The sequence below is a fragment of the Oncorhynchus tshawytscha genome, linkage group LG23, assembly GCF_018296145.1.
Source record: "Oncorhynchus tshawytscha isolate Ot180627B linkage group LG23, Otsh_v2.0, whole genome shotgun sequence".
Lineage (NCBI taxonomy): Eukaryota > Metazoa > Chordata > Actinopteri > Salmoniformes > Salmonidae > Oncorhynchus > Oncorhynchus tshawytscha.
Window position 1 is genome coordinate 15,124,354 of NC_056451.1, and position 69,630 is coordinate 15,193,983.

Genomic DNA, 69,630 nt, shown 5'->3' on the forward strand with positions numbered 1-69,630 from the left:
ATAGATAGATAGATAGATAGATAGATAGATAGATAGATAGATAGATAGATAGATAGATAGATGTTTATGCCATACCTGAAACAGCCAAAGTAAAAATAATCCCAAATTTGATTGGTCTTTTCTCCATGATGTATCATACAGGTAGACTAACGTTTTTAAAAGAAAAGCCAAATACACACAGTGGACGTTGGGAATTAACCTGGTTGCTTACTTGATGAGAAACTATTTCTGTCTGAAAGAAACGGTTATTTTATCATCCAGATAATTGTGCAGGTAGGACAGGTGTATGGCGCGGGGCGGACCCTAGAATATGAGTGTGCGCGTTGGAAGAGAACGTAAATATAGACATTCGTGGTGTATGACGCCAACCAGTGGCCAGAAGGATTTGCTATCGGAGTATCAGTTTCACCTTGATGCTGTAAACCTTTGAGAAACAAGGCACAGAAAAGGCATGAGGCAAAATCAACAGCCGGACACAGCCACTATTTAGTCAACTGAGGGAAACTACTCTCAAATTCATAAATGGAGCAATGGCAAGGACTGACAGCCAATGAGGTCGACATGATGTTTGCAAAGACTAAAATAACAACAAAAACATAAACCACCCTTTGATTTTGATAAACGATAGGATTAGTCTTGTACTAAAAGTTGTACTAAAATCATGTATATCTTTCCAGAATAAATGGTTGTGTATCATTCATTGAAAATGATATTGAACAACAGGAAACCCTTACAAAAAATATTTCCGTTTTGAAACTGCAGTCGACTGTGGTATTTTGGACGCAGTGATTGCAGAATATCTACACAGCTAAATTACTGCAGTAAACATTAGGTTTTTATTTTGGACCCAGTATTTGCAGCATACTACAGTTATACTGCACTCTAACTGCAGTCTGACTCCAATCTTTTTTTGTAAGGAAGATTGTGCACGTCATTCACAATTTCCCTCATCCGTATGTGGAACCCTTGTCTTCTACTCGGAAAACTGATGACAGCGGTATCTGAATTAAGGACATGCAGTGGTTAGCCTACTTACTGTTTTATTTTTCCAGAAACACAAGCGAGAATGCAATTGAAACAACTACGCAACGTAATCTAGGTAGTTAAACTTGCCTACAAGTGCACGATTGTTACTTACCTGCAACAATGAGACCTTTTCTCCCTGATAACAGTAATCAAATACACATTGTGACACAACTTTCTTTCTTCCTATCGCCCTCAATCCCACCCCATGCCCAAAATTCGCCCTCTCTCTCTCTCTCTCTCTCGCGCACACCCTCTTTCCTATAGATGGGACATATATAAAGCTAAGGGGACAAAATGTGACGTAGTTGGGGACATGTAGGCTACAATTTTGTGTACTGGGATGTCAGGGTATCGAAAAATTGAGGACAGGGAGGTGAATTATAATACCAACACTGTCAAGTGGATTAACCTTCTTTGTACTTCTTGGCACATTCGCCACCACGTTGTTCTGCCACCCTATTTCACAACATTGATGTAAAAAGTGTAATCCCGCTTGCAATCCTGAGGCTTTGAAAGTATATTACAACTGTTAACTGTTTTCACTTGTGTGAAGGAAATTCCATTGATTTAAAAAAAATAAAAGTGTCTGTTTTTATGATACCCCAGGCTGTAGAACAGCGACATTATTCATGCATCGCCTTGAAGCACATTTTAAGCCATGCGATGACTTGAGTCAGTGCTGCTCTGTTGTCTGCAATGATGGAGGAGTGGTGTGAGTTCGTGACCTATTTCGGTACATAGATATTCCGTACTCTTTGGCAATCTCAGCAGTTTGGCACTTGATATGTGTGCTAGAACACCTCACCCTAAAGATGTGTTCAAGTTGGATGCAGGTGACATTTCTCCTTGTACACTTGATTGTTGGTAAGATTATTGAAATGCACCACATCTACTATTGTTGTATATGACTGTACATTAAATATCAAGTTGCAGATGATTTAGTCTCTATAGTCAGACTTTTAACTATGTGTATGCTCTCCCACAGCAGGAGCAGTGGTATACCAGTACCCAGGGTCACTAACAGTGGCAGAGGGTACCAATGTGACGTTTCACTGTGACATCAGTGAAATGGGAGGGGAATGCTCTTATATCGTATGGGTGCAAGTGGGACCTATGAGAAAGCTCACACTCTGGCCTCAAAAAACCTACAGTGTCCACACCAACACGGCCTGCCTCCTGAACATCATCAATGCCAACAGGACAAGTGTGGGCATCTTCTACTGTGCCCTGCTTAATGGTGCCATGCTGAACATGGGCAATGGGAGTGTGCTGGAAGTCTCTGGTAAGATCAGATGCTTCTCCATGGTTTATATTAGTGTTCATATTTTCGGGTCCTGGGAGGTATACATTTGGTAGTTATGCCATGTCATGTAATGTCCTCTGTCTTTCAGACACTATCACCTCTGAAGCTACTCTGGAGGTCCTGGTGCCTGTGGACTGGCAGGAGGCCCCCTCATCCCCAGTCCCACTCCTGTGCCTGGTGTCTGGACTGGATCCCAGTCAGGCCAAGGTGTACTGGGAGGTGGAGGGGAAGGTTCAGTCCTCAGAGCGTTTACCTGAGGTTGAGTCAGAGAAGCCAGCCACTGTCAGAGTCCAGCTCTCTGTACCTGGCCATACCTGGGCTGAAGGTGAAGAGATCACCTGTGTTATGGAGAGCACCAGTGGGGTGAAGATGAACAAGACAGTCAGCAGGATGGGTAAGAGAGATCGCCCCAGGGCTATGGGTTGCATTTGTTTAGAATGTCTTTCTGTATAAGTTTAAAATTATGTAGAACTCTTATGTGTCAAAATAAATTGTGTATTTTTAGGAATGGGGAGGTCCAGACAGGGAATGTTTCTGGCCATCTCTTTGGGCGGCATGTGTATCCTTCTTTCTATTGTGGTGATTGTCATCACCTTGTATGTCTGCAGACTGAAACACGACCCTCGTAAGTACTGTTTGATTAGTTATTCATGATTGATGACTTTTCTACATCTATAGCAGCAGTATATTATATAGGCTATCAATAGTATCTTTAACATATTGTATCATAATATTTCCAAAGGAAAGAAAAGATTTCAAGCCTATGAGCACAACCAGGACGGAGCACAGGTAAAATAACTTTTTTAAATAAATGTTTGTGTATTATACTATTCTTAGTATTATTTTTGTGAGATTTTACTATTACTACCTTTTCTGCTATTACAATTTGTAATGATGATGATGATGGTGTTTTCTTGTCATTCAGGGTCTGACCGAAGTGCAATATGCCAGTTTAAAGTTTGGAGCTGGTCGTGGGAGACCCTTACCTACAGCCGCAGCTAAAAACAGACAATATAAGTAGGCTAAAGCTGGCCTAGTAAGACCTTACATGTGAATTACATTTTCTACAAAAACATAAAAGAAGTGCTTATTCATTCAGGGTCATCGGTTTGTCAAAATGCTCCTGTGCTTTCTTGCTTATGTTTTCTGACCTACTTATTTGAGTCAATGATGTAAGGATTTTTGCCTTTAGAATTAGGAACTTATTTAGTCAGATTGTGTTGTCATTTTACAAGCTTTGTGATTAAAAATCATTTGTCTTGTTGAAATAATAGCCAAATGTAAATTACATTTAAGACAAGTTTAATTTATGGAGTGAACTCATTTCTCTAGTCATATGCTGATGAGATTTTTGTGATAATAGTCAGCAATAAAAATGAGTCACAGATGGAATCTTTTTAATCTCCAACATAAATAGCACATCCTGTTTGTTTCACATAATGCTCAGCATGTTCAACAGCACAGCTCCATTTGATGGTAAGCATTTTTGTCCAAATGCTCTGCCTCTTAGTATTTAAAAATATCTCACAAGTTAGGTGCGTTCTATAACTTAAATGATGGAGCATCTTTCATCTCTGTGATGTTGCAACACAAACCCACAGATTTACATCATTTTAGCAGACACTCTTACCCAAACACAGATGGTGTTTGACCTTAAGCTATTTGAAAGTGGAAATAATTTATGTATTATCTATTTATTTATTTAACCTTTATTTAACTAGGCAAGTCAGTTAAGAACAAATTCTTATTTACGATTACAGCCTAGGAACAGTGGGTTAATTGCCTTGTTCAGGGGCAGAAGGAAAGATTGTCAGCTTGGGGATTTGATCTAGCAACCTTTCGGTTACTGGCCCGACGCTCTAACCACTAGGCGACCTGTCGCCCCAATCTATACAGTATTCATATTCTGTATTATTAGTTTATGGTTCCCATACACACTGGCTGTAAATCAATAATTTTATTGTAGGCTGTGCCAGTTTCCTTCACTTGACATATCGTTATGTTGCAGACACTGTCCACCAGAGGGTAGTAAAAGAGGTATAACTTAGTTTCTGTTTAAATGCTCCCTGAGTAAGCAGAGGCCATTCAACCCGCCAGGTGCCATAGCAGTCCATAAACCATAAACCTGGACATTTTGACTGCCATTGTAAAACATTGGAGTTTTAGAAACTGACCAGTATATAGACTGCTCTAAAATACTTTATCTAAGTCCCCCTTTTCTCTTCAAAAGATCAACCAGCTGCTTTCACATGAGACTTTCTTAAAGTAATTGATGTCAGATTGAGGGGTATGCAGTTGTGCTATCTATAAAATAAGTGTTGACACTGAGCATATTTGTAGACTGTTTGATAATCAGTGTATAGGATCATGGGAGGAAAATTGAGGGGAATTGGGGAGAGGGGTTAACATTTCTCAATGTGTGCAGGGACTAGATGAGGAACCATTGTAAGGAAGGAAGGAATGGTGATTTTTGGCTCCTGCCCCCTTCCCCCGTCTTGATAGGAATGCGTGAACTCCTTTCCTCCTGCTCAGTTTGATGATGTCATGGCTTGTGCATGTCCCTTTGGCACAGGCTCTGCCAGCTGCTGAGCTGAGTTTGTTGCAAAACAGACACAGCATTATTTCCATGTTTAAGAGCTCCGTCGGGGTGGGTTAAAACATTGCCTTTAGGTGGATCATTCTTCTCTGTCTTCTCCTTCTATCAATGCTTACATTGTAGGTAGACCTGTTGACATTAATCTTTAGTGAGTGAAAGAAAGTAAAAGAGAAGCATTTGATATAGATTATACAGTAGTTTCATATTTTATATTCTGCCCTATGGATAGACAGGTTCAAAGTTCTTGTTACAGTACCACTCTTAAGAACATATAGAGAGGTATGAATTATCCCTTGCGTGAGTTTTTCATTTTCCACAGATATCAAAAGTACAAAAGCCTCTTTAACTGTTAAAGTGAAATATTCCAGCATTAATCTTCCTCAAACACATATTAAAAAGCCATGTATTGGTTTAGAAGAAAAAATAAACTATCCTTATTCAGAACATCTGCTAAATCTATTCTGACATAGACACTGGAAACATTTTCCAGGTCAAAGTCCTGCTCCAAATATTTGGAAAAGACAGTCCGGAGAGTTTACCACAGTTTGTTGGACCAATTTGACCACTGTTTCTAGAATAATTACAACATTCTGATAAATATTGCACCACAAAAACATAGGGGGAGCACATATGTTGAATTATATTTCTAATGGCAAATGTTGTTCAAAGTTCTATTGTAATAGATAGAATATTGTTAATCATACATCATTTTGATATCAAAGGACTCAGGATATCAATGGGCCGGGGTGGCTAGTTTCAAAAACGTCTAGACAGAACGTTCTTGAAGTCTGGAGTCTGACAATAAATGTAAACGTTGTCAGTGGCAACGAGAGGTATCACTTCCGAGTGAAAGGTCGTTCAATTATTTCAAGATGGCTGTTCCCTCGCAGATGGCAACCTCTGAGCTGTACTGCTGGGAAGGCGACTGGGGTTTACCGTCTGTCGACACTGAGTGTTTAATTGTATTGGTAAGATATCTATTATGATGTAATTCCAGAAATATCAACATTGCAAGATAGCACAGCTTGGCTGCCTTCCTATTCAGTTGCAAGCTAATGTCAATGCTCATGACGTTGGCTTGGACATCACATCCCTCACTGACATGGCTATTTATTAGTTGTCTAGCTATTTGTAATAAACATTTCACCGTAATTAACGGTAAGTGTATTTACATGCTAGTTAACGTTATATGGGCTGCTACTATGTAATTACACTGCAAGGTGAACATTGTTACGTTAGTATCTACGGCTGGCTATCTGGCTAACTTATACCCCTTTCAGACACTTTTTAAAAATTGGCTGAAAGGTTATCAATTGTCGCTATCGACCCGTTACTATAGCGGCGTCCTAACTACCAACAACAGCAGCATGCACTGGCACTTTGCAAATAAATCTCACAAGAATGTAGATAATCGAATGTACCTAGCTAACTAAATCAATGAAAACAAGGTGTAGGTAAACAGCTGTAAGTACAGTAAACCTTCACTCTGCCTGCCTGTGTGTCTCAGTGAAGGCTCCTCAGATGAGGACGGGGAGGACCATCCTACTCAGTGAATTTCAGAAAAATACAAATAGTGAAGCATATATAAAGTTATCCTTTTTAGATGATAGAACTATACTAGAGATATATTCAAGTCACCAAATGACTGATTTAAAACAGTGTTTTGCAATGAAGTTCTACAGTAGCCTTAACGGCACCCTATAGGGTAGCACCATGGTGTAGGCAGAGGACAGTTATTTTCCATCCTCCTTTGTGTACATTGACTTCAATTTAAACATTGGAGGCTCATGGTTCTCACTCACTTTCATAGACTTACACAGTAATTATAATGACTTCCGGAGGATGTTCTCCAACCTATTAGACCTCTTGCAGCATGAACTGACATGTTGTCCATCCAATCAAAGGATCAGATAATTAATCTAGTACCGCAAGCATACGCTACAGCTAGCTAGCACTGCAGTGTATAACATTTGGTGAGTAGTTGACTCAGAGAGAAAGATAACAGTTTTGAAAACATTTATTTATTAAAAAATTAAGGGGAAGTAGTAGAGTGAGAGAGCGAGGGTGAGCTAGCTATATTTTTTAGTTAGTTTACCTTTCACTTACTTAGCTAGCTAGCTAATGCAGCTAATTTAGCCTACTAAACAACCTGACTCAAACAGAGAGGAATGCTATTTTTATGTTAGCTAGCTAGCTAGCTAAGGCGATCCTAGTCAAGGTAAGCTTTCGGTTGTATTAATTTATTGCCACTGGAGCCCGTCGGTGTAACTGCTAAACTGCTTGCTGTTCACTGGACTGTGTGATTGTACACATGGATTGGATTGTGGGTTTACTCATATGTTAGTTCTAGTAGCTATGTTGACTATGACGTTAACTTATATGGTGACAACGATGTAGGCTGTGTAGCGGTTAGCATAAGCGATTATCGTATGACTGTTTGGCATGTCGGTTTTTTTTTCTTTTTTTTTCCTGGTCACAGACAGATGTATGAAGGGAAAAGGAGAGAGGATGAGACCGTGTAGATGCGAATAGGATTTATTCAATGAGCATTGTGATGATGCTGTATGGGGCTGCTATGAAAGTGAACTGTGTGTGCGGGAGATCAGGGGTGTATTCATTCCACCGATTTCTGTTGTAAAATGTTTCTTAAACGGAATGAAATGGGGATGGACCTACCGGAATTTGTCAAATATAAACTGTTTGGACTAATGATTGAACCCCAGATCAGCTAGATACAGGCAAGATTGTTCCAGGCGGTATTGAATGTGTCACTGTCTGTCACCTCGAGTACTCCAATTTGTCTCTCAGCCTGTGCACCTACATTATACACTTTCATTTGTAGTCTAGGTTGTAGCAACGATGGGTATAGGGCACATTTTTGTATCATGTAGAAGCCTAAACCTATCAATGTTACATTGAGCTGGATGAATGGAATGGTAATGACAGTCATCCAATATGCTGTAATAGAAATGGCCATGCTCATAAAAAATATGAAAAAGTCCTCCCTAATCCTAAACTGCACCGACCACCACTGGTGTGAGTGTTTTTGGTTTTACTATCCTTGTGGGGACATTTTGTCAGTCCCCACAAGGAAAATGGCTATTTTAATCTTAGTGGTTAGGGTTACAATTAGGGTTTGGGAAAATAGGATTTGAATGGGAATCAATTGTTTAGAAAGGAAAGGATCTAGTCAGTTGTACATCTGAATGCATTCAACTGACCCCACAAGGAGAGTAGAACAAATGTGTGTTGCCATACAATATTCTGCAACACAGCTATACTAATAGGCCTAGATTCAGAAACAATGGCATTAAAGCAACTAGCTACATGTTGTGACACCCAAAGAATCCTAATAATTATTAGACTGGACAGTTTATGACCTGTCATCTTGTAGGCTATCCCTAACTACTGGTGCCAAATGTTTGAACGTGACTGATTACCAATCATGAATTATGAACATTACAATCATAATCCATTATTTATTTTTTGTTATCCTTTATTTAACTAGGCAAGTCAGTTAAGAACAAATTCTTATTTTCAATGACGGCCTAGTGGCAGAAATCAATGACGGCCTGTTCAGGGGCAGAACGACAGATTTGTACCTTGTCAGCTTGGGGGTTTGAACTTGCAACCTTCCGGTTACTAGTCCAACGCTCACCACTAGGCTACCCTGCCGCCCCAGCAACATAGGAATGCAGCATAGCCTAACATATGATTAACCACACAGATCATGCAGGTGTTCGGCTACCCTCCCAAAGTTATAGCCCTAAAGTTGACAAATGAAGAAGTGATGAAGGAATCTGTGCAGTGTGCAATCTTGGAAGACATCTGGATCGAAGATAAGGCTATTCTTAAGGCTATTGTCTTACATGCACCACTCTATACACAGCTTTTAGGGGATCTGGCTTTATTAGCTAACTCTTGCTATACAATGCAGCAAAGGCAATTGTAACTGTCTTTAGCTCCCCCCTCAGTTTCTTACAGGAAATTCCAGGTATGTCCATCATGGTACCCATGTATACAGTCATGGCCAGAGAATGACACAAATAATTAATTTCCACAAAGTTTGCTGCTTCAGTGTCTTTAGAATAGAGGTCGACCAATTATGATTTTTCAACGCCGATACCGATTAATGGAGGACCAAAAAAGCCAATAACGATTAATCGGCCGATTTTTATTTATTTATTTATTATTTATTTATTTGTAATAATGACAATTATAACAATACTGAATGAACACTTATTTTAACTTAATATAATACATCAGTTAAATCAATGTAGCCTCAAGTAATTAATGAAACATGTTCAATTTGGTTTAAATAATGCAAAAACAAAGAAGGAGAAGAAAGTAAAAGTGCAATATGTGCTATGTAAGAAAGCTATCGTTTCTGTTCCTTGCTCAGAACATGAGAACATATGAAAGCTGGTGGTTCCTTTTAACATTAGTCTTCAATATTCCCAGGTAAGAAGTTTTAGGTTGTAGTTATTATAGGAATTATAGAACTATTTCCCTTTATACCATTTGTATTTCATTAACCTTTGACTATTAGATGTTCTTATAGGCACTTTAGTATTGCCAGTGTAACAGTATAGCTTCCGTCCCTCTCCTCGCTCCTCCCTGGGCTCGAACCAGCAACAGCCACCATCGAAGCAGTGTTACCCATGCAGAGCAAGGGAAACAACCACCCCAAGGTTCAGAGCGAGTGATGTTTGAAACGCTAGTAGCGCACGCTAACTAGCTAGCCATTTCACTTCGGTTACACCAGCCTCATCTCGGGGGTTGATAGGCTTGAAGTCATAAACAGCGCAATGCTTGACGCACAACAAAGAGCTGCTGGCAAAACGCACGAAAGTGCTGTTTGAATGAATGTTTTTGCGCCTGCTTCTGCCTACTACCGCTCAGTCAGATGCTTGTATGCTCAGTCAGATTATATGCAACGCAGGACACGCTAGATAATATCTAGTAATATCATCAATCATGTGTAGTTAACTGGTGATTATGATTTATTGTTTTTTTATAAGATAAGTTTAATGCTAGCTTGCAATTTACCTTGGCTTACTGCATTCACGTAATAGGCAGTCAGTCTCCTTGTGGAGTGCAACGAGAGAGAGGCAGATCGTTATTGCGCTGTACTAGTTAACTGTAAGGTTGCAAGATTGGATCCCCGAGCTGACAAGGTGAAAATCTGTCATGCTGCCCCTGAACGAGGCAGTTAACCCACCGTTCCTAGGCCGTCATTGAAAATAAGAATGTGTTCTTAACTGACATGCCTAGTTAAATAAAGTTTTTTATTTTTTTTTATCGGCAAATCGGCGTCCAAAAATACCGATTTCCGATTGTTATGAAAACTTGAAATCGGCCCTAATTAATCGGCCATTCCGAGTCAATATTTGCAGTTGACCCTTCCTTTTCAAGACCTCTGCAATCCACCCTGGCATGCTGTCAATTAACTTCTGGGCCACATCCTAACTGATGGCAGCCCATTCTTGCATAATCAATGTTTGGAGTGTGTCAGAATTTGTGGCTTTTTGTTTGTCCACCTGCCTCTTGAGAATTGACCACAAGTTCTCAATGGGATTAAGGTCTGGGGAGTTTCCTGGCCATGGACCCAAAATATCGATGTTTTGTTCCCCGAGCCACCTAGTTATCACTTTTGCCTTATGGCAAAGTTCTCCATCATGCTGGAAAAGGCATTGTTTGTCACCAAACTGTTCCTGGATGGTTGGGAGAAGTTGCTCTCGGAGGATGTGTTGGTACCATTCTTTATTCATGGCTGTGTTCATGACAATTGTGAGTGAGCCCACTCCTTTGTCTGAAAGCAACACCACACATGAATGGTCTCAGGATGCTTTACTGTTGGCATGACACAGGACTGATGGTAGCGCTCACCTTGTCTTCTCCGGACAAGCTTTTTTCAGTTCATTTGCATGGCAAAGAGGGACTTTGCAATTAATTACAATTCATATGATCACTCTTCATAACAATCTGGAGTATATGCAAATTGACATTTTCCAAACTGAGGCAGCAGACTTTGAAAATTAATATTTGTGTCATTCTCAAAACTTTTGGCCACGACTGTACAAACCCCAAAGATTGTGTTGTGTGTATCTGACTGTAAGCAGTGTTTTTGATTTAGCTGAACATTCCTCCAATGTAAAACCTAATAATGTTCCATTTGGTGTTCTCTTAATACAAGGCCACCCAAAACATCTAATGTATTTCTGTAAACCACAATATTTCCATTGTGCATGTTCAGTTAAATGACTGATGTGTTCACAAGCCACATATGATATCTTATATTACCTTGCAGGCTTGATTAAACCAGATTTAAGCATCATAAACTACATTTTCCTCCCTGGCAAATTTTCAGACATTAAACCATTTTTTTTAATGTGTGTATTTTGGACCCACCTCTTACTGGAGGGAACAAGATGTCAAATGTGGTTCTGGAAAGTCACTTTCCTCCCCTGATACTTTTTTGGTGGTTGGAAAATGCACATCTTGCTTGCTTTTAGTTTTGTCTCTCAGTGTGGTCTCTGAAACCACAAAGTGGCTACTGAACTGGAGCCATGTTAGTGACACATCATACTCTTGGACAAACTCTTGTCTGGAAATTAGCAATTTCATTCAGAGTTTTCCAGGATGCCCCCCGGGTTTTCAGCTGGGTAGATTTATGTCTGGTGATGTGTCACATTCACAGACCTCATTCGTTCCCTTAGTGAACTGGCAAAATGTCACTGCATTTAGGCTAGAGGTCTGTACATTCCACCTATTAGGAAATTGCAAAAGTGAATAAGAGAACCTTCCAGATTTTTCTTTAAAAATGTTAACTTTTTAAAAATGACAGCATTAGCATATCTACTTGATGGTTACCGCTGGATTAGCCTATGTTTATAGCGTACGTTATTGCCAATGGCTAGTTATTATCATAGTAAGCATAGTTAATTAGAACATCATGTAAGATATTCATGTTTAGTTAGTAACAGACTGATCCTGAGACTCAGATTTTTCACTTTGAAATATAGGTCAAACAAAAACAATGATTGCAAAGTAAAACAAACCATACAACTCTATGCATAGGGTCTACTTTTAACGATACAAAAAACGATACAAAAACACATTCGCTTGAAGAACAGTGCAGATGCAAAGTTTGGCATACATTTTAAAGTGAAAAATCTGAATCTCAGCATCACTCTTTTACTGTGAAATTGCCCTTATCCTAACCCTAGTCTAGTGATACCCTTCCACTGGTAGTCTCTTATTTGTAAAAAAATTCAGTAGTAGCCTACCATGTCTTTCTACTACAGGCAAGTGGCATCAATACAAATCTAGAAGAGGAGTCTCTCTTTACATTCCTCAGATGAGAAGTGTGTTGCTCTGTTTTATTAAGCAATGATGGAAAAAAATGATTGGCTGTGCAATGTAGGCTAGCACTCAATTACGTGCACCTGTTTGTAGTCTCTCATGCAGAGGAGAGGATGGTGGGGTCTGAATACTTATCTCAGTTTAAAAGAAAAAATATATACATTTGCAAACATTTTTAAAGACCTGTATTCACTTTGTCATTATTGTGCATTGTGTGTAGATGTATTTAATCCACTTTAGAATAAGGCTGTAATGTAACAAAATGTGGAAAAAGTGAAGGGGTCTGAATACTTTCCTGAATGCACTGTATAGTATATACACTGAGTGTACAAAACATAAAAAATACCTATTGCGTTTCAGCCCTTTTGCCCTCAGAACAATCTCAATTTGTTGGGGCATGAACTACAAGGTGTCGAAAGTGTTCCACAGGGATGCTGGCACATGTTGACTCCAATGCTTCCTACAGTTGTCAAGTTGGTTGGATGTCCTTTAGGTTGGGGACCATTCTTGATACATTGGAAACTGTTGTGTGAAAAACCCAGCAGCGTTGCAGTTCATAACACTCTCAAACCGGTGAGCCTGACACCTACTACCATACCCCATTCTTACCCCAAAATCTTTTGTCTTGCCCATTCATTCCTCTGAATGGCACACATACACAATTCATGTCTCAAGGATTAAAAATCATTATTTCACTTATCCCCTTCACTGATTTAACAGGTGACATCAATAAGGGATCGTAGCTTTCACCTGGATTCACCTGGTCAGTCTGTCATGGAAAGAGCAGGTGTTCCTTATGTTTTGTGTGTGTGTGTGTGTGTTATGGTATGCACTATGCACAATAATTCCTTCAAGATAGGCCTTCACCTAGGCTACATATCTGCATAGGCCTACCAATATATTAGTTATGTCTTTTAGACCTGTAGGGTAGGTATAAATATATATATTTTCAGTCTAGCTAGTCTTCGGGTTTACAACCAAAGATAAAAAGTTGAGGAGGAATTTCCTAATAAAGTCGTAGCCATGATGTCAGCCTTTGATGTGTTTAATGACATTTTGGTTGGATGACTTTGGCCAACTGCAGAGAGAACCTCAGCTTTTCTCCATTCCTCTCTCTTAACTTTCACTGGCTATTCCATTATTGAAGATCTAGTTCTGCCTTGAATGAGTTTTTCTTTCAATCTGAAGTGATATCTGTCCTTCACAGTGGAGCACCAGGCCCAATGTTGATTTTATTGTTGTACATTGTACAATCTAAATAAGCCACGGTTGACTTAATACATATGTCTGCTTGTGATATGATCAGTTTGTCATTATTGTGGGCAGACCCTAAATTACATGATTATATTTAATCTCTGAGGTAAAAGGTATTGAATGACTGAATCTAAATGATTTTATATGTGTTATCGGTTTTGATGATTATAGGATACATTAAAGCATTAAGGCCATTCTTAATGCCTTGGGGCCAGCTGACAGTGGGTTTGTAAGTACTTGCAGACACTGTTGAAGGAATGACCTCTTCTTTTCCATGAGATTACATCCCGTCACACCTGTCTGCAAGCACAGTCAGGTCGATCTGTTCAACTCTGCCGAACCACATTTATAGCCATACATAAAATGACATTCCTATCTATCAGCCAGATACAATCATAAATGTTGCTGTGCGCATTTGCCTTGTCAATCTATAGTGCAATGTGTCTTTAGGCTAATTTGTATCAAGTCTGCTACAATACAACAATTGCTTTGAGATCCATTGAAAGGCATAATAATGCATTCGATTACTGTTTGCTTATTTCATTCTGGAATATGATTTTCCTTGTGAGTGCAGGACACAGTAAGTTGAAATGAAGGACCATTCCATGAATGGTGACCTGGGCCCAGATCGACACAACCTTAAGAAGAAATTTCTTCTTAACTGCCATTTTTTTCCATAACTAGATTTGTGAAGAAAGTCAAGCAAAGTTGCTATTCCTCAAAAATGTTATTGGAAATGTTCTTTCTCTATTTATTATGTTTCTTCCTTAAGCAAAAAGTTAAGAAGAAATTAGATTCTTGAAAATAAAGTTATTGGATTTGTTCTTAATGCCAAGATAGCTAAACCCTTGTCCTAAACTATGGGCAGTCGGAGAATAAGCTCTTGAAAGCGATTGAACATGTTTCATGCACTCACAAACTTCATCTATTTATTTTAAACCCAAGAACATGTTTTAGTAACAGTAATCTCAGTATGAATTATGCTAGCATGATTGCCATTGATAGATAGCTAAATTGGTTGCCTAGCAACACACATCTTAAGAAGATTCATAAGAAGATATTTGGGAAGTTTGTAAGAAAATCATTCAATCTTAAGATATTGTTGAGGAATTGCACTTACAAACTATTTCGTAAGTATATTTTATACAATTTAAATTGAATTTTTTTTATTTTTATAAAGCTTCTTAAGTTTTTGTGTCAGGAGTGTTTTGTGAATCTGGGCCCTGATCTTAGTTTGAGAATGTAGGCTATGTTTAGGCACCTATTCTGTTTCTATTAGGCCTATTGAAGTTTCTCCTACGCAAGCCTTTTTACTCTGGTCTTGTACTGCTTTCCTTCTACTTTTTAATCTCCTTATAGGCTACTCAGGAACAGTTTGTTCCATCACAACTGGCTCAGCTACCTGCCACTACCTTCCCTTGTCTACGCACACTGCATGCTCCAGGACTCTTTCAGGCAGGGCAGGCTCCACATCCTTTCTTCCCTAATCTCCATCTGAACAGTCTAATGCAAGAAATGCTCCTCTCCCATTGATAAAAATCAGTATTATGTAACAATGTAGATTACATAATACTGATTTTTATCATCTACAGGTGTTTATGTCTGTCAACAGTGATTAGGGACAGGTTTTTACAAATAATTTATTTGCTATTTTTGCACCTGCGCAGTTAAAAAAAAAAAATTCTTCCTCCATCCTTTTCAGAAGGCTCAATGTCTCATTCCTAGTGTCAACCTTTAATTTCATCCTTTTTGTTGTTTTGGGTGTTTTATTTTTGGGGCTCCCGAGTGGCGCAGCGGTCTAAGACACTGCATCTCAGTGCTAGTGGCGCACTACAGACCCTGGTTCAATTCCAGGCTGTATTACAAACGGACGTATTTGGGAGTCCCATAGGGCAGCGCACAATTGTCCCAGCGTCGCCCGGGTTAGGGTTTGGCCCGGGTAGGCCAGACTTTGCTGTGGTGCTAAAGGTTATGGAGTATAGCCTGGTGTCTAGAGTTATGCAGCCTATCCCACAATCATGTTGTTTATATGCTTGCTGTTTGTTTTTACATGTTGTGTATTGGGTCCTAAGGGTCTGCCTTAATTGAGGTGTTCATGCCTCCCTCCCCCTCCCTTTGTCAGTGCAATTATTTTGGGCCCAGCTTGGATGCTTCCTGGATGCTTTTTTTTTTTATTGTACAAAGCTGTGGAAACTAAGGTATGTCTGGCTCAACATGTTTTAGCTCAGCGTTAATCTGTTAATCATCTCCCTTCAGGCTTATGCAAAGTTTGCAGGCGCACCCCTCAAACTTCACAAGATCGGCAACCCCTGGAGAAGTCCCACTGGTAAGATGTCTTGTCTTTAGTTTTTAGGTCCTTTTTTATATGGTTTTGTCTCAACTCGAGAAACATGGCTGCATTAATTCATTTCAGAACTAGGCATATTCTCCTATAATCAAAGGGAACACAGGGAGACTAAGAAATGGAATGGAAGGAAAATGTGCTCTATAAAATAGAGCTAGCTCCTTCGTTTCACTTTGTTCTTGTTTGTTATTCCTTTCTCTTTTACTACATTATTTCTCCATCTGTATAGTATGTTTTTCTTGATTCTTACTTTCCAGACGTAATGTCTTCCCTCTCTTCACCAATGGCTGTCCTCTGCCTTTTCGCTCTCTTCTTCATCTTCGTCTTTATGATGCATTTTTCTCCTTTGCTAGGCTCCCTGCCTGCCCTGAAGACCAGCGAGAATGGGAGCCTGTCTCGGCCCAGTGACATCATCATCCACCTCAGGAAACAGGTGACAGAGAGACCGCCTGCTCATGTACAGCACAGTCCTCTGCTTTGTCTGAAAGAGCTGCTCCATGCTCTGTTCCACACTTGCTTAAAGTGAATTATGATCCAATTTCCCATTGAAAAAAGCAATGTCTCCTATGATCCTTCCTCCCATCCCCCAAGCTCAATTAAATGCACACTTCAGCTAATGCCCAGATGGAACCCATTATCCAAGATACTAACTGCCCCCTGACTGGTAGGTGGGTTGTGAGCTACTGCAGTAGGGATGTTAGAAACCACAATGCAAAGCAGATTGATAAGTGCTGTTGTGGTGTCAATGTGAGCGAACAGGGAGGAAACCCTGGTGAGATCATCCCAAAGGATTAGACAGTAAAGGGGTAAGGATGGTGGGTTTTCCAGGCAAACCTCCAAAAGTCAGTCAAAAACAGCTTATTTTACCCTCCAGAGCAAGGGAGGGAGAGGGAGGTAGAGATAGAATCTCTCTAAGATTTCCAGTCATGTTGAGTTCTTGTTGACCCCAGCATGCACCATTTCAGACTGACTGCCCTGCAGTCATGAGGTTAGATGGAAAACACTTGACCCAGAACACCTAGACTGCCAGGAGTCCCTTAAAGGCCTCCACATAGAGGTAGCTTTTCCATTTTTTCAATGGGTTTCTGGAGAACACGGAAAGTGCTAATGGTGTAATCGAGCCAAGGGGGTTCATGGTATTGTTCCAGAAGGGCTTTAAAAACTATTTAGAATACCTGACAACAGCAAGACTGGTTTAAGATGTAATGGTCCATGAATCCTGTCGGTGATGTTCGTGAAAGGTGATGAAACGCCTGAAGTGTGTTGTGATATGAACCTATCTTTCAGAAATACAATGCCGACTTCGACCTGTCTGCCAAAGAGGGAGCAGACACTCTGGCCTTCATCTCACTCCTGGAGGAAAAACTGATGCCAGCTCTGGTGAGGATCACAGTTAGAGAGAACAAGACAGACAGGGAGGGGGCTGAAGGGAGTGATAGTGTGTGGATAGAATGAGTGACGAGGTTGTAGAAGACATTTCTGCAAGAATGAGATGACATGGAAGATGTCACTAGTTGTGCACTACTGACTGGGTTGGCCACATCACTCCGATTATGGCAAAATGTTATTATAATTTTGTCATTTTATTTTGTCACATAACCGCTTACTGTGTTTTTGTCCTACTTAATCTCACTTCTCTCTGTCTCGCTAGAAAGATTGTAGGTAATTATACCTGGTGCTTCATTGTGTCCTATAAAGAAATACCTCAAACATTCTTTCCTGTGCCAGCAGAACCATGTCAACATAGAACAACCTGTGGCTTCCTGCAGCACTTTGAAGTGGGATAAACAGCCACTGTGCTCTCAATGCCAAAATGTTTAGCTCAACTGCTGTATTTTGTGTCTGTTTGAAAAATCTGAATATCCTAAGGATTCTAATTCATAGTGACTACTATGTCATTACCTCTAGCTTGTAGAAGCCCTTTTGCATCTCTTTCACACTTTTGTGCTTCTCTCTCTTTCTGGTCTAGGTCTATACTCGGTGGATTGACCCTAAGAACTATGTGGAGGTGACTCGGCGTTGGCACGCGGAGCACGCCCCATTCCCCCTGAACTTCTTCCTGCCCGGCAGCATTCAGCGCCAGCAGCTCCAGAGGCTGAGGCTGGTCAGGGGAGACGAAGAGTTGACAGCAGGGGAGGAGGTGGAGAAGGAGGTGAGTTGAGGGGGAGATGGAGGAGGTAGGGTAGGGTAGGTACACCCAAAGGCAATTGTTGTTTAAATAGTCTTTCTAAAGAAAATTTTATTATGGGGCCCTTTGCAATCAGTCTAGTATGGGGGGAGCATACTGTATTGGTACCATATCATTTATATTGTTTATACAGAATTCTTAATGTAAAAAATAATACTGTGGTGATTTTTTTTTAAATGGTATGAAGGAAAAACCTTAGATACATATATTGTTGAGAAAGCATCACTCTGCAAAAATGGCACCTGATACAAAAACATGCAGTCATGCATTGAGGAAGAAATCCATGCTGAAACACCTGTGAACAGTAAAAAGCAATAAACCATTTTTTAAATGAAAAAAGAGGTTCAAGACTATTTCCTGAGTGCCAACCACATGTTTTGGTTTTGAGTTCTTGTCTAGTTCGGTCTTGTACAACACACATTTTAAATATACCACTGCTGTTCGCAAGTTAGATTACTACTTTTCATTAAAAACACCTAAAAATGGCCATAAAATTCCAGGTGTGTGAATTGGGATAGGTTATCAACAAACAAAAAAATAATGTGTGAATAGGGCCATTGGGGGTGTTACGCTGTGATTAAACCATGTGCTGAGAGAGGTGTGAACATTGGACTTGCCTCCATAGCTGAGCTGATGCATGCTTCAGACATCATTGCTCCTCCCTGTGATGACGTAATGGTTTATAGGCTTGCCATGAGAACTCGACTTGTTTCCCAAAGCGCTGGTCCAGGGCAAAGCTTATCTACATACAGGCTCAGGTCCAGGGTACCTCTTATCAGTCTTGTAATGGTTAAAGATCTGAATATGGATGCGGAAAGCTGACCCTAGACCAGTGTTTTGGTATAACCTCTTGCAGAAGTTAATTTAAGCAATAAGACGGGGGTGTGGTATATGGCCAATATACCACGGCTATGGGCTGTTCTTATCAGTGGCGGTTCAAGCTTGTATGGCTCCCTGGGTGTCGTCCCCCCCCTTCAGCACCATTCTGCACTAACTGTGATTTTTATTCAGACATTTGGAACAACAAATAAATAATCATTACATTTAACAACGATATAAATATATATACAAAAATAAGACTCTTAAATATCAAAAAGAAGTAACAAAGACAAATGGAAACAAATTATAGTATATAAATACAAATAAAAAAGAGAATTCAATTATTACACTATTACCTTATTCCTAACAAAAAACACACGAATAAAACTAGATTAAGGGCGCCCACTCCGATTAGGTTAATTGACCCACGGTCCCACACGGTGACATGATATCATTGACGTGATGTGCAAATGAGGGATAGAAAACCGATCGTGCAAATGTCACCATTCGGAATACTTTTTTTTTTTTTGTGCGGGCGCCCCATGCCCCCGGCAAGATGCCTGGGCAGCTGCCCATTACGCTTCTGCCTAAATCCGCCACTGGTTCTTATGCACGACACTACGCGGAGTGCCTGGACACAGCCCTTAGCAGTGGTATATTGGCCATATAGCACAAACCCCCGAGGTGCCTTATTGCTATTATAAACTGGTTACCAACGTCATTAGAGCAGTAAAAATAAATGTTTTGTCATACCCGTGGTATACGGTCTCATATACCACAGCTGTCATTCAATCAGGTGTTTTTACGCTACTGCTACTCTCTGTTTATCATATATGCTTAGTCACTTTAACTATACACTTACAGTGGGGAGAACAAGTATTTGATACACTGCCGATTTTGCAATTATTAGAATCTCACCTTGTGGGGCATCAATGATCATGAGGAAGGTGAGGGATCAGCCCAGAACTACACAACAGGACCTGGTCAATGACCTGAAGAGAGCTGGGACCACAGTCTCAAAGAAAACCATTAGTAACACACTACGCCGTCATAGATTAAAATCCTGCAGCGCACGCAAAGTCCTCCTGCTCAAGCCAGTGCATGTCCAGGCCCGTCTGAAGTTTGCCAATGACCATCTGGATGACCCAGAGGAGGAATGGGAGAAGGTCATGTGGTCTGATGAGACCAAAATAGAGCTTTTTGGTCTAAACTCCACTCACTGTGTTTGGAGGAAGAAGAAGGATGGGTACAACCCCAAGAAAACCATTCCAACTGTGAAACATGGAGGTGGAAACATTCTTTGGGGATGCTTTTCTGCAAAGGGGACAGGACGACTGCACCGTATTGAGGGGAGGATGGATGGGGCGATGTATCGCTAGATCTTGGCCAACAACCTCCTTCCCTCAGTAAGAGCATTGAAGATGGGTCGTGGCTGGGTCTTCCAGCATGACAACGACCCGAAACACACAGCCAGGGCAACTAAGGCGTGGCTCCGTAAGAAGCATCTCAAGGTCCTGGAGTGGCCTAGCCAGTCTCCAGACCTGAACCCAATAGAAAATCTTTGGAGGGAGCTGAAAGTCCGTATTGCCCAGCGACAGCCCCGAAACCTGAAGGATCTGGAGATGGTCTGTATGGAGGAGTGGGCCAAAATCCCTGCTGCAGTGTCTGCAAACCTGGTCAAGAACTACAGGAAACGTATGATCTCTGTAATTGCAAACAAAGGTTTCTGTACCAAATTTCTGCTTTTCTGATGTATCAAATACTTATGTCATGCAATGAAATGCAAATTAATTACTTAAAAATCATACAATGTGATTTTCTGGAATTTTGTTTTAGATTCCGTCTCACAGTTGAAGTGTACCTATGATAAAAATTACAGACCTCTACATGCTTTGTAAGTAGGAAAACCTGCAAAATCAGCAGTTTATCAAATACTTGTTCTCCCCACTGTATGTACATACTACCTCAATTGGGCCGATCAACCAGTGCTCCCGCACATTGGCTAAACGGGCTATCTGTATTGTGTCCCACAACCCGCCAACCCCTCTTTTACGCTACTGCTACTCTCTGTTAATCACTTTAACCATATCTACATGTACATACTACCTCAATCAGCCTGACTAACCGGTGTCTGTATGTAGCCTCGCTACTTTTATAGCCTCACTACTGTATATAGCCTGTATTTTTACTGTTGTTTTTATTTCTTTACTTACCTATTGTTCACCTAATACCTTTTTTGCACTATTGGTTAGAGCCTGTAAGTAAGCATTTCACTGTAAGGTCTGCACCTGTTGTATTCGGCACATGTGACAAATAAACTTTGATTTGATCAGAATTCAGGACTTGAACCACCCAGTTTATAATAAGGAATATATCATGATTCAAAATGATGTGAGAATTTGGCCTGAGGTCGGTTTGTCAACACCTTTCTCTCTACAGCTGTACCGCGATGCTATGGAGTGTATGAACCTTATCTCGCAGAGGCTGGGCTCAAACAAGTTCTTCTTTGGAGACTCGTAAGTCCACACAGAGAGGTTCTACCTCGACACTGAACTGGGAATTCAGCACCTCAACTTAATTCACTTGCATGGCATCCATATGTTTCTCTAACTACATGACGCTGTTCCCTCCAGACCTTCATCTCTAGATGCTTTCGTCTTTGGCTACTTGGTGCCCATCCTGAAGATGAAACTGCCCAATGGAAGACTCCAGCAGCACCTCAAGTCACTGGACAACCTGAGCCACTTCTGCTCCAACATTCTGGCGCTCTACTTCCCCAGCGAGGGACGAGGTGTGGGACCACATAACATACTGTACATGCAGTATGACATTGTCTTCAATGATATTTATTATATAACTTGCTATTGTTTACTTTGGAATTACATGTCTCACACTTTTTCTTGTTTATCTTTTGTGCAGAAGGTATCAGTCGCAAGGTGTCCCCCCAGCCTGAAGGGGGTGACGCTGACAACGAGCCTGGTAAGAGGCGCAAGCAGCTGCTGTCAGTCCTGGTGGCCCTGGGCGCTATGTTGAGCTACGCCCTCCTCACCGGCATTGTGGCTATTCAACACGTCCAGCAGGAGGCACTAGACCACCGTTCCCCAGGTCTCAGGTCACTCTCCTCCCACGGGGAAGAGGAGGATGGGGAGGAGGAGGGCTGAGGATGGGGAGGAGGAGACGGCCGCAACTCAAAACTGATCTCATGTCTCTATTCCTAATTCTTCGTTGACGCTCCCTCATCAGTCTAGAATGACTGGAAAGGTGTTAACCAATATGGCAGAAACTCCATTTAGCCTTCTAGACTAGGTGGAACGTTTACTCTACTGCTGATGCCTCAACAATCCCTTCAGATCCTGGAGGAGGAGTCAATAGGAAGAAGGGGCAAGGGGTTGGTGTTTGATTGGGCCAAAGCCGTAGAGTATGATGAAGAGGAGGAGCAGCACTGTGGGAATATACATTAAGATGCTTGTACCAAGAGTGCTTCAATGTCTTACTTGGAGAATGTTTGGATGTTTTCTCTGCTTTATTTTGACTGCCATTGCACGATAATCATAGATCCAAATCATGACGTCGCTTTGCTTTTCTCAATTTCCTGGTGCTTTATCTAATCCAACTGATTATACTTTCGTGTGTAAATTATATTATTGAGGGAACAAATCCCAGGTAGCATTTGTGAAAATTGAAATGTTACTGAATTCTTCTTTCTGAACACTTGCCAAGATAACCACAATCTCCACCACAGTAAACAGTGTGTGAGGTCTCTAGATGTTTAATAATAATAATTTCAACAGAGGAAATAAAGGGGTGACTTCTTGGTTTTTATCCTTTTCATATTATTGCTTGTCAGGCTGAGAACTGTTTTATAATTTTTCACCTACCATGAATTTGAGGGCCAAGCCTGAAGTTTGGGGCATTTAAATGTTTCCGGGCCGATTCAAAATCTTGTGGAAATTGCCCTCCCCGGTGCAATTTGTGCTGTAGTGAAGACTGCGCTGGCCCTATTCCTGCATTGCAGCAAGTCAAAGCATCATTCAATACAAGAAACAGCGAAGTTCAATAAATCACTTTAATGTTCCTATACATCTGCTTGCTGTGTAAAGGCTTCTCCTGCTTTAGGATGATAGGTTACTGTTGATCTCTTCAGCCATACAGGGTTACATTATTGTCTAATTCAGAGTTGCAAGAAACTCACTGACTTTCTATCTTTCAACTTCTTAAAGGTAGCCTGTTGGAGATGCATAATTTATGGGATGTAAATTTGTAATGCAATCGTTAGTAGAGTTAACCTTATTCAATCTTGTTTTGATGGCAGAACTAATGTTACACACAGGTTGCCATACACATTACCCCTAAACTTAACCAATCACATTTATTTCCTAAACGTAATCTAAACCCTGAACCTGCCTGACCTTAACCAATTGGGATTACTTGCCTAAACTTAACCAAACACATTCAAAGCTACCCTCAGAACCCGATACAATAAATATATGCCAAAATGAGGATGTGGGGTGTAAAGATGATGGTCCCATATTGAGGGGGAACACCTGTAGCATGAATATATACAGTGGGGCAAAAAAGTATTTAGTCAGCCACCAATTGTTCAAGTTCTCCCACTTAAAAAGATGAGAGAGGTCTGTAATTGTCATCATAGGTACACTTCAACTATGACAGACAAGATGAGAGAAAAAAAATCCAGAAAATCACATTGTAGGATTTTTAATGAATTTATTTGCAAATTATGGTGGAAAATAAGTATTTGGTCACCTACAAACAAGCACGATTTATGACTTTCACAGACCTGTAACTTCTTCTTTAAGAGGCTCCTCTGTCCTCCACTCGTTACCTGTATTAATGGCACCTGTTTGGACTTGTTATCAGTATACAAGACACCTGTCCACAACCTCAGTCACACTCCAAACTCCACTATCTGCCTTACAAACAGGACAACGGAGTGGATTCCATGCAGCGACCCAAAAAAACGACTCCGAAAAAGAGGGAAACGAGGCGGTCTTCTGGTCAGACTCCGGAGACGGGCACATCGTGCACCACTCCCTAGCATTCTTCTTGCCAATGTCCAGTCTCTTGACAACAAGGTTGATGAAATCCGAGCAAGGGTAGCATTCCAGAGGGACATCAGAGACTGTAACGTTCTATGCTTCACGGAAACATGGCTCACTGGAGAGACGCTATCCGAGGCGGTGCAGCCAGCGGGTTTCTCCACGCATCGCGCCGACAGAAACAAACATCTTTCTGGTAAGAAGAGGGGCGAGGGCATATGCCTTATGACTAACGTGACATGGTGTGATGAAAGAAACATACAGGAACTCAAATCCTTCTGTTCACCTGATTTAGAATTCCTCACAATCAAATGTAGACCGCATTATCTACCAAGAGAATTCTCTTCGATTATAATCACAGCCGTATATATCCCCCCAAGCAGACACATCGATGGCTCTGAACGAACTTTATTTAACTCTCTGCAAACTGGAAACGATTTATCCAGAGGCTGCATTCATTGTAGCTGGGGATTTTAACAAGGCTAATCTGAAAACAAGACTCCCTAAATTTTATCAGCATATCGATTGTGCAACCAGGGGTGGAAAGACCTTGGATCATTGTTACTCTAACTTCCGCGACGCATATAAGGCCCTGCCCCGTCCCCCTTTCGGAAAAGCTGACCACGACTCCATTTTGTTGATCCCTGCCTACAGACAGAAACTAAAACAAGAAGCTCCCACGCTGAGGTCTGTCCAACGCTGGTCTGACCAAGCTGACTCCACACTCCAAGACTGCTTCCATCACGTGGACTGGGAGATGTTTCGTATTGCATCAGACAACAACATTGACGAATACGCTGATTCGGTGTGCGAGTTCATTAGAACGTGCGTTGAAGATGTCGTTCCCATAGCAACGATTAAAACATTCCCTAACCAGAAACCGTGAATTGATGGCAGCATTCGTGTGAAACTGAAAGCGCGAACCACTGCTTTTAATCAGGGCAAGGTGTCTGGTGACATGACTGAATACAAACAGTGCAGCTATTCCCTCCGCAAGGCTATTAAACAAGCTAAGCGTCAGTACAGAGACAAAGTAGAATCTCAATTCAACGGCTCAGACACAAGAGGCATGTGGCAGGGTCTACAGTCAATCACGGACTACAGGAAGAGATCCAGCCCAGTCACGGACCAGGATGTCTTGCTCCCAGGCAGACTAAATAACTTTTTGCCCGCTTTGAGGACAATACAGTGCCACTGACACGGCCTGCAATGAAAACATGCGGTCTCTCCTTCACTGCAGCCGAGGTGAGTAAGACATTTAAACGTGTTAACCCTCGCAAGGCTGCAGGCCCAGACGGCATCCCCAGCCGCGCCCTCAGAGCATGCGCAGACCAGCTGGCCGGTGTGTTTACGGACATATTCAATCAATCCCTATACCAGTCTGCTGTTCCCACATGCTTCAAGAGGGCCACCATTGTTCCTGTTCCCAAAAAAGCTAAGGTAACTGAGCTAAACGACTACTGCCCCGTAGCACTCACATCCATCATCATGAAGTGCTTTGAGAGACTAGTCAAGGACCATGTCACCTCCACCCTACCTGACACCCTAGACCCACTCCAATTTGCTTACCGCCCAAATAGGTCCACAGACGATGCAATCTCAACCACGCTGCACACTGCCCTAACCCATCTGGACAAGAGGAATACCTATGTGAGAATGCTGTTCATCGACTACACCTCGGCATTCAACACCATAGTACCCTCCAAGCTCGTCATCAAGCTCGAGACCCTGGGTCTCGACCCCGCCCTGTGCAACTGGTACTGGACTTCCTGACGGGCCGCCCCCAGGTGGTGAGGGTAGGCAACAACATCTCCTCCCCGCTGATCCTCAACACTGGGGCCCCACAAGGGTGCGTTCTGAGCCCTCTCCTGTACTCCCTGTTCACCCACGACTGCGTGGCCACGCACGCCTCCAACTCAATCATCAAGTTTGCGGACGACACAACAGTGGTAGGCTTGATTACCAACAACGACGAGACGGCCTACAGGGAGGAGGTGAGGGCCCTCGGAGTGTGGTGTCAGGAAAATAACCTCACACTCAACGTCAACAAAACTAAGGAGATGATTGTGGACTTCAGGAAACAGCAGAGGGAACACCCCCTATCCACATCGATGGAACAGTAGTGGAGAGGGTAGCAAGTTTTAAGTTCCTCGGCATACACATCACAGACAAACTGAATTGGTCCACTCACACAGACAGCATCGTGAAGAAGGCGCAGCAGCGCCTCTTCAACCTCAGGAGGCTGAAGAAATTTGGCTTGTCACCAAAAGCACTCACAAACTTCTACAGATGCACAATCGAGAGCATCCTGGCGGGCTGTATCACCGCCTGGTACGGCAACTGCTCCGCCCTCAACCGTAAGGCTCTCCAGAGGGTAGTGAGGTCTGCACAACGCATCACCGGGGGCAAACTACCTGCCCTCCAGGACACCTACACCACCCGATGTTACAGGAAGGCCATAAAGATCATCAAGGACATCAACCACCCGAGCCACTGCCTGTTCACCCCGCTATCATCCAGAAGGCGAGGTCAGTACAGGTGCATCAAAGCTGGGACCGAGAGACTGAAAAACAGCTTCTATCTCAAGGCCATCAGACTGTTAAACAGCCACCACTAACATTGAGTGGCTGCTGCCAACACACTGACACTGACTCAACTCCAGCCACTTTAATAATGGGAATTGATGGGAAATGATGTAAATATATCACTAGCCACTTTAAACAATGCTACCTTATATAATGTTTACATACCCTACATTATTCATCTCATATGCATACGTATATACTGTACTCTATATCATCGACTGCATCCTTATGTAATACATGTATCACTAGCCACTTTAACTATGCCACTTTGTTTACATACTCATCTCATATGTATATACTGTACTCGATATCAGCTACTGTATCTTGCCTATGCTGCTCTGTACCATCACTCATTCATATATCCTTATGTACATATTCTTTATCCCCTTACACTGTGTATAAGACAGTAGTTTTGGAATTGTTAGTTAGATTACTTGTTGGTTATTACTGCATTGTCGGAACTAGAAGCACAAGCATTTCGCTACACTCGCATTAACATCTGCTAACCATGTGTATGTGACAAATAAAATTTGATTTGATTTGGCCAAGACCAAAGAGCTGTCAAAGGACACCAGTAACAAAATTGTAGACCTGCACCAGGCTGGGAAGACTGAATCTGCAATAGGTAAGCAGCTTGGTTTGAAGAAATCAACTGTGGGAGCGATTATTAAGAAATGGAAGACAGACAAGACCACTGATAATCTCCCTCGAGCTGGGGCTCCACGCGAGATCTCACCCCGTGGGGTCAAAATGATCACAAGAACGGTGAGCAAAAATCCCAGAACCACACGGGGGGGCCTATTGAATGACCTGCAGAGAGCTGGGACCAAAGTAACAAAGCCCACCATCAGTAACACACTACACTGCCAGGGACTCAAATCCTGCAGTGCCAGACGTGTTCCCCTGCTTAAGCCAGTACATGTCCAGGCCCGTCTGAAGTTTGCTAGAGAGCTTTTGAATGATCCAGAATAAGATTGGGAGAATGTCATATGGTCAGATGAAGCCAAAATGTAACTTTTTGGTAAAAACTCAACTCGTCATGTTCGGAGGACAAAGAATGCTGAGTTCCATCCAAAGAACACCATACCTACTGTGAAGCATGGGGGTGGAAACATCATGCGTTGGGGCTGTTTTTCTGCAAAGGGACCAGGACGACTGATCCGTGTAAAGGAAAGAATGAATGGGGCCATGTATCGTAAGATTTTGAGTGAAAACCTCCTTCCATCAGCAAGGGCATTGAAGATGAAACGTGGCTGGGTCTTTCAGAAAGACAATGATCCCAAACACCGCCCGGGCAACGATGGAGGGGCTTCGTAAGAAGCATTTCAAGGTCCTGGAGTGGCCTAGCCAGTCACCTGATCTCAACCCCATAGAAAATCTTTGGAGGGAGTTGAAAGTCCGTGTTGCCCAGCAACAGCCCCAAAACATCACTGCTCTAGAGGAGATCTGCATGGAGGAATGGGCCAAAATACCAGCAACAGTGTATGAAAACCTTGTGAAGACTTACAGAAAACGTTTGACCTCTGTCATTGCCAACAAAGGGTATATAAAAGGGTATATAACAAAGTATTGAGATAAACTTTTGTTATTGACCAAATACTTATTTTCCACCATAATTTGCAAATAAATTCATAAAAAATCCTACAATGTGACTTTCTGGAAGAAAAAAAAATCTCATTTTGTCTGTCATAATTGAAGTGTACCTATGATGAAAATTACAGGCCTCTCTCATCTTTTTAAGTAGGAGAACTTGCAAAATTGGTGGCTGACTAAATAATTTTTTGCCCCACTGTATAGCATACAAATGCTATAGCGTGAATAGGAGTTGAAAAACCAAACTGTAAATATATTAATGTGGGTTTTATTTTCATGGTTGAATAAATGGGTCACATACATGCATACTTTAATATTGTGTGGAGGAGATATTTTGTGTAGTAACTATTGTGATAGGCCTATCAAAAGTTCAGGGTATCTGGAACAGGGGTGCTTAGAAAGATGAAAGAGCATATTTCAGCCTGGTCTCATAGACTACACTGAACAACAATTATAAATGCAACATGCAAGATTTTACTGACTTACAGTTCATATAAGGAAATCAGTTTGTTTAAATAAATGCAGTATGTCCTAATCAATGGATTTCACATGACTGGGAATACAGATATGTATCCGTTGCTCACAGATACCTTTAAAAAAAAACAGTCAGTATCTGGTGTGACCACCATTTGCCTCAACACAGCTTCTTCACATAGTTAATCAGGCTGTTGATTGTGACCTTTGGAATGTTGTCCCACCCCTCTTCAATGGCTGTGTGAAGTTGCTGGAAATTGGCGGGAACTGGAAGACGCTGTCGTACACGTAGGTTCAGAGCATCCCAAACATGCTCAATGGGTGACATGTCGGGTGAGTATGCAGGCCACGGAAAAACTGGGACATTTTCAGCTTCCAGGAATGGTGTACAGATCCTTGCGACATTTATTGCCATCGATAAAAAACAAGTGTGTTTGTTGTCCGTAGTTTATGCCTGCCCATGACATAACCCCACTGCCACCATGGGGCTCGCCCACACGACGCCGTACACGTTTTCTACTATCTGCCCGCTACAGTTGAAGCTGGGATTTATTCTTGAAGAGCACACTTCCCCAGCATGCAAGTGGCCATCGAATGTGAGCATTTGTCAAATGAAGACAGTTATGCCAAACTGCAGTCAGGTCACCCTAGTGAGGACAACAAGCACGCAGATGATCTTCCCTGAGACGGTTTCTGACAGTTAGTCCAGAAATTCTTTGGGTTGTCAAATCTACAGTTTCACCAACTGTCCGGGTGGCTGGTCTCAGACGATCCCTCATGTGAAGAAGCCAGATATGGAGGTCCTGGTCTGGCGTGGTTACACGTGGTTTGGTTGTGAGGCCGGTTGGACGTACTGCCAAGTTCTCTACAATGACGTTGGAGGGGGCTTATGGTAGAGAAATTAACATTACATTCTCTGGCAACATTTTTTGTGGACATTCCTGCTGTCAGCATGCCAGTTGCACACTTCCTCAAAACTTGAGACATTTGTGGCTTTGTGATGTGACAAAACTGCCCCCAGCACAAGGTGCACCTGTGTCATGGTCATGCTGTTAAATCAGCCTCTTGATATGCCACGCCTGTCAGGCGGATAGATTATCTTGACAAAGGAAAAATGCTCACTAACAGGGATGTAAATACATTTGTGCAAAAAATACGCTTTTTGTGTGTGTGGAAACTCATCATGAACAATTTTAGCATTTTAGCCACTTTTCAACTACTTACTACTTTTTGCTACTTTGTAACTACTTAGCATGTTAGCTAACCCTTCCCCTAACCTTAACCCTTTTAGCTAACCCTAACCTTAACTATTTAACCTTAATCCTTACCTTAACCGTAACCCAACCCCTATCCTAGCTAAAGTTAGCCAGCTAACTAGCATTAGCCACCTAGCTAATGTTAGCCACAACAAATTAGAATTCGTAACATATCATAAGTTTTGCTAATTCGTAACATAATGTACACTTTGCAAATTTGTAGCATATTGTACGTTTTCTAAATCGTAACATACCATATGAATTGTAGTTTGTAACATATCATACTAAATGAGTATCTCAGATTTCCATCCAGAATAATATGAAGTGCTCTCAGACCAGGTTGCATATTTGAATATTACTGCAGTTTAGTCAGATAAAAGGTTGGGAGAATATTGTTTAAGCAATAAGCCCTGAGGTGGTGTGGTTTATTGGCCATATACCACAAACCCCTGATGTGTCTTATTGGTATTATAAACTGGTTACCAAGGTAATTAGAGTAGTAAAAATACATGTTTTGTCATACCCGTGGTATAGGTCTGATATACCATGGCTGTCAGCCAATAAGCATTCAGGGCTCGAAAAACACTGTTTTTAAGAAGAAATAGACATGCCACATGACCAATAAGGATAAATAAACATTTCCATATGTTTTATTTTAGGGAATACAGTGACTGTGCACCTGGCCTCGTAGTTCCTGGCATCCCCCCTCCTTGTTGCCCCAATAACAAGTTTCACTCGAACCTGGTCTCCGCATACCAACATCTGCGCATGACGCCATCGGCAAGGAATCCCGCGTTACCTCCTGTTGATGCAGGGTTTTGGTTTTGTTTAGCGTGTGCGTGAGTGCGTGGCGTGGCATGCGCGTCTCTTTCCGCATTGGAATATTTGAGATCCACCCTTCTGCCCTCTTGGGCTTTGTAGCAATCAGCGAGCTGCACCGCGATTAAAAGGAACTCCCTCTGCTTTCAATGAAATCTCTAGGGGCTGAGTTTAATGACCTTGAAAAATGATCTGGGAAAGAATTCCTGTTTTAAGTGGGGGAAAAAACGCTTGTACATGATCACCCTCATTTTCCACGAATCAGACATAAACGCACACTGCATGTGCAAGCTGCAGCAATGAACATAGGTCAGAAATTCGGCTGGATTTAGTTAGTTAAATAGTGCTAAAACGGTGAATCATAACACATTGAACTCGACCAGGATAAGACAGTACATTCACTCATATTTTCCTCTCAGGAAAACCCAGACTCATGAAAAACCAGACTCTGGAATCTAAAACCATACATAGTACAGGCCTGTTGGAAAGGTGGCAACAATGACTGGGTCTATATTTTGCATAGTCCTATCCTGTTGTCATCAAGGTCCAATAAAGAACATGTATGAGAAATATATTTTCTCCATCACATGCTGTTAAACCCAAGTTGCCCCGGCAACTCATAAGTAATCAAACAAAAACATTTCACAAGCTGAGGGATAGGAAAAGAACGGGGAGGGCTAGAGACTTGAGGAGAGAAGTTTTATGCATGTAGAAGTTATACTCATGTAGCCTTTTCATGCGAAAACGAAATGGCCATTTGACAAAGATTCTAAATATTTGTTGAATGTAAGTCATTTCTGTAGCCTTCTTCTGTTAACACTGATATTAAACATAGATATGTGTGCTTTGTACACATGCAGTAATACACTTGGTAATGACATGATCTCCAGTGCACATTTATACTGAAAAATATATAAACACAACAATTTCAAAGATTTTACAGAGTTACAGTTCATATAAGTAAATCAGTCAATTTAAATAAATTAGGCCCTAATCTATGGATTTCACATGACTGGGAATACAGATATGCATCTGTTGGTCACGGATACCTTAAAAAAAGGTTGGACTGTGGATCAGAAAAACAGTCCGTATCTGGTGTGACCACCATTTGTCGCGCTGCCTCATGCATTGATCAGGCTGTTGATTATGGCCTGTGGAATGTTGTCCCATTTACTGTATATTGTCGGGAACTTGAATACGCTGTCGTACAGGTCGATCCAGAGCATCCCAAACTTGCTCAGTGCATGACATGTCTGGTGAGTATGCAGGCCATGGAAGAACTGGGAAACTTATTGTATGACCTCTTAAACACTATATTAGGCCCAGCCTGTGGTTTTCCTAGATAGGGCTACTGTATTGTGATCACTACATCCGATGGTTCTGGATACTGCTTTCAAGCACATTTCTGCAGCATTAGTGAAGATGTGATCAATACATGTTGATGATTTCATTCCTGTGCTGTTTGTAACTACCCTGGTAGGTTGACTGATAACTTGAACCAGGTTGCAGGCACTGGTTAGAGTTTGAATATTTGTCTTTAGTGGGCAGCTTGATGAAAGCCAGTTAATATTTAAATCACCAGAACATATATCTGTTGATTTCACATACCTTATCAAGCATTTCACACATGTCATCCAGATACTGACTGTTAGCACTTGGTGGTCTATAGCAGCTTCCCACAAGAATGGGCTTTAGGTTAGGCAGATGAACCTGTAGCCATATTCCTTCAAAAGTATTTAACATGAGATCCTCTCTAAGCTTTACAGGAATGTGGTTCTGAATATAAACAGCAACACCTCCACCATTGGCATTTCTGTCTTTTCTGTCAATGATATAACCTTGTATTGCTACCACTGTATCATCAAAGTTATTATCTATTATAAGTGAGTTTCAGAGATAGTCAGAGTATGAATGTCATCTGTTACTAGCAAATTATTTATTTCGTTAACTTTGTTTCTTAACATGCTATTTGGAGCTCTTTTCTTGGATGCTTACTATTTTTCCTTGCTTTACTGGGAAGTTTAGCAGAAGTAGATATGCTCATGTTATTTATGTTAGTGCAGGTTGAGCTGTAAACAGTGAACATCCTACAAGGGCACACCGCATCAGTGCTAACAGTATAAATCTGGTTCATAGGCACATGATTACTGCATACAATAGCTGAAGAATCAGCAGAGGCATTCAGGGCAGTTAGAGGGACATACATTAGGTTACTTACATTGTGTCTACCAATGCCCCTGGTATATTGTACATTTGCTGAAGCATTATGACAACTCCTGGGCGCCCATCTGCCTGCTAGCCGTTGGCTGTCTTATCGGCTGCTATCTGAATAGACAATCGGACCATTTTTTTTTTTTTAATTTTTTAATTTTCTTCTTGGGCCTCTATAACTATATCTATTGTTTTTATTTTTGTTGTTGTTGTGTGATTTGGATTAATCCCCTCTACCACACGGAACCCCACTGATCTACTGACGGAACGCAAGAGGTGGCTAACAACAGACCTCCATCCTATGCTAGCTTGCTACCGATTTAGCTGTCTAAATCGCTGTGACCCCCAACCAACCTCTCCACTCACCGGGCCCTTTTGATCACTCGACTAAGCATGCCTCTCCTTAATGTCAATATGCCTTGTCCATTGCTGTTCTGGTTAGTGTTTATTGGCTTATTTCACTGTAGAGCCTCTAGTCCTGCTCACTATACCTTATCCAACCTATTAGTTCCACCACCCACACATGCAATGACATCTCCTGGTTTCAATGATGTTTCTAGAGACAATATCTCTCTCTTCATCACTCAATACCTAGGTTTACCTCCACTGTATTCACATCCTACCATACCTTTGTCTGTACATTATACCTTGATGCTATTTTATCGCCCCCAGAAACCTCCTTTTACTCTCCGTTCCAGACGTTCTAGACGACCAATTCTTGTTGCTTTTGGCCGCAACCTTATTCTACTCCTCCTCTGTTCCTCTGGCGATGTAGAGGTGAATCCAGGCCCTGCAGCGCCTGGCTCCACTCCTATTCCCCAGGCGCTCTCTTTTGACGACTTCTGTAACCGTAATAGCCTTGGTTTCATGCATGTTAACATTAGTAGCCTCCTCCCTAAGTTTGTTCTATTCAATACTTTAGCACACTCTGCCAACCCGGATGTTCTAGCTGTGTCTGAATCCTGGCTTAGGAAGACCACCAAAAATTCAGAAATTTTAATTCCAAACTACAACATTTTCAGACAAGATAGAACTGCCAAAGGGGGCGGTGTTGCAATCTACTGCAAAGATAGCCTGCAGAGTTCTGTCCTACTATCCAGGTCTGTACCCAAACAATTTGAACTTCTACTTTTAAAAATCCACCTCTCTAAAAACAAGTCTCTCACCGTTGCCGCCTGCTATAGACCACCCTCTGCCCCCAGCTGTGCTCTGGACACCATATGTGAACTGATTGCCCCCCATCTATCTTCAGAGCTCGTGCTGCTAGGCGACCTAAACTGGAACATGCTTAACACCCCAGCCATCCTACAATCTAAACTTGATGCCCTCAACCTCACACAAATTATCAATGAACCTACCAGGTACCTCCCCAAAGCCTTAAACACGGGCACCCTCATAGATATCATCCTAACCAACTTGCCCTCTAAATACACCTCTGCTGTTTTCAAACAAGGTCTCAGCGATCACTGCCTCATTGCCTGCATCCGTAATGGGTCAGCGGTCAAACGACCTCCACTCATCACTGTAAAACGCTCCCTGAAACACTTCAGTGAGGAGGCCTTTCTAATCACCTGGCCGGGGTATCCTGGAAGGATATTGATCTCATCCCGTCAGTAGAGGATGCCTGGATATTTTTTTTAAATGCCTTCCTAACCATCTTAAATAAACATGCCCCATTCAAGAAATGTAGAACCAGGAACAGATATAGCCCTTGGTTCTCCCCAGACCTGAATGCCCTTAACCAACACAAAAACATCCTATGGCGTTCTGCATTAGTATCGAACAGCCCCCGTGATATGCAGCTGTTCAGGGAAGCTAGAAACCATTATACACAGGCAGTTAGAAAAGCCAAGGCTAGCTTTTTCAAGCTGAAATTTGCTTCCTGCAACACTAACTCAAAAAAGTTCTGGGACACTGTAAAGTCCATGGAGAATAAGAACACCTCCTCCCAGCTGCCCACTGCACTGAAGATAGGAAACACTGTCACCACTGATAAATCCACCGTAATTGAGAATTTCAATAAGCATTTTTCTACGGCTGGCCATGGTTTCCACCTGGCTACTCCTATCCCGGTCAACATCACTGCACCCCCCACAGCAACTCGCCCAAGCCTTCCCCATTTCTCCTTCTCCCAAATCCGTTCAGCTGATGTTCTGAATGAGCTGCAAAATCTGGACCCCTACAAATCAGCAGGGCTAGACAATCTGGACCCTTTCTTTCTAAAATTATCTGCCGAAATTGTTGCCGCCCCTATTACTAGCCTGTTCAACCTCTCTTTCGTGTCGTCTGAGATTCCCAAAGATTGGAAAGCAGCTGCGGTCATCCCCCTCTTCAAAGGTGGGGACACTCTTGACCCAAACTGCTACAGACCTATATCTATCCTACCATGCCTTTCTAAGGTCTTCGAAAGCCAAGTCAACAAACAGATTACCGACCATTTCAAATCTCACCATACCTTCTCTGCTATGCAATCTGGTTTCAGAGCTGGTCATGGCTGCACCTCAGCCACGCTCAAGGTCCTAAATGATATCTTAACCGCCATCGATAAGAAACATTACTGTGCAGCCGTATTCATTGATCTGGCCAAGGCTTTCGACTCTGTCAATCACCACATCCTCATCGGCAGACTCGACAGCCTTGGTTTCTCAAATGATTGCCTCGCCTGGTTCACCAACTACTTCTCTGATAGAGTTCAGTGTGTCAAATCGGAGGGTCTGCTGTCCGGACCTCTGGCAGTCTCTATGGGGGTGCCACAGGGTTCAATTCTTGGACCGACTCTCTTCTCTGTACACATCAATGAGGTCGCTCTTGCTGCTGGTGAGTCTCTGATCCACCTCTATGCAGACGACACCATTCTGTATACTTCTGGCCCTTCTTTGGACACTGTGTTAACAACCCTCCAGGCAAGCTTCAATGCCATACAACTCTCCTTCCGTGGCCTCCAATTGCTCTTTAATACAAGTAAAACTAAATGCATGCTCTTCAACCAATCGCTACCTGCACCTACCCGCCTGTCCAACATCACTACTCTGGACGGCTCTGACTTAGAATACGTGGACAACTACAAATACTTAGGTGTCTGGTTAGACACTGTAACACTGTAGACACTGTAAACTCTCCTTCCAGACCCATATCAAACATCTCCAATCCAAAGTTAAATCTAGAATTGGCTTCCTATTTCGCAACAAAGCATCCTTCAATCATGCTGCCAAACATACCCTTGTAAAACTGACCATCCTACCAATCCTCGACTTTGGCGATGTCATTTACAAAATAGCCTCCAATACCCTACTCAACAAATTGGATGCAGTCTATCACAGTGCAATCCGTTTTGTCACCAAAGCCCCATATACTACCCACCATTGCGACCTATACGCTCTCGTTGGCTGGCCCTCGCTTCATACTCGTCGCCAAACCCACTGGCTCCACGTCATCTACAAGACACTGCTAGGTAAAGTCCCCCCTTATCTCAGCTCGCTGGTCACCATAGCATCTCCCACCTGTAGCACACGCTCCAGCAGGTATATCTCTCTAGTCACCCCCAAAACCAATTCTTTCTTTGGCCGCCTCTCCTTCCAGTTCTCTGCTGCCAATGACTGGAACGAACTACAAAAATCTCTGAAACTGGAAACACTTATCTCCCTCACTAGCTTTAAGCACCAACTGTCAGAGCAGCTCACAGATTACTGCACCTGTACATAGCTCACCTATAATTTAGCCCAAACAACTACCTCTTTCCCTACTGTATTTAATTTATTTATTTTGCTCCTTTGCACCCCATTATTTTTATTTCTACTTTGCACATTCTTCCATTGCAAATCTACCATTCCAGTGTTTTACTTGCTATATTGTATTTACTTTGCCACCATGGCCTTTTTTTGCCTTTACCTCCCTTATCTCACCTCATTTGCTCACATCGTATATAGACTTGTTTATACTGTATTATTGACTGTATGTTTGTTTTACTCCATGTGTAACTCTGTGTCGTTGTATGTGTTGAACTGCTTTACTTTATCTTGGCCAGGTCGCAATTGTAAATGAGAACTTGTTCTCAACTTGCCTACCTGGTTAAATAAAGGTGAAATAAAAAAAAATAATAAATCAAACTCAGCGTCACAATGGTAGGGTGTTACATACGCCTCTTGGAGGAGGGAACGCAACACCCTGCTACATCTCAACTCCCCGTGGAGTGAAAAAAGTATGTGATTCTAGGTGCTAGGAAGGATGACAGAGGCAGAGAAAAATACAGTTTACAGGGAATGTATTTATTATTTATTATTCCTTAACACAGTAAAGTGGGGAAAAGGTAGCTGGGCTTGGGTCATTGATGAATCATTGTCTCAACACATCCTTTTGATGCTGTGAAAGGATCCGGGAACTCTAACGATTTGGGTGGATTTGGGTCTCCTTGTGAATGTATTTTGTTTCCAAAAGGTATCAAAATTGTCAACAAAGTTACACCCATTGAGCTGCAATAATCACGTAGCCAGTTGTGAAGTGAAATAATCGTGCTAAAGCATTCAATGCCACGATTCAGAGAGGGCACAGGGACAGATATGATGGCTATTTTATTAATGTCTAGCAGAGAGTCAATCAGCTCTTTAAAATCCAGTTTCAACCATTCAGAACAGCCCTTCATAATGTCATTAAACTCCACATGGACTACGATAGAATCCATTTCCATGTCCTGACGTAGTACATTCAGGAGCAGCTTAGTAATGTCATTTACTCAAGCTCCAGGATAGGACATTGTAGACTCAGGCTTGGCAGAGCCTACCCCCTGCACTTTATCTGCGAGCTGTTGGCTAGAGCGCACTGTGGGAAGACCAGAGTAGGCTATACACATTTGCTATTTAACGCAAAGGTTTTTGTGAAAAACTATTGAGAGTTGAAAATCTGATTGAACCACATTGAACTTTAGATTTAGCCTACAAATGAATATAACACCTCTATGGAAAGATGAGACTCATGAACAGGATGGTGTTCTCCGTTTTGCTCAACAACCCCTTGTCTGATAGTAGCCCATAAAAATAAATGGAAGTATGGAGGTAGTTTTGTGCCAAAAAGTTAAGGAGTGTCCAAAAAAACAAAAATATTTCCTGACCTTTCTTATATCTCCTAGATATAGGACAGACCATTCAAAACCTTATTCCTTATGATTTATTTTTTGACTGTCTTTTTTTTGCCATTTATGAATGTGTTATTCATTGCTTTCTATGGGCTATAGTAGTAAAGGCCAAATTCTATTTTATCAACAACAAAACATATACAGTTGAAGTCGGAAGTTTACATACACGTTAGCCAAATACATTTAAACTCAGTTTTTCACAATTCCTGACTTTTAGTAAAAAGTCACTCTCTTAGGTCAGTTAGGATCACCACTTCATTTTAAGAATGTGAAATGTCAGAATAATAGTAGAGAGAATGATTTATTTCAGCTTTATTTCTTTCATCACATTCCCAGTGTGTCAGAAGTTGACATACACTCAATTAGCATTTGGTAGCATTGCCTTTAAATTGTTTAACTTGGGTCAAATGTTTTGGGTAGCCTTCCACAAGCTTCCCACAATAAGTTGGGTGCATTTTGGCCCATTCCTCCTGACAGAGCTGGTGTAACTGAGTCAGGTTTGTAGGCCTCCTTGCTTGCACACGCTTTTTCAGTTCTGACCACAATTTTTCTATGGGATTGAGGTCAGGGCTTTGTGATGGCCACTACAATACCTTGACTTGGTTGTCCTTAATCCATTTTGCCACAACTTTGGAAGTATGCTTGGGGTCGTTGTCCATTTAGAAGACTCATTTGCGACCAAGCTTTAACCTCCTGACTGATGTCTTGAGCTGTTGCATCAATATATCCACATAATTCCCCCCCCCCCTCATGATGCCATCTATTTTGTGAAGTGCACCTGTCCCTCCTGCAGCAAAGCACCCCCACAAAATCATGCTGCCACCCCCGTGCTTCACGGTTGGGATGGTGATCTTCGGTTTGCAAGCATCCCCCCTTTTCCTCCAAACATCACAATGGTCATTATGGTCAAACAGTTCTATTTTTGTTTCATCAGACCAGAGGACATTTCTCCAAAAAGTACGATCTTTGTCCCCATGTGCAGTTGCAAACCGTAATCTGGCTTTTTTTATGGCGGTTTTGGAGCAGTGGTTTCTTCCTTGCTGAGCGGCCTTTCAGGTTATGTCGATATAGGACTCGTTTTACTGTGGATATAGATACTTTTGTACCTGTTTCCTCCAGCATCTTCACAAGGTCCTTTGCTGTTGTTCTGGGATTGATTTGCACTTTTCGCACCAAAGTACGTTCATCTCTAGGAGACAGAACGTGTCTCCTTCCTGAGCGGTTTATACTTGCGTACTATTGTTTGTACAGATGAACGTGGTACCTTCAGGCTTGAACCAGACTTGTGGAGGTCTACAATTTTTTTCTGAGATCTTGGCTGATTTCTTTGGATTTTCCCATGATGTCAAGCAAAGAGGGACTGAGTTTGAAGGTAGGCCTTGAAATACATCCACAGGTACACCTCCAATGGACTCAAATGATGTCAATTAGCCTATCAGAATCTTCTAAAGCCATGACATAATTTTCTGGAATTTTCCAAGCTGTTTAAAGGCACAGTCAACTTAATGTATGTAAACTTCTGACCCACTGGAATTGTGATACAGTGAATTGTAAGTGAAATAATCTGTCTGTAAACAATGGTTGGAAAAATGACTTGTGTCATGCACAAAGTAGATGTCCTAACCGACTTGCCAAAACTATAGTTTGCTAACAAGAAATTTGGGGAGTGGTTGAAAAACGAGTTTTAATGATGCCAACCTAATTGTATGTAAATTTCCGACATCAACTGTATATATACATATATTTGATAGCCATTCCTAAAGGTGTCCTAAAATGTAAAATCTAATAGCTAAATGATCCATGGTATTACCATCTTAAAACAATTCCAAATGTTAGTTTAGTAGACCTTAATATCATGGAAACACATGTGAACCATTTTATGACATCCTGTTTGTTTTTCTGTTTTGTTCTTCTTTCCTTACCCTCTTTTATCTTCCTGCCCAGGGAGGATAGTCTGATCTGTTTGAAGTACATAGCCTACTTAAGGCTATAGGCCCCTCAAAATCAACTCTGGACCTCGAAGCCAGTTCTACCTGTGCTCTTTCATTGTTCCCTTCTAATCAGGGACTTATTTCGACTTGGGACACCAGGTGGGTGCAATTAATTATTAGGTACAACATACCTCATAGGGTAAGACTTGTACACCCGTGCTATAAATAACGTTATAGCAGATTAATTACTGTATAGACTACCGGCACAGCCTAGATTATGGCTGTATAACATGAGAATTGAGAAAGTTTGACACCCCGCACGCCTCAGGTTATAGCAGGCGAATGAACTCCCTCGCTCACTGTCACATCCACTCTGCGCGAACGAGGTACTTGGCCGGAGCGCGCCTGTAGGAAGCCAGTCGACATTTGTAACGGCTCTTGAACCTACATTCTGCGGTCAACTCAACCTGCAGACTTATATTTTTCACTTTGAAATAAAGCTCCATTCATAAACATCAAAGTGGACTCTCGGCGGATGGTTATTTACTCCTGTTGACTTTCGTGTCAACTTTCCCGCACCGTTTCTTGGGACATGGGTGCGAGGCGCGATATGCCAACTTTTCTGGCTCTATCCACATTTCTATTCATTGCAACATGTGAGCCAATGGATAAGCAAGATATGCAAGGTAAAACAAATAATACTAACTCACTCATAGGAGTGCTTATTTTGTGAATCATCAAATTAAATTAGGTGGAAGTGTGTTTTCGAAATTAATTGATGCAGACAGTTTTTGGTCTGGGACTTCACTTTGTTCTGCCATAGACACACATAAACTCGAGATGGTTGTTATAACCCTGATAATATTAGTTAAAACTGTAGTTTTAGAAGTGTGTGCGAACCCTATAACAATTTCCAAGTCGAGCGTAAAACACTCCACACACAGGGCGCAACGTTTTTCTTTCACCTTTATGGCTTGAAATGTGCTGTTTTATCTCTATAGGCTACTTTCTATCATCTGTTGTCTCATTCATCTTGGTTATGTTGGTCATGTTTCACTGCTGGTTAATTAGGTTATTTATTTTCCATTTCATACAGGAATAATATTTAATATTATTTCTAATTGATCATTCATATTTCCTCTCTCTTTTCATTCTTTTTTGAGATGACCAGTTTTTTCCTTCCCCATGTCATAACTGATATTCTCCTCCACTTGTATTCTTTATGACATATACAGGAACAGAGAACGTGCTAGGCCAACTATTTTCTGACTTCCTTGGCTGACTTTCCCCCTATTCCCCTCTTTCCCCCTTGAGTGCTCACAGCCTGTTTGTGGCAGAAATCCTGATCATTGCCAAACCTCATTGTCCAAACCAGTGTGTGAACGGGTGAGGAGGTGTCAGAAATAATAGCGAGAGAGAGAGAGAGAGAGACAGAGAGAGAGGAAGGGGAAAGCCTTCTTACTAAGAGCCAGAAAGCAGCCAGGAGTCCTGCTCCTTTTATTCCTCTCTCTTTTGTTTCCCCCTGGGTTTTAATATCCAGCAATGTGTCAGCATGGGCTTTGACTTTTGGCACTATGAAGTTCTCTGTGATAATGCTCAGGAATGCCACTGCTAAAATTGATGGAAGAAAATTAATTCTGTATTGGTGCATAGTCTAGGAAAGACAATAAATACAGAGATAAATTCATAGTCATGGGAAGTGAAATTAAATAGAAAAATATGTGTAAGAAAATAGTTTAAATGTACTATGTATTTGTACCTTCAATGTTATAACACTGTACTATCTGCCTATTAAACAAACATTTAAACTGTAGATGGGGATTTATTAGTGAAATTAAACAACTTGTAAAGCTTGTTTCTTAAGGAGTCTTCATAAGGGATGTGGTTATAATAAGAGTCAGATTTGCTATTTAAGTTAGATTTTGCTTCAGAGATGTCAGCTAGTCACTCAACAGGTGTCCTCATATACCTGGGCAAGGGTCAAAGGTGAAGCGTCATCATGGGACTGGATGAGAGCCTTTGATCAGGGAACATGGTAGATAGATACCCTCTCTCTTCATTATCTCTCTCTGTCATTCCCTCTTTCATTTTCTCTCTCTCCCCACCCCCTCTCCAGTCATTGACATGCTAACCCTGGACTCCAAGACCAGTGTGTCTGCGGTGGAGAAGGTGACAGGTGCCATGAGTGTGCTCAGTGACATCTACATCGTGTCCACATTCCGCCTGCCTCCCAAGATGGGAGGGGTGCTGCTGGGCCTCTACAGCAAAGAGGAGAACAAGAAGTACCTGGAGCTGGCCATCATGGGAAAGATCAATAAAGGTACTTCACTCTCACCCACTGATTAAACCAGAATGAACTATTTCCCAGTTTCTCTGTGACGGAGCGTACAACTAACTCCGTCTCAAACCACCTTTAGTATTTAAAAGTGTTCACATGAATATCAATCTGTCCATTAAGTTTCCCTTTTTCCACGCCCCTTTTTTTGTTTCTGTTTGACTTTTCTCTCCTTGTTCTTCTTTTGCTGTTATTAGTTACCTTTCCTTGTTCAGTAAATCCTTTTTTTATTTTTTATTCTCCGCGTTACCCTCTCTCATAGCTCTGGTGCGTTACGTGAGGGAGGATGGCAAAATTCACACAGTGAACCTCCAGAGCACAAACCTGGCTGATGGTCGCACACACTCCATTATTCTCCGGGTTGGAGGCCTGCGCAGAGACAACCTACACCTGGAGCTCTACGTCAATTGTCGATTGGCTGACTCCAGCCAGGGCCTCCCTCCATTGGTCCCTCTCTCTGCGGAGAAGGTGGAGATTCGTAATGGCTTCAAGGCCTACGCAAGGCTACAGGTGACAAGGAGCACTGAGTCTGACACTAAGTCTCAAGTAAATCCCATGCCCCTTTAGCTAAGGGCCAGGGCTTCATCTCAATAGCCCAACGTGGCTTTCTCTCCTCGTCTCCTATCCTCAGTCTGCACTTATTTGAAAACACAGGGTGAAGCAATATGGTGGATGCCTACTGGAAATTAGCTTTCACCTGTCAAGGTCTTTCACATCAGTGTAGATGAAGTGGAGTAGACGAGGAGTGGAGGCGACTTTTAATTGAGAGTTGGTCCTCTTTGACAACCTTTAACCATAGCAACAGCTGTCATTTAAAATCATATCATTAATAGCAGCTTCAACCACAGTATTGTGTGATCCAAGCTTCTCCTATTACAGGGCGCTGTGGAGTCCCTCAAAATGGCGCTAGGGGGCAGTGTGGCCAAAGCAGGTACCCTGGCAGACTGTCCATTCCAGGGGGATTCATCAGTTTACAATACAGGTGTGTCCAAAATCACTATATGACTTTCCAAGTCTGTTATGAAAGAAGTTAATCAGATGTGTATCTTGAACATGTTTCAACCTAAAGTCCTTTTCCTCTTCTTACAGTCGGTACGACTGCAGAAGTGAACTCCATTCTAGGTGAGTGTATCCAAATGTCTCTTTTGAAGTATACAGTGAAATCAATGTCTTATGGAAATGTGTGTTGGCTTTACTTGACAATGATTTGGCATTCTGTGGGTATTGTATGTCAGGAGACCACACAAAGGCTCTGATTGGTCAGCTGATCATCTTTAACCAGATCCTAGGAGAGCTGCGAGAGGACATCAGAGAGCAGGTGGGTTGTGTGTGTGTGGGTTTGTACAAGTGTATGCATGCAGCATGTGTGTGTGTCTGCATACTGTATGTGATTGTGCATTTTCACTGATGTCCTCTCCTTCTCCAGGTGAAGGAGATGTCCCTGATTAGGAACACCATTCTGGAGTGCCAAGTGTGTGGTGAGTGAACAGCCATGGGAAAACAAACAATATGTATGGAAAATTTGACCCATTCCTCAACAAAACAAAACCTAAACCAACGGTGTGTTGACCTCCAGGCTTCCACGACCCTCGTTCCCCCTGCTCCCCCAACCCCTGTTTTAAGGGTGTTTCCTGCATGGAGACCTTTGACTACCCAGGGTACCGCTGTGGTCCCTGCCCAGAGGGCATGATGGGCAACGGAACCCACTGCCAGGACATTGACGAGGTATAACACAATAACAGACAGGAAATGGAAATTAGCCTGGCCGGGTTTTAAATTGTGTTTTTTTACACTGCCTCAAGCTCACAGTTGAATGAAATGTGAATTGACAAGGCTTTTAGGGTGACAGCTGAGCTGTTGTCAAAATAGACAGAGTCACTTCAAGTACTGTACTCAGCACGGCTCTTATTTCAAAGAGCCCCTACTTTACCACTTATCTCTGTCTATTTCTCTCTCGTCTCCCCCACTCTCTCTGTTCTCTCTCTATTTCTATTCTCTGTCTCTCTAACTTGTCTCAGTGTTCCATAGCCCAGCCCTGCTACTCTCCAGGTGCGTGTATAAACACAGTGAAGGGTTTTAGCTGTGAGCTCTGCCCCCCTGGTCTCTGGGGCCCACCCCTCTTTGGGGTCGGACTGGAGTACGCCAAGTACCACAAGCAGGTACACACACACACACACACACACACACTATCACTTTTTTCCTTATTGACATAATCCATAATTCCCTATTGTCTTTTTTCTTCCTCACACACCTTGCTGTGGGTTTGTCTATAGGAGTGTGTAGACATCGATGAGTGTATTGAAGTTGCCAACGCCTGTGTGCCCCACTCCATGTGTACCAACACCATCGTAAGTAGAAACCCTTTTCCAATGTGAAGATGTTTATTACAATGTATGTACAGCGTCAAATCTTCACAAACGAGACATCGCCCTCTTGTGATCATATGAGGGTACTCTAGAGCCACTGTGTAGTAAAGCTGTTCTCTCTCCCCCCTTCCTTTCCTCCATCTCTCTTTCTCTCTCCACCCTCCTCCTCTCTCTCTCTCTCTCTCTCTCTCTCTCTCTCTCTCTCTCCCACCTCTCCTTCCATCTTTCTCTCCCAGGGCTCGTTCAGGTGTGGTGGCTGTAAGGTGGGTTACCTGGGGAACCAGACAGTGGGCTGCGTGCCCCGTAGGTCCTGTGCCACACTCAGCTTTAACCCTTGTGATGCTAACGCCCACTGCATTATAGAGAGGAACGGAGAGGTGTCCTGTGCGGTAAGCAACAGTGGTCTTCTACTATCTTTGCCCTCCTGGACAGGAAAAGAGGAGCCACACTGCACTATACTGCCAAACTCTAAATATTACTTTATAGATCTTGGCTGGGCAATTCCAGTCCTCAAGGGCCTGATTGGGGTCACACTTTTTCTCCATCCCTAGCAAACACAGCTGATTAATAAAATTGCATTCTAAACTGAAGATCATGATTAGTTGATTATTGGAGTCAGGTGTGTTAGCTGGAGCTGGGACAAAACTGTGACACCAATCAGGCCCTCAAGGACTGGAATTGCCCACCACTGTTATAGATGTATTGTAGGTTTGTTTTAAAATGCTCTCTTTTCTTCCATTCTCCAGTGCAACATTGGCTGGGCCGGTAACGGGAACACTTGTGGCACAGACACAGACATTGATGGATACCCAGACCGCTCTCTGCCCTGTATGGACAATGACAAGCACTGTAAACAGGACAACTGTGTTTACACACCCAACTCAGGCCAGGAGGACGCAGACAACGACGGCATCGGAGACCAGTGTGACGAGGATGCAGATGGGGACGGCATCAAGAATGTGGAGGTGTGTTTCCATCTCAGACCCTCTGTGGTAATTGTATCTGGGTGTATGTGTGTGATAATATAACTTGTATGATTGTAAGTCATTGTTTCTCATTTTTTCTCATGACCATAACTGTTATATTTTGCAGGATAACTGTCGACTAGAACCCAACAAAGATCAGCAGAACTCGGACACAGACTCTTTCGGTGACGCCTGTGACAACTGTCCCAATGTCCCTAACATTGACCAGAAGGATACGGACAGCAACGGGCAAGGAGACGCCTGTGACAATGACATAGATGGAGATGGTGTGTATTCACACAGACGCGTGCGCACACACTCACACTTTCACTCACACATAAACGGCAAGATGTCCGGGAGACCTTTTTGTGGGCCGCCGTTGAAGTTGGCATTACACTCATTGTTAACATAGCAAATCTAAGCAACTAGGTGATGGTCCTCATGTCTCCCCCCTGTCTCCCCCTGGTGTTCAGGTATCCCCAACGTGCTGGACAACTGCCCCAAGGTCCCCAACCCCATGCAGACAGACAGGGACGGAGATGGGGTAGGAGACGCCTGCGACAGCTGCCCTGAGATCAGTAACCCCATGCAGGTAAAATAACCTTCTCACCCCCCCAACTCCCAAAATGTGGATCTACAGAAGATATTCAGCCACTCTTGGCTGAAACAGGGGTTTAGGCTGCTCATTTGTCTTGTCTTTGGTTTATTCTGACCCTCTCCCCCTAGACGGACATTGACAATGACTTGGTGGGAGATGTGTGTGACACTGACCAGGACACGTGAGTCTCTGACTTCAACATGCACGCACACAAACACACACAAACTGCACTCACACTGCTACAGCTTTCACACAGTGCTACACCTGCTGTGCCTAACACACACATACATGCACCTGCTGCGCTCATATTCACAAAAAAACACACTCACTTTACACCTGCTGGGATCTACAAGTAGATACACACACCTGCTGGGATTTACAAGAAGACACACACACCTGCTGGGGCTTGTTTTTGTGCTGCAGTTGTTAGAACTTCCTGATGGTGTTTTTCTAGGTGATCAAAAAAACACAAACTATTTCGGTACAAACAAAATAAGCGAACATAACATGACTTGGGCCAGGATTCAATGCAAGGCGCGTTATAGGGCAGCGCACTATACCGGATTTTAAAAGGTCATTTACGATTGAGCCGACATGCGCAGCATTTACCATGAACGCTGTTTAAAATGCCTAAGGCGCATTGTCGGTTGTCTAGTGAACTGTGCTAGAGCACTCCTTGAATTAAATCCCATCCTAGGAGTTTAACTGGATTCCAATGTGTCTTTGTGTGTTCTAGGGATGGGGACGGTCACCAGGACTCCAGGGACAACTGCCCTGACCATCCCAACAGCTCCCAGCTGGACTCGGACAACGATGGCCTTGGGGACGACTGTGACGATGACGATGACAATGACAGGATCCCAGACATTCAAGACAACTGCAGACTTATCACCAACCCCAACCAGAAAGATTCTAACAGTAACCAACCGTTACTAAAACTTGAACAGTGAACTATCCCTTTAACAGTAACCAACCGTTATTAAAACTTGAACAGTGAACTATCCCTTTAACAGTAACCAACCGTTATTAAAACTTGAACAGTGAACTATCCCTTTAACAGTAACCAACCATTATTAAAACTTGAACAGTGAACTATCCCTTTAACAGTAACCAACCGTTATTAAAACTTGAACAGTGAACTATCCCTTTAACAGTAACCAACCGTTATTAAAACTTGAACAGTGAACTATCCCTTTAACAGTAACCAACCGTTATTAAAACTTGAACAGTGAACTATCCCTTTAACAGTAACCAACCGTTAAAGGGATAGTTCAATGTTCAAGTTTTAGCTTATTTTTTTTTACTTCTGCATCGCTACATGCTTGAAAAGTGCCCCTCTGTCTTACTATGGCCATCTCCCTCTCCTCTCCCAGGTAACGGGGTGGGCGACGTGTGTGAGAACGACTTTGACAACGATTCAGTCTGGGATCTGATTGATGTGTGCCCTGAGAGTTCAGAGGTCACCCTGACAGACTTCAGAGCCTATCAGACAGTCATTCTGGATCCAGAGGGCGATGCCCAGATCGATCCCAATTGGGTGGTGCTCAATCAGGTGACCCTTGACCGCCCTTTTTGGCTCAACACATGAACAACTTTGATTGTAGGCTGAAATATCCCTTTAAGGTTATCCTCCTACTCTGAAATCAGTTTACAAGGAGGACTATTATGGTTATTATAAATAGGCCTATGCTAGTGCATTAACTACAGACTAAAGCATGGTATATTGCATTGTGCATATTTGTCACGCTCTTATGTATGATTCATTGTGGATACGGATTCTGATATTAGCGAATCCTCTTTTATTGCAGGGCATGGAAATAGTTCAGACCATGAACAGTGATCCTGGTTTAGCTGTGGGTAAGTTGATGTTATGGGTTATGTTGTTTGTTACTTCTTGTCCTGGTCTTGCGATGTATTCTAAATATAATTACTCAAATTCTGGCCTATACAGTGATTTGAGCATAGCTGTGTATTGAAAAGGTCCTGGAAATAAATATATTCAGTACCAGTCAAAAGTTTGGACACACCTACTCATTCAAGGGCATTTTCAACTGGCTTCACCTGGAATGCTTTTCCAACAGTCTTGAAGGAGTTCCCACATATGCTGAGCACTTGTTGGCTGCTTTTCCTTCACTCTGCAGTCTAACTCATCCCAAACCATCTCAATTGGGTTTAGGTCGGGTGATTGTGGAGGCCAGGTCATCTGATGCAGCACTCCAACTCTCTCCTTCTTGGTAAAATAGCCCTTACAAAGCCTGGAGGTGTGTTGGGCCATTGTCCTGTTGAAAAACAAAGGATAGTCCCACCAAGCGCAAACCAGATGGGATGGCGTATCTCTGCAGAATGCTGTGTTAGCCATGCTGGTTAAGTGTGCCTTGAATTCTAAATAAATCACTGACAGTGTCACCAGCAAAGCACCCCCACACCATCACACCGTCACACATCCTCCTCCATGCTTCAAGGTGGGAACCACACATGCAGAGATTGTGGTTGGAACCAAACATCTCAAATTTGTACTCATCACACCAAAGGACAAATTTCCACCTGTCTAATGTCCACTGCTCATGTTTCTTGGCCCAAGCAAGTCTCTTCTTCTTATTGGTGCCCTTTAGTAGTGGTTTCTCTGCAGCAAATTGACCATGAAGGCCTGATTCACACAGTCTCCTCTGAACAGTTGATGTTGAGATGTTACTTGAACTCTGTGAAGCATTTATTTGGGATGCAATTTCTGAGGCTGGTAACTCTAATGAACTTATCCCCTGCAGCAGAGGTAATTCTGGGTCTTATTTTCCTGTGGAGGTCCTCATGAAAGATAAGTTTCATCATAGCGCTTGATGGTTTCTGCAACTGCACTTGAAGAAACTTTCAAAGTTCTTGAAAGTTTACGCATTGACTGACCTCCATGTCTTAAAGTAATGATGGACTGTCATTTCTCTTTGCTTATTTGAGCTGTTCTTGCCATAATATGGACTTGGTCTTTTACCAAATAGGGCTATCTTCTGTATACCACCACTACCTGATTGGCTCAAACACATTAAGAAGGAAAGAAATTCCACAAATGAACTTTTAACATGGCCCACCGGCTAATTGAAATGCATTCCAGGTGACTACCTCATGAAGCTGGTTGAGAGAATGCCAAGAGTGTGCAAAGCTGTCATTGAGGCAAAGGGTGGTTACTTTGAAGAATCTCAAATATAAAATATATTTTGATTTGTTTAACACGTTTTTGCTTACTACATGATTCCATGTGTTATTTCTTAGTTTTGATGTCTCCATTATTATTCTACAATGTAGAAAATAGTAAAAATAATGAATGAGTAGGTGTGTCCAAATGTTTGACTGGTACTGTATATTTTTAAATTCCAATAAACTGAATTGACCTGACTCAACGTAATGACCTCCCCCAGGCTACACAGCGTTCAACGGGGTGGACTTTGAGGGCACCTTCCACATCAACACGGTGACGGACGACGACTATGCAGGCTTCATCTTCGGCTACCAGGACTCCTCTTCCTTCTACGTGGTGATGTGGAAACAGACAGAGCAGACCTACTGGCAGTCGACACCCTTCAGGGCCATGGCCCAACCTGGCCTGCAGCTCAAAGTGAGTGATGGGACACAAACACAGCAGCCTATAGGTGGTGCTACTGATAAGAAACTTGGCTGAATCGGGACACTTCCTGAGAATCACCTTCAGATAGACTCTGCTGTTGGATATACACTACCGTTCAAAAGTGTGGGGTCACTTCGAAATGTCCTTGTTTTGAAAGGAAAGCAAATGTTTTGTCCAGTAAAATAACATCAAATTGATCAGAAATACAGTGTAGACATTGTTAATGTTGTAAATGACTATTGTAGCGGGAAACTGCAGTTTTTTAATGGAATATCTACATAGGTGTACAGAGGCCCATTATCAGCAACCATCACTCCTGTGTTCCAATGGCATGTTGTGTTAGCTAATCCAAGTTTATCATTTTAAAAGGCTACTTGATCATTAGAAAACCCTTTTACAATTATGTTAGCACAGCTAAAAACTGTTATACTGATTAAAGAAGCAATAAAACCTTGCCTTCTTTAGTCTAGTTGAGTATCTGGAGCATCAGCACTTGTGGGTTCGATTACAGGCTCAAAATGTCCAGAAACAAAGACCTTTCTTCTGAAACTCGTCAGTCTATTCTTGTTCTGAGAAATGAAGGCTCGAAGGCCAGCATCCCGGAGCAGCCACTTCACTGTTGACGTTGAGACTGGTGTTTTGTGGGTACTATTTAATGAAGCTGCCAGTTGAGTACTTGTGAGGCATCTATTTCTCAAACTAGGCACTTGTCCTCTTGCTCAGTTGTGCACTGGGGCCTCCCACTCCTCTTTCTATTCTGGTTAGAGCCAGCTTGCGCTGTTCTGTGAAGGGAGTAGTACACAGCGTTGTACGAGATCTTCAGTTTCTTGGCAATTTCTCACATGGAATAGCCTTAATTTCTCAGAACAGGAATAGACTGATGAGTTTCGGAAGAAAGGTCTTTGTTTCTGGACATTTTGAGCCTGTAATCGAACCCACAAATGCTGATGCTCCAGATACTCAACTGTGTAGAGAAGGCCAGTTTTATTGCTTCTTTAAACAGTACAACAGTTTTCAGCTGTGCTAACATAATTGTAAAGGGGTTTTCTAATGATCAATTAGCCTTTTAAAATGATAAACTTGGATTAGCTAACACAACATGCCATTGGAACACAGGAGTGATGGTTGCTGATAATGGGCCTATGTAGAAATTCCATAAAAAAATCTGCAGTTTCCAGCTACAATAGTCAGTTACAACATTAACAATGTCTAGACTGTATTTCTGATCAATTTTATGTTTTTTTTTATGGACAAAAAATGTGCTTTTATTTAAAAAACAAGGACATTTCGAAGTGACCCCACACTTTTGAAAGGTAGTATAAGTACAACAAAGCATGTTGTGGTAGAGAGACATTCTAAAAACCTTTGATAGTTATCCAGTGAAATATAATAATGGAAAAAGTAGCATCTGCTACAGGGTTCAGAATATGCAACAAACTCTCTCTCTCTCTGTCTCTCTCTCTTGTCTCCCTCCAGGCAGTGAAGTCCCGTACAGGGCCTGGTGAGTACCTGCGTAACGCCCTGTGGCACACAGGGGACACCAACGAGGAGGTGAAGCTGCTGTGGTCGGACCCACGGAATGTGGGCTGGAGAGACAAGACGTCTTACCGCTGGCAGCTCAGCCACAGGCCCCAGGTGGGCTACATCAGGTAGGCCACACCCCTCTTTCTCTCTTAGTTCTTTATTCTTTTTATTTGATTTTAATTTACTACTTTCTATTTCTATCAGATGTTCAGTAACTGTTTTATTGTCAATAGAATTTATGATCTGAAGTCATTTAGTACCTGATTAACTATGTATCAGAATTCCATTGTTTTTTACTTATTCGGGGACAGATGTGTTCAATGGCTTTGAACTTGAAGCTGAGTTCATCCTCACTGGACAGGACACTGTTGTGATACATGGCTATGTGTGACCACTGTTGACCACTAGAGGGAGTTTACACTGCCTTGGCTTGGATGATAAAAAAAGAAAAAGAAAGATGGCTGGTGGCAGTTTGGTGGACTGGGTGGCTATTCACCAATATATACTCCATATTTTTCCCTCCTAAACCTCTTTGTGACTTTTACAGAGAGACCGGGCCCCCTGGCCCTCTATTGTCCCCGTTGCCATGTCAACCAAATCCTTGGCAAGAATTTGCTGAGCCCCCGTTCATATGCAGATCCAGAGGAAACTACTGTAGAGTGGGGGGTCTGAGAGAGACAGAGAGTGCAAGAGAGAGAGAGAGAAGGGGGGGTGAGGGGGAGAAAGCGAGAGAGGGAGAGAGCAGGGAGAGTATCAAAGACAGAGAAAGAAACAGAAAGATAAACAAGTGTGAGGGAGTCTGACTAGAGGCACTGAGAGTAACATAGCAGAATAAGGAAAAATCTCAAGCAGATTGTCAAATTCTAAGAGTGAAAGAGAATATCTTGAATCAGATGTCATGTCCGAGGAACATATTTCTTATGCAAATAGTTTAAGAAACCAACTTTATTGGGTGGCATAAATACCACATTGTGCTCAACAAAGCATCAGCTAGACATTTTCAAAAGACACATTCATTTGAACCAATACCTGTGTTTGAGCATCTCTCAAAACCCTTACATTTCTGGCCCATTATCAGTAGCGATGCGTGGGTAAAATCACCGGGGAAGCCAAACCAGAACAAAAAGCCATTATATAACCTATGTGTTGTGATAATTGCTTTATTTGCTCTATAGCCTGTCTTGACACTGTGATATATATACAATAAGAAGACACAGTGGCAGAATAAATTCAACCACATATTTGTTTCATTACAAAACTGGAGAGCAACATCTGTCCGGTGACGTCCACAAAACATGTTGCATGTAACAAACAGTTACATGACCTACAGCATGTTCAAGCAAGGTAATGTTTATGGATTTAGAACCACGGAAAGTTTCCGCAAGTTGCAAAGAAAACAGGAGCTGCCTCCACTATTCCAGCACCATTTCAACATCATCTTATCAACTATGCTTAGTCTAATACAGTGACAACTAAAAGATACCAAAAACTATTTAGTCCAATCAACGTAAGCTAAATATGTGTGGCTGTCCATGTAACTGATTTCTCTGTGTGTGGGTGTGTGTATTTGTGTGTGTTTGCGTGCGTATAAGTAGAAAAACATGTTGACTCACCCTACTTGTAGAGAAACGCCAATTCCATCCTCCTCTTTCATGTTGCCTAAACGGCTTATGACTCTGTCATATAGTACACACTTTTTGTTGTCCTAGGCTACCTGATTAAAATTCTTGCTAGTTAGCCTAACTACCTTTCATGGGCAACGATGCCAGATGCCAGATCAGATGCTTTCTCTGATGAGATACATTCAGCCTGTTGCGAATTGAAGGAAATTTATGAAACACAGAGAGGCAAAAGATACATTATTTGATATATATTTTTTTGTTGTCAATTTTTTGGGGGAAGCCGAGCTTCCCTTGGCATCCATGACTACATGCCACTGCCCATTATTTTAAAAAAGTTGCCAGAGAAAAGGAGAGTTGGGGGTGGAGTTTGTGGAGGGGGAGGCACTCCAGTGGGGTGCAGTGAGGGGAGAGTGGAGAGAGAGAGACAGGTCTTTTTAGAGGCAGGGAGGCCCTATTCAGACCCAAACAGAGAGACACCTGCTTTGTATGCTGTGCAGAGGAGTCAATGGAGCACTGCAGCGATGCACTGCACTCACTCAGGCAGTGGCTGGGACAGGGGCTGGGCTTGCTCTCTTTCTCTGTTCATCCAAATCACCCATTTTGAGTTCTGTGGTTACTTGTCACTGGGTTTTAGTTTGGTGGCACTTCATTTGACTAATCTCTTATATGACCATATGCCAACTACTACAGCTACCCACAACAATCACATGTTATGGGTATGTGACAGTGGTATAAATAAAGACAGTGTGGATGACTTTCATTTTGATAATTACCAGAGGGAACATGGCTAGAAATGACAAGGGAATGTAAAAGTCCCCTGATTTGTGCATTGTCCCGCGCTCTGTGGCAGGGTGAAGTTATATGAGGGGACGGAGATTGTGGCTGACTCTGGCGTGGTGATTGACACTACCATGAGAGGCGGACGACTGGGGGTCTTCTGTTTCTCCCAAGAGAACATCATCTGGTCCAACCTGCGCTACCGCTGCAACGGTAAGCAGCGTTCTTCACATTGCTACTCACCACTAACGATACTTGTATTGAACAACATAATGCGAGTGAACTAATTTACTTGTATGTTCTGCTTCATGTATCTGTTGTTTATTAGACACTGTTCCAGACGACTTCAACCCATATCGCAAACAGGTCCTGCTGCACATCAAAGTGTGAGATGATTCGAGGATGTGTGAGTGCTGAGAAATGTAGATGAGTAACCTGTCCAGCACTGTCTATCTACACAAACTCACACACACATTCACACACACTCTTACTGCCTCTCAGTACAGACTTCCAACTGCTGTTCAAATGTGTGTGACTGTGTCTGCCATTGAGTGAAAGGGGAGGGGTTTCAGAGTTGTGGTAAAGGAGAAAGAAGAACCAATTTACAACATTGTTATTATACCAGACTGGAAAAGCAAAAAGGTACCAGAGACTTGGAAGAAAGTATACATGATAATTCATGTATGTAGAACTGTGTTACTTCTGGGTTTGAGTTGCTGTTCTTGACCTCAATTTCACTGTATGAACGGTGGTTGTGTGAATGACAGCGGTTAACTGTTGAGTTTAACTGTTGCGTTGGGTGTGAGTGCTGTTGTTGTTTTGTGTTTTTGTTTTTACAGCTATTATAGGAATACATGGATTCCATTTTGTTGTGTTTTAAGACCGAACAGTTAAAGGATGTGTTTTTGTTTTTACAGCTATTATAGGAATACATGGATTCCATTTTGTTGTGTTTTAAGACCGAACAGTTAAAGGATGTGTTTTTCCATCTCATATCTAACTGTAAAATAAAAAGCATAAGCTAACGTTACAGGGATGAGGGGAATTTGATAAATACTGTACATCCTCTGGATATGAAACTCCTGGTAACTCTGTCATGATCAGATAATGTCATCTCAGCAGCAAAATACAGATATGTCACAAGAGACTGTAGACTTGCAGTTATTTAGCCATATTACGTTCAGCCTTTAATAGTGGAATTATGTCCCTATTTTGAATAAACGTGGATCTCTGTGGATTCTAGTGTATACTTTCCTGGACATCTGAGTTTGTGCCCAGTAATTGAATATGAAATAAAGCCTTATTGGAAGTGTTTCTATGAATTAAGTCATCTTTAACTGATTAATTCAACAGAAGCATAAACAAAGAGCAAAACAATGTTTGTCCACAAAAAAGAATAAACAATTGAATTTCTTAAAAATATGTTTATTTGACCTTTGTGATTCTGTACACAACAAGAATGCTAATTTAAAATGCTATTTTAATGCTACTTTTAAAAAAACTGTCAAATAAATCAAGAGCAACTGTGAGTGAGCACTGCTGTTCCAAGGTCATCTAGTCAGTGATGTATGTGGTGACACTGGTGCTAACTGTATCTAATCGTTGAGTGCTGTGGTTGTCATCATACCTCCCAGGAGCAGACAGACCCCAGGGCTCAACTGACTGAACTGCCCAGTCTGTCTCAACAGCCTGCTTCTCTGCTCCACCATAATAGCCAGTCATAGAAATCCATATACATTGTACAGAACTTGCTATATTTAATATCATATATTATGTGTCACATAGCCTAATTAGGTTATTCTTATGCCAGTGTAGTAACACTGTAATAACTCAATGATAACACTGTATTTTAACATGTTGTTACATTGTAACTTACTTTGTAATGGAGTTGAGCATTTTGTTACCACATAAGTGAAATAAAGCCTCTTCCCATTCTACTTGTAATAACAACAAAACAAGTTACCCTGCTGAGGACAGACTTGAACATTTATTTGGATTCCATTTAGAATGGAGTATTTTAAGCATTATTCTATTAAGCTGGAGATGTCCTGCTATTGACCCCTGACTACTGTGGCTGGATTCCAATCTGATCATTCATTCTCTTTGCTCTATCCTGACTAACTCTCTCTCAGGTGTGAATAGATGCAATATGATAGGCATTTGTCATCCTAGGTCTTGCTGGCCATACAGAGTTTGTGCAATACTGCTTCCTATCCCAATATGTGGGAACTTTCAGAGTGAAGTCACAAGGACAGAGGGAAGAGAATGACATAGTGGAGTTGGCAAAGGTCCCCACATGGAAGCTAGCCAGCCAGTGTCAGGTGCAGACAGTGGGACCGTTTGGAAGCAGAGGCTTACCAACTGTATAGAATAAATTCCCTGGGTTTCTCCCATTAGCAGGCCACGTGTTGCGAATAGATAGAATAAATTGGGTCAATATAGCCAATGACAGTACTACAGATGTGAAATATTTATCTCTAAATAATTGTAGTAGCAAAATGTTCTGTAGAAAGTGATTTTGAAAATATATTTTTAAATATATTTTTTAAGACAGAACAAAGTTTTGAAGTACATATCACAGTGCTCTTCCACATGTTTACAGAGAGAAAATAATGAGGAAAAACAACCTTTCCTCTGTTAAAGATGGAATACCCTGGGTCCGGGAGGCCGGGACGAGTGCAATATTGGGAGGGCATTGTACAACAGTGCACCACATCCCACACCTGCCTGGCCCTGGGAGGGGTTAACACTTAATCTGCATCCCCAAGCACCAACATTTCATGATCTGGCTGCAGTCCCAAGTCTACCCTCTCTTCAGATATGTCTGAGACTCACATCACCTGAGGAAGACAAAAGTGTTGCATATTAGTCATGGGCTAAAAGAGCTTATGCTCTATTTCTCTCTCTCTCTCTTCTCTCTCTCTCACACACACACACACACATTAACACACACAACAAACATGAGCCCTAACAGTTACCAGGGCAACAGGTCTTCAAGCCACGTAGGGGTAATCTGTTTAGGGCAACCAAAAAAGTAAAGGGATAAAAAAAAGTTTACTAGGGAAAAAACACTTCCACATTCTAAAATGTATTGTCAAAAGTATTATAATAAATATATATATATTGTGATACATAACAGGTGCATAATTTCCTTTGGGGAAAGGTTTGGACTTTGGAGGAGTGTGTCCAAACACAAACTGTCTAAGCCTTTATAAAAAAAAGTACACTAAGATAAACATATAGACCAATGAAAATGTGTTTAAAACCTTACCTCAAGTCACAAGTGATTCTTTGCATCTTCATTCATATAGTGTCGTCATTCTCTGGAATATGTTTGATATGGCCTATGAAAATGCATCAGCAACAACTCGCCAGGTAGTTAGAAAGATGCGTTCTTATTAGTCCAGAATTCCTTATATGCTGGATCTGTTTTCTTAAATGCATTCCAAACCCATTCTGCAATTATCCAGAGCCGAAGATACAGGACTTCTTTCCTCTCCTAAAAGCTCTCTGACAATGGACCTCGCGCTCCGAATAGCTACTGCTTGGTCAATGGACCCCGCCCCCACTGCTACAACAAACAAAGGCCACTATGCAATGCTCACTGAGGCATGTAGGTGCCCCTCTTAAAAGGCCAATAACTTCGGACATTCTCTGCAGTTGAGGAAACACGTCCGCCTATCCTTCCCCCTGTGTGTGTATCCCTGCAGGAATGTCTAACTCTTTGAACTTTTATTAAAACATGATGAAATATTAAACTACAATGGACTCACCCAAATTCGGCATTTATGATATTCAGATGTCAATCAATGAAATTTCGCGCCACTTGTGCGCGCCACATGTCACGTGAAAACCTAGAGATAAATTGAAAGGGTAACACTTTTAGTCATGTCGTTTACTGACGTTCGCCTACTATCTCAAAACACGTTTGGTCACTTTGTTGTATTTTCTATACCAATTTAAAAGTTTCTATATACAGTATAGCCTTACAGTTTGTTTGGGCGGTTTGGCACCAGTCCTACTCCAGCTGAGTTTAGCACCTTGGCCATGTGAATGAATGGTGCATGGTGCAGACAATTGGTTTTGTTGGGTCATCTTACAAACCATGCAGCCTGTCCTCAGAGCCATACCAAACATACTTTATGTATTTCTGGGCACCTCCAAGGCCTACAGTATGATACCCACCAATGGTTTAGTTACTTTATATCGAACCAAGATGGCATAGCAGTTCAGACGTCTTTTGTCCTCGTCTTGTCGTGTCCTGTATATATATATATATATTTACAACTTTTTTCACATACATTTTATTTTTATTTTCCATCAACTCATCTTCAAAACACTCTCCTGCAACCCGCCTCACCAATTTATATTTATAAAAAAGTATTATTTACCTAAAATCTGTAATCCTCCAAGAAGCTAGCCAGAAACTCCAAGAAGCTAGCCAGAAACTAGCCAGAAGCTAGCCCAGAAGCTAATCCAGAAGCTAATCAGAAGCTAGTTCAGAAGCTAGTTAGCTTCTTTACTGGCATATCGTTAGTATTCAGCTAACCACGGTTTGTGGTCATCAGCTATCCTTTAGCTCGAAAATCTATCGCCAGTTTTGTACGGCGCAGCGTGGCTCGGAACGGAACATACCGGACCAATTTTTCTCTCCATGTCCCTGGATTTCAACTGCTCTCTGGACATTCATACCCGGATCTCACAGCCAGCTAGCTGCTATCCGTGTGACTATCGGCTTTCGTCGATTCCGGAGCAAACATCAATTATTCCGGAGCTAGCCAGCTCCGTCAATCAATCCTGAGTTCCATCAATCACTTCTGGGCTGCAGTCACCTATCCGGACCCGTTTTACTGCCTACGCGGAGCCCCACCGGGCCTTCACAACTGGACTGCCGACGTTATCTACCCGAAGGAGATCCGGCTGGCTCCTCCGTCGCGACGTTACCTGAACGCCCATCTGCGGCCTGCTAACCGTTAGCTGTCTTACCGGCTGCTATCTGAATAGACAATCGGACAATTTATTTATTTTTATTATTATTATGTTTTCTTCTTGGGCCTCTATAACTATATCTATTGTTTTTATTTTTGTTGTTGTTGTTTGATTTGGATTAATCCCCTCTACCACACGGAACCCCACTAATCTACTGACGGAACGCAAGAGGTGGCTAACAACAGACCTCCATCCTATGCTAGCTTGCTACCGATGGCCTGGCTAGCTGTCTAAATCGCCGTGACCCCCAACCAACCTCTCCACTCACTGTACCCTTTTGATCACTCGACTAAGTATGCCTCTCCTTAATGTCAATATGTCTTGTCCATTGCTGTTCTGGTTAGTGTTTATTGGCTTATTTCACTGTAGAGCCTCTAGTCCTGCTCACTATACCTTATCCAACCTATTAGTTCCACCACCCACACATGCAATGACATCTCCTGGTTTCAATGATGTTTCTAGAGACAATATCTCTCTCTTCATCACTCAATACTTAGGTTTACCTCCACTGTATTCACATCCTACCATACCTTTGTCTGTACATTATACCTTGATGCTATTTTATCGCCCCCAGAAACCTCCTTTTACTCTCTGTTCCAGACGTTCTAGACGACCAATTCTTATTGTTTTTAGCCGCACCCTTATTCTACTCCTCCTATGTTCCTCTGGCGATGTAGAGGTGAATCCAGGCCCTGCAGTGCCTAGCTCCACTCCTATTCCCCAGGCGCTCTCTTTTGACGACTTCTGTAACCGTAATAGCCTTGGTTTCATGCATGTTAACATTAGAAGCCTCCTCCCTAAGTTTGTTCTATTCACTGCTTTAGCACACTCTGCCAACCCGGATGTTCTAGCTGTGTCTGAATCCTGGCTTAGGAAGACCACCAAAAATTCAGAAATTTTAATTCCAAACTACAACATTTTCAGACAAGATAGAACTGCCAAAGGGGGCGGTGTTGCAATCTACTGCAAAGATAGCCTGCAGAGTTCTGTCCTACTATCCAGGTCTGTACCCAAACAATTTGAACTTCTACTTTTAAAAATCCACCTCCCTAAAAACAAGTCTCTCACCGTTGCCGCCTGCTATAGACCACCCTCTGCCCCCAGCTGTGCTCTGGACACCATATGTGAACTGATTGCCCCCCATCTATCTTCAGAGCTCGTGCTGCTAGGCGACCTAAACTGGAACATGCTTAACACCCCAGCCACCCTACAATCTAAACTTGATGCCCTCAATCTTACACAAATTATCAATGAACCTACCAGGTACCTCCCCAAAGCCTTAAACACGGGCACCCTCATAGATATCATCGTAACCAACTTCCCCTCTAAATACACCTCTGCTGTCTTCAACCAAGATCTCAGCGATCACTGCCTCATTGCCTGCATCCGTAATGGGTCAGTGGTCAAACGACCTCCACTCATCACTGTAAAACGCTCCCTGAAACACTTCAGCGAGCAGGCGATTCTAATCGTCCTGGAAGGATATTGATCTCATCCCGTCAGTAGAGGATGCCTGGATATTTTTTTAAATGCCTTCCTAACCATCTTAAATAAACATGCCCCATTCAAGAAATTTAGAACCAGGAACAGATATAGCCCTTGGTTCTCCCCAGACCTGACTGCCCTTAACCAACACAAAAACATCCTATGGCGTTCTGCATTAGCATCGAACAGCCCCCATGATATGGAGCTGTTCAGGGAAGCTAGAAACCATTATACACAGGCAGTTAGAAAAGCCAAGGCTAGCTTTTTCAAGCATAAATTTGCTTCCTGCAACACTAACTCAAAAAAGTTCTGGGACACTGTAAAGTCCATGGAGAATAAGAACACCTCCTCCCAGCTGCCCACTGCACTGAAGATAGGAAACACTGTCACCACTGATAAATCCACCGTAATTGAGAATTTCAATAAGCATTTTTCTACGGCTGGCCATACTTTCCACCTGGCTACTCCTACCCCGGTCAACAGCACTGCACCCCCAACAGCAACTCGCCCAAGCCTTCCCCATTTCTCCTTCTTCCAAATCCATTCAGCTGATGTTCTGAAAGAGCTGCAAAATCTGGACCCCTACAAATCAGCCGGGCTAGACAATCTGGACCCTTTCTTTCTAAAATTATCTGCCGAAATTGTTGCCACCCCTATTACTAGCCTGTTCAACCTCTCTTTCGTGTCGTCTGAGATTCCCAAAGATTGGAAAGCAGCTGCGGTCATCCCCCTCTTCAAAGGGGGGACACACTCTTGACCCAAACTGCTACAGATCTATATCTATCCTACCATGCCTTTCTAAGGTCTTCGAAAGCCAAGTCAACAAACAGATTACCGACCATTTCGAATCTCACCATACCTTCTCTGCTATGCAATCTGGTTTCAGAGCTGGTCATGGGTGCACCTGAGCCACGCTCAAGGTCCTAAACGATATCTTAACCGCCATCGATAAGAAACATTTCTGTGCAGCTGTAGACTGTAAACTCTCCTTCCAGACCCATATCAAACATCTCCAATCCAAAGTTAAATCTAGAATTGGCTTCCTATTTCGCAACAAAGCATCCTTCACTCATGCTGCCAAACATACCCTTGTAAAACTGACCATCCTACCAATCCTCGACTTTGGCGATGTCATTTACAAAATAGCCTCCAATACCCTACTCAACAAATTGGATGCAGTCTATCACAGTGCAATCCGTTTTGTCACCAAAGCCCCATATACTACCCACCATTGCGACCTGTATGCTCTCGTTGACTGGCCCTCGCTTCATACTCGTCGCCAAACCCACTGGCTCCATGTCATCTACAAGACCCTGCTAGGTAAAGTCCCCCCTTATCTCAGCTCGCTGGTCACCATAGTATCTCCTACCTGTAGCACACGCTCCAGCAGGTATATCTCTCTAGTCACCCCCAAAACCAATTCTTTCTTTGGCCGCCTCTCCTTCCAGTTCTCTGCTGCCAATGACTGGAACGAACTACAAAAATCTCTGAAACTGGAAACACTTATCTCCCTCACTAGCTTTAAGCACCAACTGTCAGAGCAGCTCACAGATTACTGCACCTGTACATAGCCCACCTATAATTTAGCCCAAACAACTACCTCTTTCCCAACTGTATTTAATTAATTTATTTATTTTGCTCCTTTGCACGCCATTATTTTTATTTCTACTTTGCACATTCTTCCATTTCAAAACTACCATTCCAGTGTGTTACTTTACCTCCCTTCTCACCTCATTTGCTCACATTGTATATAGACTTGTTTATACTGTATTATTGACTGTATGTTTGTTTTACTCCATGTGTAACTCTGTGTCGTTGTATTTGTCAAACTGCTTTGCTTTATCTTGGCCAGGTCGCAATTGTAAATGAGAACTTGTTCTCAACTTGCCTACCTGGTTAAATAAAGGTAAAATAAAAAATAAAATAAATAAACTTTAGACAGAACTAAAAGTAGGGAGATTGGATCAGGGAGGATGGATGGGTGTAATCTGTGACCATCTAGCAATCCAAATGTTGCGTGTTTGAGTCAAATTGGGGGCAACTGTAGCATTTTAGCTAACCCTTCCCCTAACCCTTATTCTAAACTTAACCAAATTCACCAACCTGCTATGTAAATTTACCTAAACTTAGTCTTTTTAGTTCTCCTAACCTTTTACGTAAATTATCCAAACATTTGTCGTTAGTTTCCCAAAACACCAACGTAAATTCTCCCCGTAATTCACCTTTGTTGTTATGGTGCAACAAGCAACCTGAGTGGTATACTATGAAGCAAACTAGATCTACTCAGGCTTTTATGAAGCTAGCCAGCTTCAGTTATCTTCACATTCCAGGTCAGGCTTCATCCGTATGACGGTGGATATTGCTCGTCCGCCTGCCGCTAACTCTAGCAGGCTTGTAACTGCGTGTGGATGTCGACACATGGCTAGTCGAAGGCGAACTCTTCATTGAGACAATGCTGAAATATCAATCCATTGGTGGGTCAGTGCCACATTTTAATTTGTGCTGAAATGATCATGAAAGAAAAGTTATCTTTATTTCATTACTTATCGTTAATGTCGTGTTTGGTGTGCTTTGGTGTGTTTATCAATGCACAAGCACCTTGTTTCTCACTACTATCGCTCCTTCTTCGATCTGTGGAACAGCTTGTTGCATTGTGGCCATATATAGACATATCTATAGCAGGGTTTTGGAATCTTTAACCCTTGCAATTTTACAGATAAACTCATGAATACACTAGCAATGGCCACCAGTCTTGACTTGAATGGGAACTGCCATCTATGGATTATATGTCATTGGTTGGTTACAGTTGTCAGTTTTCTTTTTGCAAATTTCTAAATACAATTGCGCGAAAAAACGTACAGTTTGGAAAGCAAATGCTGTCATTACTAAATGTGTAATGTGATAGGTATTTAACATTTCCATTTTTTTTTACACACACATTCTTTAACATTGGCCCTCAACTAGTGGCTCAGACACTTATTTAGGACACATTGAGTTAGCCCTGAGTTAGCCTGCCCCAATCAGGTTAGTTCTGAAGGATTCATTGCCATAGAAATTTACCTGGCTAAAAGGTGAGTGACTTTCATGATACCGGTTAACCCGAGTTGACCTCAGTGTAACTATTCCCTCCGCAAGGCAATCAAACAAGCTAAGCGTCCAGTATAGAGACAAAGTAGAATCACAATTCAACGGCTCAGACACAAAAGAGGTATGTGGCAGGGTCTACAGTCAATCACGGATTACAAAAAGAAAACCAGCCCTGTCACGGACCAGGATGTCTTGCTCCCAGGCAGACTAAATAACTTTTTTGCCTGCTTTGAGGACAATACAGTGCCACTGACACGGCCCGCAACCAAAACATGCGGACTCTCCTTCTGCAGCCGACGTGAGTAAAACATTTAAACTTGTTAACACTCGCAAGGCTGCAGGCCCAGACGGAATCCCCAGCCGCGCCCTCAGAGCATGCGCAGACCAGCTGGCTGGTGTGTTTACGGATATATTCAATCAATCCTTATCCCAGTCTGCTGTTCCCACATGCTTCAAGAGGGCCACCATTGTTCCTGTTCCCAAGAAAGCTAAGGTAACTGAGCTAAATGACTACCGCCCCGTAGCACTCACTTCCGTCATCATGAAGTGCTTTGAGAGACTAGTCAAGGACCATATCACCTCCACCCTACCTGACACCCTAGACCCACTCCAATTTGCTTACCACCCAAATAGGTCCACAGACGATGCAATCTCAACCACACTGCACATTGCCCTAAACGATCTGGACAAGAGAAATACCTATGTGAGAATGCTGTTCATCGACTACATCTCTGCATTTAACACCATAGTACCCTCCAAACTCATCATCAAGCTCGAGACCCTGGGTCTCGACCCCGCCCTGTACAACTGGGTACTGGACTTCCTGACGGGCCGCCCCCCCAGGTGGTGAGGGTAGGTAACAACATCTCCACCCCGCTTATCCTCAACACTGGGGCCCCACAAGGGTGCGTTCTGAGCCCTCTCCTGTACTCCCTGTTCACCCACGACTGCGTGGCCACGCATGCCTCCAACTCAATCATCAAGTTTGCGGACGACACTACAGTGGTAGGCTTGATTACCAACAACGATGTGACTGCCTACAGGGAGGAGGTGAGGGCCCTCGGAGTGTGGTGTCAGGAAAATAACCTCACACTCAACGTCAACAAAACTAAGGAGATGATTGTGGACTTCAGGAAACAGCAGAGGGAGCACCCCCCTATCCACATCGATGGGACAGTAGTGGAGAGGGTAGTAAGTTTTATGTTCCTCGGCGTACACATCACAGACAAACTGAATTGGTCCACCCACACAGACAGCATCGTGAAGAAGGCGCAGCAGCGCCTCTTCAACCTCAGGAGGCTGAAGAAATTTGGCTTGTCACCAAAAACACTCACAAACTTCTACAGATGCACAATCGAGAGCATCCTGTCAGGCTGTATCACCGCCTGGTACGGCAACTGATCCGCCCACAACCGTAAGGCTCTCCAGAGGGTAGTGAGGTCTGCACAACGCATCACCGGGGGCAAACTACCTGCCCTCCAGGACACCTACACCACCCGATGTCACAGGAAGGCCATAAAGATCATCAAGGACAACAACCACCCGAGCCACTGCCTGTTCACCCCGCTATCATCCAGAAGGCGAGGTCAGTACAGGTGCATCAACGCTGGGACCGAGAGACTGAAAAACAGCTTCTATCTCAAGGCCATCAGACTGTTAAACAGCCACCACTAACATTGAGTGGCTGCTGCCAACACACTGACTCAACTCCAGCCACTTTAATAATGGAAATTTATGGAAATTTATGTAAAATATATCACTAGCCACTTTAAACAATGCTACTTAATATAATGTTTACATACCCTACATTATCCATCTCATATGTATATGTATATACTGTACTCTATCATCTACTGAATCTTTATGTAATACGTGTTTCACTAGCCACTTTAAACTATGCCACTTTGTTTACATACCCTACACTACACATCTCATATGTATATACTGTACTCGATACCATCTACTGCATCTTGCCTATGCCGTTCTGTACCATCACTCATTCATATCTTTATGTACATATTCTTTATCCCTTTACACTTGTGTGTATAAGGTAGTAGTTTTGGAATTTTTAGGTTAGATTACTCGTTGGTTATTACTGCATTGTCGGAACTAGAAGCACAAGCATTTCGCTACACTTGCATTAACATCTGCTAACCATGTGTATGTGACAAATAAATGTGATTTGATTTGAAAAAAAGAGTTGACCAAAGTTACAGTACCTGCTAACTCCTCAAACCTGATTCATAGTAAAGGGCTCTGGTCTCAGAGAAAGATATACAATACTATACATCATCCAAGACGTATGATAAATCACATTATCCAATTCGTATGCTATTGTATGGCCTGGTAAGAGGTACACCACTGGGCACACCACCTTATCAAAACATGGATAATTGGATAGTATTTGGTTGAGATGTTGATCAATGAGATTACAACCTATATTCACCCACTCAAAAAGACAGCCAAAAGTTAGCAGAATTTTCAATATGTTATCAATATGCTTCCCTGAGGAAGGCACAGTGATGCTGAAACGTTGGTAAATACCCATTCAATTGGCACAGTGATGCTGAAACGTTGGTAAATACCCATTCAATTGGCACAGTGATGCTGAAACGTTGGTAAATACCCATTCAATTGGCACAGTGATGCTGAAACGTTGGTAAATACCCATTCAATTGGCACAGTGATGCTGAAACGTTGGTAAATACCCATTCAATTGGCACAGTGATGCTGAAACGTTGGTAAATACCCATTCAATTGCTGGGAGTTTATTCATGAAGTGTGCAACTTTCTTTATTTTGATAGTTTATAGTTTATTCGCCGTTAGTCAGCAGCTCCACACTAACTATTATTCTGGGTATGCGCCAGCTCATGTTTTTGAATCAATATGCTTCCAACCATCTAAAAGCACAACCTAATTCCAATGGAAAAACAATGTCACCCGAATGTCTGTCACTTCACTTTCAACCATTTAAAAGTAGAGCAAAGTTCAAATTGGAAAACAATGTCAGATATTTTGTTTATTTATACAATAGTTTAATGGGTTATCATTGTGCTTAATACAGTAGCAGAACCAAATTACCTGGATTGCAGTTGAGATTACATTAAAAGTACATGGTGTAAGTGATCAAGGCCGTTCAAGATTCTGCACAGATTATTACAGCAATTGTGAAGACCTGCGAAGACCTATGCATGTTATCTTGAACATACTGTACACATTTTATATGATTACATAAGAAATATAGTTACAATAACCTCAAAATGTGGCCATGGATGTGTTACTCATTTTAAGGTTGAATGTTACATCAGTTTGCAAGATAGCCTTAACTTTAGGCTATTTACTGTATTACAAAAGTAATATTGAATTTTTGGGGGTTTAAAATGCAACCAAATATCAACATTTATATGTACAGTGCATTCGGAAAGAATTCAGACTCCTTGACTTTTTCCACATTTTGTTACATTACAGTCTTATTCTAAAATTCAAGAGGAATACCTATGTGAGAATGCTGTTCATCGACTACAGCTCGGCATTCAACACCATAGTACCCTCCAAGCTCGTCATCAAGCTCGAGACCCTGGGTCTCGACCCCGCCCTGTGCAACTGGGTTCTGGACTTCCTGACGGGCCGCCCCCAGGTGGTGAGGGTAGGCAACAACATCTCCTCCCCGCTGATCCTCAACACTGGGGCCCCACAAGGGTGCGTTCTGAGCCCTCTCCTGTACTCCCTGTTCACCCACGACTGCGTGGCCACGCACGCCTCCAACTCAATCATCAAGTTTGCGGACGACACAACAGTGGTAGGCTTGATTACCAACAACGACGAGACGGCCTACAGGGAGGAGGTGAGGGCCCTCGGAGTGTGGTGTCAGGAAAATAACCTCACACTCAACGTCAACAAAACTAAGGAGATGATTGTGGACTTCAGGAAACAGCAGAGGGAACACCCCCATCCACATCGATGGAACAGTAGTGGAGAGGGTAGCAAGTTTTAAGTTCCTCGGCATACACATCACAGACAAACTGAATTGGTCCACTCACACAGACAGCATCGTGAGGAAGGCGCAGCAGCGCCTCTTCAACCTCAGGAGGCTGAAGAAATTCGGCTTGTCACCAAAAGCACTTACAAACTTCTACAGATGCACAATCGAGAGCATCCTGGCGGGCTGTATCACCGCCTGGTATGGCAACTGCACCGCCCTCAACCGTAAGGCTCTCCAGAGGGTAGTGAGGTCTGCACAACGCATCACCGGGGGCAAACTACCTGCCCTCCAGGACACCTACACCACTCGATGCTACAGGAAGGCCATAAAGATCATCAAGGACATCAACCACCCGAGCCACTGCCTGTTCACCCCGCTGTCATCCAGAAGGCGAGGTCAGTACAGGTGCATCAAAGCTGGGACCGAGAGACTGAAAAACAGCTTCTATCTCAAGGCCATCAGACTGTTAAACAGCCACCACTAACATTGAGTGGCTACTGCCAACACACTGTCAATGACACTGACTCTACTCCAGCCACTTTAATAATGGGAATTGATGGGAAATGATGTAAATATATCACTAGCCACTTTAAACAATGCTACCTTATATAATGTTACTTACCCTACATTATTCATCTCATATGCATACGTAGATACTGTACTCTATATCATCGACTGCATCCTTATGTAATACATGTATCACTAGCCACTTTAACTATGCCACTTGGTTTACATACTCATCTCATATGTATATACTGTACTCGATATCATCTACTGTATCTTGCCTATGCTGCTCTGTACCATCACTCATTCATATATCCTTATGTACATATTCTTTATCCCCTTACACTGTGTATTAGACAGTAGTTTTTTTTTTTTTTGGAATTGTTAGTTAGATTACTTGTTCGTTATTACTGCATTGTCGGAACTAGAAGCACAAGCATTTCGCTACACTCGCATTAACATCTGCTAACCATGTGTATGTGACAAATAAAATTTGATTTGATTTGATTTGATTTAAAATGGATTTTAAAAATCCTTTCAATCTACACTCAATACCCCATCATGATAAAGCAAAAACAGGTTTCTAGAATTTTTGTAAATGTATTACTAATAAAAAACGGAACTATTACATTTACAAGTATTTAGACCCTCTGTACTTTGTTAAAGCACCTTTGGCAGCGACAACAGCCTTCTTTTGGGTATGACGCTACAAACTTGGCACACCTGTATTTGGGAAGTTTCTCACATTCTTCTCTGCAGATCCTCTCAAGCTCTGTCAGGTTGGATGGGGAGTGTTGCTGCACAGCTATTTTCAAGTCTCTCCAGAGATGTCCGATTCGGTTCAAGTCCGGGCTCTGGCTGGGCCATTCAGAGACTTGTCCCGAAGCCACTCTAGCATTGTCTTGGCTGTGTGCTCAGGGTCCTGTTGGAACCTTTGCCTTAGTCTGAGGTCCTCTGGAGGTCCTCTGGAGCAGGTTTTCATCAATGATCTCTCTGTACTTTGCTCTGTTCATCTTTCCCTCGATCCTGACTAGTCTCCCAGTCCCTGCTGCTGAAAAACATCCCATCAGCCTGATGCTGCCACCAGCATGCTTCACTGTAGAGATGGTGCCAGGTTCCCTCCAGACGTAACGCTTGGCATTCAAGTCAAAGAGTCCCTGAGCGCTCAGGGTTTCATCAGACCAGAGACCAGACCATGTTTCTCATGGTCTGAGAGTCTTTTAAGTGCCTTTTGTCAAACTCCAAGTGGGCTGTCATGTGCCTTTTACTGAGGAGTGGCTTCCACCTGGCCACTCTACCATAAAGGCCTGAAACATCTTTTTAAAATACATTTTAATACATTTTAGTTCCATCTGAGTCATCCCATTTGTGTACATTTATTTTTGGTTGAGTTGGAGACGTGAATCCAACATATTATTTGTTAACAAGTTAATAGGCTATTTATTGTATTTCAAAAGAGTGGTAGATTGAATTATCCAAGCAGAAGATACATCTCCATCAAATGTTGACATTTGATTGTGTTGATGTAACAGTATAGACTTTACGTCCGTCCCCTCGCCCCGACCTGGGCAAGAACCAGGGACGCTCTGCACACCTCAACAGTCACCCTCGAAGCATCGTTAGCCATCGCTCCACAAAAGCCACAGCCCTTGCAGAGCAAGGGGAACCACTACTTCAAGGTCTCAGAGCGAGTGACATCACCGATTGAAACGCTACAAGCGCGCACCACCACTAAGTAGCTAGCCATTTCGCATCGGCTACATTGACAGCCCAACAAAATTCAATATCACGAAATGTCTTTACATCAAAGGTTGAAACCTTAGGCCATTTATA

The 69,630-nt window shown here is 42.4% G+C and overlaps 4 protein-coding genes across 7 annotated transcripts in view; 3 read left to right on the plus strand and 1 right to left on the minus strand.

Annotated features, from left to right (window-relative positions):
• The window catches only part of LOC112222836 (uncharacterized protein PB18E9.04c-like), an 8,405-nt gene extending 7,153 nt beyond the window's left edge, over nucleotides 1-1,252 (minus strand). For 3 of the 4 annotated variants that reach the window (XR_002949196.2, XR_002949195.2, XM_024385655.2), the window contains exon 1: nucleotides 76-291. Coding sequence is in view for 1 of the 4 variants with exons in the window: in XM_024385655.2 (XP_024241423.2) it covers nucleotides 76-127 (52 nt within the window). In the remaining 3 variants the exon portion in view is untranslated. Of the gene's footprint in view, nucleotides 1-75; nucleotides 292-1,138 lie in introns of those variants that run through there. The other variant, XR_006079715.1, reaches the window with a different exon arrangement.
• A 308-nt stretch (nucleotides 1,253-1,560) lies between these two features.
• On the plus strand, nucleotides 1,561-3,721 carry LOC112222837. Its single transcript, XM_024385656.2, has 6 exons — nucleotides 1,561-1,890; nucleotides 2,012-2,308; nucleotides 2,418-2,723; nucleotides 2,835-2,954; nucleotides 3,072-3,118; nucleotides 3,255-3,721. Exons 1-6 carry the CDS (start codon nucleotides 1,839-1,841, stop codon nucleotides 3,348-3,350), a joined length of 918 nt encoding a protein of 305 aa, XP_024241424.1. The 5' UTR covers nucleotides 1,561-1,838; the 3' UTR covers nucleotides 3,351-3,721.
• A 2,032-nt stretch (nucleotides 3,722-5,753) lies between these two features.
• Nucleotides 5,754-22,717, plus strand: mtx1a (metaxin 1a). The gene is made up of 8 exons (XM_024385654.2): nucleotides 5,754-5,893; nucleotides 15,801-15,870; nucleotides 16,242-16,321; nucleotides 17,176-17,268; nucleotides 17,858-18,040; nucleotides 21,335-21,411; nucleotides 21,529-21,686; nucleotides 21,815-22,717. Exons 1-8 carry the CDS (start codon nucleotides 5,798-5,800, stop codon nucleotides 22,054-22,056), a joined length of 999 nt encoding a protein of 332 aa, XP_024241422.1. The 5' UTR covers nucleotides 5,754-5,797; the 3' UTR covers nucleotides 22,057-22,717.
• Nucleotides 22,718-40,320: 17,603 nt separating this feature from the next.
• Nucleotides 40,321-55,171, plus strand: thbs3a (thrombospondin 3a). Its single transcript, XM_024385653.1, has 22 exons — nucleotides 40,321-40,635; nucleotides 42,066-42,269; nucleotides 42,547-42,794; nucleotides 43,164-43,266; nucleotides 43,374-43,406; nucleotides 43,520-43,602; nucleotides 43,711-43,762; nucleotides 43,861-44,009; nucleotides 44,303-44,443; nucleotides 44,558-44,632; nucleotides 44,887-45,039; nucleotides 45,397-45,615; nucleotides 45,743-45,902; nucleotides 46,089-46,207; nucleotides 46,342-46,394; nucleotides 46,950-47,131; nucleotides 47,587-47,765; nucleotides 48,022-48,070; nucleotides 49,621-49,817; nucleotides 51,303-51,475; nucleotides 53,823-53,962; nucleotides 54,078-55,171. The coding sequence occupies exons 1-22, from the start codon at nucleotides 40,542-40,544 to the stop codon at nucleotides 54,137-54,139; spliced, it is 2,868 nt and encodes a 955-aa protein (XP_024241421.1). The 5' UTR covers nucleotides 40,321-40,541; the 3' UTR covers nucleotides 54,140-55,171.
• The last annotated feature ends 14,459 nt before the right edge of the window (nucleotides 55,172-69,630 follow it).

Excerpts from the sequence above, each read along its gene's own strand:
- mtx1a (XM_024385654.2), top strand. The coding sequence starts at position 5,798 with ATGGCTGTTCCCTCGCAGATGGCAACCTCTGAGCTGTACTGCTGGGAA. Across the intron at positions 15,871-16,241 it reads CCCCTGGAGAAGTCCCACTG|GCTCCCTGCCTGCCCTGAAG; the intron begins GTAAGATGTCTT and ends CTCCTTTGCTAG. Across the intron at positions 16,322-17,175 it reads TCATCCACCTCAGGAAACAG|AAATACAATGCCGACTTCGA; the intron begins GTGACAGAGAGA and ends CCTATCTTTCAG.
- thbs3a (XM_024385653.1), top strand. The coding sequence starts at position 40,542 with ATGGGTGCGAGGCGCGATATGCCAACTTTTCTGGCTCTATCCACATTT. Across the intron at positions 45,040-45,396 it reads ACGGAGAGGTGTCCTGTGCG|TGCAACATTGGCTGGGCCGG; the intron begins GTAAGCAACAGT and ends TCCATTCTCCAG. Across the intron at positions 53,963-54,077 it reads CCTGCGCTACCGCTGCAACG|ACACTGTTCCAGACGACTTC; the intron begins GTAAGCAGCGTT and ends GTTGTTTATTAG.
- LOC112222837 (XM_024385656.2), top strand. The coding sequence starts at position 1,839 with ATGTGTTCAAGTTGGATGCAGGTGACATTTCTCCTTGTACACTTGATT. Across the intron at positions 2,955-3,071 it reads CAGACTGAAACACGACCCTC|GAAAGAAAAGATTTCAAGCC; the intron begins GTAAGTACTGTT and ends ATATTTCCAAAG. Across the intron at positions 3,119-3,254 it reads ACAACCAGGACGGAGCACAG|GGTCTGACCGAAGTGCAATA; the intron begins GTAAAATAACTT and ends CTTGTCATTCAG.